This window comes from Durio zibethinus, chromosome 1 (assembly GCF_047325235.1).
Source record: "Durio zibethinus cultivar Kanyao isolate XHJ-2024 chromosome 1, ASM4732523v1, whole genome shotgun sequence".
Taxonomy (NCBI): domain Eukaryota; kingdom Viridiplantae; phylum Streptophyta; class Magnoliopsida; order Malvales; family Malvaceae; genus Durio; species Durio zibethinus.
The window spans coordinates 28,889,330-28,961,418 of record NC_143162.1 but is presented as its reverse complement, the minus strand read 5'-3'; the positions used below and the strand labels follow the sequence as shown (position 1 = coordinate 28,961,418).

General features: G+C 31.1%; 2 protein-coding genes, 1 non-coding gene and 1 pseudogene across 15 annotated transcripts; all 4 read left to right on the top strand.

The window, feature by feature from the left end:
- The first annotated feature begins 26,101 nt into the window (after window positions 1-26,101).
- LOC149520516 (uncharacterized) lies at window positions 26,102-27,371 on the top strand. Its single transcript, XM_089745392.1, has 3 exons — window positions 26,102-26,106; window positions 26,668-26,822; window positions 26,971-27,371. The coding sequence occupies exons 1-3, from the start codon at window positions 26,102-26,104 to the stop codon at window positions 27,369-27,371; spliced, it is 561 nt and encodes a 186-aa protein (XP_089601518.1).
- A 6,786-nt stretch (window positions 27,372-34,157) lies between these two features.
- On the top strand, window positions 34,158-37,877 carry LOC111312227 (scarecrow-like protein 1). 12 transcript variants are annotated; one of them, XM_022912299.2, is made up of 5 exons: window positions 34,158-34,202; window positions 34,692-34,752; window positions 35,842-35,950; window positions 36,110-36,154; window positions 36,257-37,877. In XM_022912299.2, exons 3-5 carry the CDS (start codon window positions 35,881-35,883, stop codon window positions 37,648-37,650), a joined length of 1,509 nt encoding a protein of 502 aa, XP_022768034.2. In that variant the 5' UTR covers window positions 34,158-34,202; window positions 34,692-34,752; window positions 35,842-35,880; the 3' UTR covers window positions 37,651-37,877. The 12 variants fall into 12 exon arrangements, with proteins under 12 accessions (XP_022768034.2, XP_022768033.2, XP_089620241.1 ...); XM_022912298.2 differs by having other exon boundaries at window positions 36,110-36,178; XM_089764115.1 differs by adding an exon at window positions 35,393-35,694 and having other exon boundaries at window positions 35,842-36,154.
- Window positions 37,878-58,267: 20,390 nt separating this feature from the next.
- LOC149520515 (small nucleolar RNA R71) lies at window positions 58,268-58,374 on the top strand. Its single transcript, XR_016326694.1, has one exon. It is a non-coding gene; the product is annotated as a small nucleolar RNA R71 (small nucleolar RNA).
- A 10,126-nt stretch (window positions 58,375-68,500) lies between these two features.
- On the top strand, window positions 68,501-71,464 carry LOC111310737 (uncharacterized; annotated as a pseudogene). The gene is made up of 5 exons (XR_016343596.1): window positions 68,501-69,001; window positions 69,109-69,242; window positions 69,323-69,532; window positions 69,815-69,972; window positions 70,817-71,464. The product of XR_016343596.1 is annotated as an uncharacterized LOC111310737 (transcript).
- Window positions 71,465-72,089: the final 625 nt, after the last annotated feature.

Here is a 72,089-nt window from a genome sequence, read left to right as displayed (position 1 = left end):
AGGACATGTGTGAAAATTTCACTTAAAGTAATTTGTTCCTGAATGCCGCCTAGATGATGGGGTGTTTAAGAAAATTTATTTCATTAAGTCTTTCACACCCATCCTTAATTCATCTTAACAATGGAATTAAAACTCTAATAAAGAGTAATAATAAATTGGAATCTTAAATATAAATAGTCGCGCTTAAGCTTTGCCTAGATGTTGGAGAGTTGGCGTGGTCTCATTATATTCAAGAACCCTACTCTAAATTTATATGTCATCACTTTGCATAAAATCCATTAACATACATACATCATCATGTTATTCATGTTGCATTTCTCTGTCTTTAATTTTTATTTGCTACCTGACAATACCATATTTTATTTCCTCATTTAAAATGTTCTATAAAAAATATATATATTTTAAAATTTTGATATTATAAAATAAAAAATAACATTTTGAAGGAAATAATTCTTGGTGCTTTGCCTTGATGTTGGAGAGTCACTAACAATTATCTTCTATAAAGATTGTTATTTCATTTTAAGGATTATTGTGCTAAATCTTAAGCAAAAAGAGTTATTTTAAATTATGCTTAGATGTCGAAGAATTTTAAGATAATTCTTTAACTTAAAGATTTTCTCAATATTTCTAAATAAAAATTTTAGCAAAAATATTTTTTTAAAACGAAGGGAATTAATATTAAATTTTAAGTCAAAATCATTTTATCCAACACCGAAAATAGCACATGATTAAATGGTATCAATTTATAGGTGTTGTAGGGGTGCTAATCCTTCTCCATACATAACTGACACCTGGACCCAACTTGATTTTTCGTAGATTGAAATCTATCTTTTTAATAAACTTTAAACCCACTTTTAAAGTTTTATTAAGAAGATAAACTTTTGGGTGATCAATCACACCCTAAAATAGATTGGTGGCAACTCCCCTCATTTATTTTGATTTTAAAACACTTTACGTCTGGCGGTCCCAAAACCGTTATGACAGCTTAGCAACTCCACTAGGGACATTTGAGAGTTAGGCCAAAATTTTAATTATACGCTATTAGCAATGATTGGATTTAATTGGTTTTATTTAATATTTAGTTTAATTCCTTTTGTTTTAATTTTTCAAAAATATATATACAAGTTAATAAATAGAATAAATTGCATTTTAGTTATTATTTTAATTTTGTTCTTTTGATTTATTTATTTGGATTAATACATTGCTTTACACACACTTTGCATATTTGCTCACATGCATGAGCTCTATAGCCGGGCACTAACCCTTTTAGGAGGAAATGAAGTAGCTACGCTCTCGTAAGGTGACAACCTCTACATTTGCTAGTGAAACACTTTCACTCAAATTGAACCATTTTTGTTCGTAGCCTGTAATGGGTAAGGATCGGGGTTCCTTACTAGTCCAGTGTGGATGCTAGTGAGGAACAATTTGGAAACCTTTAGATGAACAAATCTGCACTCAGCATGCAATGAACCTTAAGGGACCGACCTTTGATAGCCCTTTTGTAGAAATAAAAGAATAGCATTTTTTTGAAGATTTTTTTAACATGTATTTCATTCTTTTGGTAGTTATCCAAAATTTACATTTTCATAAAATATTTTAGAATAGAATGAATTATTTTTAGCATTAATCCAACAAGCAAAAAAAAATGTAAAAAAAAGTTTTCAAAAAAATTAAAGATTTTTTTAAAGAATTCTTTATTTATTGACCAAATAAAATTAATTTTCAAATCCTAGTTCTTTTCTTCTTCCTTTTCAAATTTTTTTTTTCATATTTTGTTTCATCTTTCGTATTTCATGCATCATGATGAAATAATACATGTATCCCATCCCATGCGCATCATGATAGGATAATATGAGCATTCATCCCATCCACATCAATGGACAATGCATGCATCCCATGTTATACACTTGTTGATAAATGATACATGCCTACCATATGTGTCTTAATAAGTAGTGCGCAAATTCCATTTCATTACATGCTTAAAGGTAGTGTTAGTTTCACTAGGTTGGCATAACACAAGCATTGCATTCCATGTAAAAATATAACTTACACTTGATAGGTTCATGCATTCCATTAGTAATAGAAATACATCTCATCACTCATGTAAATATGTCATTGCATTTCATGCATATAGATTCATGAATAATAGGGTCGTATGGAACATACATTGCATTTCATATCCTACTATCCCTACAATATAACACTATATTCCTTACATACACATTCATGGTTGATAAAAATTTTTATTTTGGTCCTTGTACATATAAAAATCCATTGTCATAGACATATATACATTTCATGACATTCTTTAGCCATCATATTCATGTGTTCATAAGCATACTTTGTGTGTCATTGTTTTTGTGACATTTATTCAATAAGGGTGGTAATCTAGAATTTTTTGTCTAAGTCTCAGAATAAAATGTCTGTCTTGGTAGAAATTAGAATAGCAAAAATAGAAGATTGATTGGAAGCAAGGATTAGTGCTTTGGAGTTGAATCAAGAGAAATTATCGCTCGAGCTTCGAAAGATGAAACAACAGATAGCTTAATTGATAGAAATGGTTAAAGGTAGTGGTAGAGTTGAGTTTGTTCCTCTTCAAGGATCGTTGTCATTTTCGATTCCATCAAGTCAAGATCAATCGGCTCCTGTTAGTCTTAGCATTTTTCTAGAACAAACTAAGGCATTAGGTGATTTGAACAGTGATCAAAGTTTGGGCGAACTCAATAGAGGAATGGGTGAACTAACCATGCAAATGACTAAGCTCAAAAGTTTGATTTCTAAGGAGTCACCTGGCTTCAACCAACCATCACCAACTATCCCGAGTCTAAACTCGCACCCAAATCCTTCTTATGACCACTTTCAACCTCTTTTCCAAGCACCTAGGATTAGGCCCCTAAATTTCATCCAACCTTTAAGAATTTCATACCTGGATCCACTTTCACGACCTTATATTTCATAATCGTTTGTTTAGTATGCTATCACATCACCACTTTTGTAGTCCAATCTTTAATCTAGAGTTTCTCAATTTATCTTAAAACTAACTATACCACCATCTTTTCAGCAAAGCAAACCAACCATAGGACAGAAGAACTCCAGCAACACCAAAGGAAAAACCCTTATTGATCCAATACTCGTGTCCTACACAAAGTTATACCCATTGCTCTTAGAGAGTTACCTTATCATCCCTATCACTGCTGAACCTCGCAAAACACCTTTTACTAAATGGTATAACCCTAATGCCCAATGTGAATACCATTTTGGTGTTGTGAGCCATTCTTTAGAAGATTGCACAACTTTGAAACATAAGGTGCAAGGTTTGATGAAAGTTGGATATTTAAGTTTTGATGCCAAAATGAAACCAATTGTTCATGAGAACCTTTCATTGATCCATGTTGAGATAGCAGATAGTGCTGTAGGTAACAATAAGGTTGGCTAGGATGATGAATAAAAAGCTTTTAAAGCAAAGGGTTATCTTTTCCAGTAATCATAGTCAATTATTTTTGGATTTTTTAGGTGAAACAAGGGGGAGTGAGAGTAGGTTTAGCACTTTTTAGCCATAGCCCTAGAATTATTCATGATGTGTAAGCTTGATACTTTTACGAATGAATGAAAACTTCTTTTGATTTGAATTTTTTATGAATTGATGCCTCTGTCCACTTTTAATAATTGGATGTCTAAAAGAGCCTGTGAAAAAGTGATGTGTGAATATGCCTTCATCGAACTTTTGAGAAAGAATGAATGTCTTTAGATAACCCAACCAGAATATAGGATGGAACCTTAGTTCCCCCTCCTTAGTAATAAAAAAAATTTTTGACTTACACATCATGCATCATCTGTTTGAATTCATTATTTTTCATGCTAGCTAAGCATAAAAGATGATGATTGTGAATATGCTTTTGTTAAACCTTCAAAGTCAAAAGATTTTTTATAATAAAATTCATGTTAGGCATTTTTTACTTTTGATAATTAATAAAAAGTTCAAGGATAGCTATCCTAAGAACGAGACTAGTTAAGACTGCGCACTTATAGCACTCGAGTTAGTACCAGAATCATGGAAAATGAAGATGCAAGTCGAATGGATAGAGTAGAAAAGGCCCAAGAAGAGATCAGTGAAACAGTTACGAAAATCCAACAGAACGTGAACAGATAGTTGGCAGAATTAAAACAGATATTAGCAGGGTTGACAAAAGAAAAAAGAGTTGTTGAAACACACAGGGCAAGGGAGGAAACAACTATTGAGACATCATTGTATCCATCTGGGTTCACATATGTTCAAGATCCCTATGTGTCGCAAGCACTTCCAACAACTCATCAGCCTTACATTGGTCCTTCTACCAAGTTGCCATCAGTTCAAAAAAATGTCAACCCCAGACGTACTCTTCATAACTCCACTACTGTGCTTAATATGGATAATCTTAAAGAATCAAAAAAATTAAAAGGGGTGTTAGATCCATCAAAAGATATAGTGATGAAAGATAAATTTGATTTGTTAAAAGAGAGATTGAAAGTAATTGAAGCCATGATGTGTATGGGAATGTTGATGCCAACGAGCTTAGTCTAATGCCTGACATTATTATTTCATCAAAATTCAAAACCTTAAATTTTGAGAAGTATGATAGAACAAAATGTCCTTTAACACACATCACCATGTACTATCGAAAAATGATAGGTTACACTCATGAAGATGAGTTGTTGATCCATTGCTTTCAAGATAGTCTCACTGGGTTTGCAATAAAAAAATATGCTCAATTAGATCGAAATAAGATTTACTTTTGGAATGACTTGGCTAAGGCCTTCTTAGAACAATATAAGCATGTTGAAGATATGGTGCCAGATAGAATATCCTTGTAAAACATGAAGAAAAGATCAACTAAAACTTTCAAAGAATATGCACATAGATTGAGAGACATAGCAGCCCAAATGCAACCACCCTTTGTTCTATTTTTCAATTCCTTATTAAAGAATGATTGGGAATGTATCCAAAAACTTTTCGAACATGGTGATTTCTGGTGAAATTATAGAAAATGCAATCAATAGTGGCATGATTAAGTTAAAAGAGGTGACAAATGTTGAAGAGAAAAGTACATCAAAAAAGAATAAAAGAGAGATGTAAACAGTCACAATGGAGGGGTATCTACCTAATAATTTTATCCCGTACAATCCTTATCTTGTTTATCAACCTCATCACCCTGTCATAAGCCATATCTCTCAAAACCCATATCTTTGCCAACCAAGCTAGCATTTGGGCTTTCCAGTAAATTCTCATCCTTAAATGGTCATTCATGATCTTGTTCCTACATTTGAACCCACCACTTGGCTGACAAAGAATCGAAAGAGACTAAGGAATGATCAAGAGAAATTTTCCATCCCTATTTCTCACATTTTACCTTTGCTAATAGAAAGTCGATATCTCACTCATGTGCCTCTAAAAACAACACCAAATCCATCAACAATGAGTTATGATCCTAATGGCAAGTGTGATTACCATATGGGGGCAATTGGTCACTCAACTGAAAAATACAGACAGTTGAAAAAAAAGGTTAAAGATCTTATCAAGAATAGTATTCTAACTTCAGAGGTAATAGAACAATGAAAGTTGTTGACTCCATCCAATTGTCAAATGTGAGAAGTTAAGATGAAGAGAGAGGTGTCAAGTTTTGAAAATCAGGATAGGATGATTTCTTTTTAATTTTTTTACTATGTATGGATGACATGTGCATTGTGTCTTTAGGAGTTATCTAACTTATTTTGAAAGAATTGAATGTTTTGGGTCTTTTTTTCTCTTTATGCATTTTTTTGAATAAAAAGTCATGCATAAGTAATTTTTAAAATTTTAAAAAAAAAACCAAAAAAAAGAAAAAAAAAAGAGAAAAAAAGTTTTATTTTGTAATAAATATGGAAGGATTCTTAAAGGAAATGGTGATTACTGTTAGGAAAAAGCTCATCAAATACCTCCACACCTTTTCAAATACTTTCATGTCCCTAATCACTCAAATGATAGACTCATCAACCATAACCCTTTAGGAAATGTGAGCTTGAATTCATACCTTAAAGGATCGATAATCTTTTCTTGGGCAAAGAACAAAAGAGATTAATTTTGAAAGTTTATTTTGAATTTCAAAAATCAGATACTCTTTCAAATTTTCAATTGATAATTCAATGTATGTCAAAATTTTGCTATGACCATAGATACAAAAATGCTTGAACCTTTTTCTTAAATAACCTTTGTTCCATGTCTTAAGGCACATTGAAAAAAAAAAAGAATCAATTTCTGCCTAAAAGAATTTATTTCATACCTTTATACCTTTTCTCTTTCTTTCACCAAAAAAATGCCAAAAAAATTTTGGAGCCCAAAGAGCCTTTTTGAACTATGTGATCAATCCTATATGACTTGATCGTCATTAGAACCTTGAGTAAAAAAAAAAAAAGATGGGGCATCACAAAAAAAATAAAAAATAAAAAAAAAGAGACATCTTCAATGATTTGCTCTTTTAGTCAAGTGATCATGTTTGAAATGATGAATGGCCATTTTTCTCTATCCTTCTCATATATAAAAATTATCTACTTACTACCTATTTGAGCTTATTAATTAATTTTTTTTAAACCCTAGTCAAGAATCATTTTTTACATTGAGGGATAAAATTAGGATATCTTCAAGAGATCAACTTCAAGAAAAGTGTTCAATATTGAAAGTGTCTAACATGCCCCTCAAAAATGAAAGTTTGGGGCAAAAAGGGAATAAGACTTCAATCAGAATCCCAACAATTCGAGAGAGTGAACAGCTAAAGATAAAGTTGAGTATTTCCAAGAAAGAGTAAAGGACCTTGGAGATAAGAATCTAAAGCTTCAATCAAAATTCAAAAAATCAAAAATCAAAAAAAGAGAAAATATGTACCTTGAAAATGAGAATTCAAGGCTAAAAAAAAAAGTGAGTAAAGTTGCTGAAATTAAAGCCAAATGTTTCAAAAACAAAAGCAAAGAAAGAAAGTCAGAGAACGCTCCTCAAGATCCTTGGCCTAATTACCCTGAATAACATATTTTGAGTCTGTTTATCCATTCTTTCAGAACCCTTAATCTTGACCTATATTACACACCTTGAAAAGTCTATTTTGATCAAATGTGGACACTTGGATTGAAGAGTAATGTCCTTCAATTTGTATATACTTGTTGATTTCTTCATTGACAAAAGAATATAGCTCTAAGGTGAAAACCTCATGACGGCACTTTAGAGCTAAAGTCATTTTTGGAGCCCCAAAATGAATTTCAGAGTTCCAAGGTTCTATCCGAAATAAAAAATCTCGATGCAAAGTCTTTTGAAAGACCAATACCTATTAAAAACCTTTCAAAAAAAAAAGGAAAACTAGTCTTGTCCTCTTCCCAAATCTTGTTTGGAAAGTAATGGCTAGTTTTGATTCACATTGAAGTATCACGTTTTTAGTAAAAGAAAAGTGTTTTAAAAAAATTATCTCTTTTATGAGCCCAAGAGAAATCTTCGCAACCTTCGTCGAGCTTTCCACGAGATATGTCCACCAGTGAAAGGAGTTGAATTGTTCCCATCCATAAGCTTTTTAAATAGTAGTCATCAACTTGCAAGAGATTCAGAAGTCTTGAGTTTTAAATTTTTCATTAATTTGCAAAGATACTTCATGCGGGGTAATTTTTGACCACTTTTGAAAAATTTCAAGATTATTTGAGTATTTTGTACATAATACTAAGATCATTTTTTTAAGTGAAAATAAAACAGTAAATTTTAAACAAAAATTTTTCAAAAAAGAAAAAAGGGCAAGAAGAGTCTTTGCATTTGCATCGCTTGCATCTGCATCATAAAAAAGACATTCGTATTTGCATCATTTGCATTGGCACTTGTATAAGACATTTGCATTCACACTATAAGAAGAATTTACATTTGCATCATGGCATCTGCATCCTAAGAAAAGGTAGTTGTAGGGGCATTTACATGAAAAAAACATTGTCAATTGCATTGTGAAAATGTCAAATGTATTTGTACCAAGCATTCGCATTCTTGCTTTGGCATTTGCATCAACATTTCCATTAGCATCATTTGATAAGAATGGACATATGTATCATGATTGCACATTAGCAAAAAAAAAAGAATATATATAAAAGAAAAAAGAAAGAAAGAGAAAAAAAAAAAACAGGATTTTAAAATTTCAACACCTCTATTTAAGGGGAACATTTTTCAAACAAAATTTTGAAGCCTCTGTTTAGGAAGAACCTTCTTCAAACAAAAACTTTAAAGTCTTAAAAATCTTTGATCATGAAAAAGTCATTTTTAAAGTGTCATTACCTCTGATTAGGAAGAGCATTTAAAGATTTTAAAATCTATAAGACATTCGAGCATAATCTCTAGGTATGATTTCTAAGACCTCCAGGCATAAATTCGATTTACGGTGTTGTCCCAATCGATTCTTTATTTTTTAACTTGCGATGCTATCCCAATCAATTCTGTAAGACCTCCGAGCATGATTCCTAAGACCTCTAGGCATAAATTCGATTTACGATGTTATCCCGATCGATTCTTTATTTTTAAACTTACGATGTTGTCCCAACCGATTCTATAAGACCTTCAGGCATAAATTTGATTCACAGTGTTATCCTGATCGATTCTTAATTTTTAACTTACGGTGTTGTCTCAGTTGATTCTGTAAGACCTTCAGGTATAATTTTGATTTACGGTGTTATCCCGATCGATTTCTTCTTTTCAACTTGCAGTGTTGTCCCAATCGATTATGTAAGACCTCCAGGCATAAATTCAATTCGTGATGTTATCCCGATTGATTTTTTATTTTTTAACTTACGGTGTTGTCTCAGACGATTATGTAAGATCTTTAAGCATAATTCTGTAAGACCTCTGGGCATAATTTTGATTCGTGGTGTTTTTCCAATCGATTTTTTCTTTTTGACTTACGATGTTGTCCTAGTTGATTCTGTAAGACCTCTAGGCATGATTTCTAAGAACTCTGACATAAATTTGATTCACGGTGTTATCCTAATCGATTCTTCATTTTTTAACTTGCAGTGTTATCCCAATCGAGTCTGTAAGACCTTCAGGCTTAAATTTGATTCACGATGTTATCTCGATCGATTCTTGATTTTTAACTTACGGTATTGTCTCAGTCAATTCTGTAAGATCTCCGAGCATAACTTCTAAGACCTCTGGGTATAAATTCGATTCGCGATATTATCCCGATTGATTCTTGATTTTTTAACTTGCGATGTTGTCTAAGTCAATTCTATAAGACTTTCGAGTACGATTCTGTAAGACATCTGGGCATAATTTTGATTCACGGTATTATCCCAATCGATTTCTTCTTTTTGACTTACGATGTTATCCCAGTCGATTCTGTAAGACCTCTGGACATGATTTCTAAGAGCTCCGGGCATAAATTCGATTCGCGGTGTTATCTCGATCAATTCTTGATTTTTTGACTTGCGGTGTTGTCTCAGTTGATTCTGTAAGACCTCCGAACATGATTCTGTAAGACTTTCGGACATGATTCTGTAAGATCTCTGGGCATAATTTTGATTCGCGATGTTATCCTGATCGATTTCTTTTTTTGGACTTGCAATATTGTCTCAGTCGATTCTGTAAGACCTCCGAGCATGATTTCTAAGACTTTCGAGCATAAATTCAATTCAGGTGTTATCCTGATCGATTCTTGATTTTTTGACTTACAGTGTTGTCTCAGTCGATTCTGTAAGACGTCCGAGTATAATTTTGATTCACGATGTTATCCCAAACGATTTTTTCTTTTTGACTTACGGTGTTGTCCTAGTCGATTCTATAAGACCTCCGAGCATGATTTTTATGACCTCCGAGCATAAATTCGATTCGCGATGTTATCTCATCGATTCTTGATTTTTTAACTTACGATGTTATCTCAGTCGATTCTGTAAGACCTCCAGGCATAATTTGTAAGACCTCTGGGCATAATTTCTATTCGTGGTGTTATCTCGATCGATTTTTTCTTCTCGACTTACGGTGTTGTCCCAATTGATTTTGTAAGACCTCCGGGTATAAATTCGATTTATGATATTGTCCCGATCGATTCTTAATTTTTTGACTTACGATGTTATCTCAGTTGATTCTGTAAGACCTTTGAGCATGATTCTGTAAGACCTCCAGGTATAATTTTGATTCGTAATATTATCCCGATCGTTTCTTCTTTTCGACTTGCTGTGTTGTTCCAGTTGATTTTGTAAGACCTCCGGGCATGATTTCTAAGACCTCCGGGTATAAATTCGATTCGCGGTATTATCCCGATTAATTCTTAATTTTTTGAGTTACGGTGTTGTCTCAGTCAATTCTGTATGACCTTCGGGCAAAATTTTGATTCGCGGTGTTATGCCGATTGATTTCTTCTTTTCAACTTACGGTGTTGTCCCAATCGATTTTGTAAGACCTTCGGGCATGATTTCTAAGACCTCCGGACATAAATTTGATTTGCAGTGTTATCCCGATCGATTCTTAATTTTTTGACTTTCGGTGTTGTCTTAGTCGATTCTATAAGACCTTCGAGCACGATTCTGTAAGACGTCCAGGCATAATTTTGATTCGTGGTGTTATCCCGATCGATTTTTTCTTTTCGACTTGCGATGTTGTTTCAATCGATTTTGTAAGACTTTCGAACATGATTTATAAGACTTCTGGGCATAATTTTTAAGACCTCAAGGCATAAATTCGATTCGTAATGTTATCTCGATCGATTCTTGATTTTTTGACTTACGGTGTTGTCTCAATCGATTCTGTAAGACCTCCGAACACGATTCTATAAGACCTCCAGGCATAATTTCAATTCGTGATGTTATCCCTATCAATTTTTTCATTTAGACTTACAGTGTTGTCAGAATCAATTCTGTAAGACCTTCGGGCATGATTTTTAGGACCTCCAGGCATAAATTTGATTCACGGTATTATCTCGATTGATTCTTGATTTTTTAACTTACGGTGTTGTTTCAATCGATTCTATAAGACCTCCGGGCATGATTTTGTAAGATCTCCGGGCATAAATTTGATTAACGGTATTTTTTCGATCGATTCTTGATTTTTTAACTTGCCATGTTGTCTCAATCAATTTTGTAAGACCTTCGAACATGATTTCTAAGACCTTAGGGCATAAATTCAATTCATGGTGTTATCCCGATCGATTCTTGATTTTTTGACTTGCAGTGTTATCTCAGTCGATTCTGTAAGACCTTCAAGCACGATTCTATAAGACCTCCAGACAATTTTAATTCATCGTGTTATCCCGATCGATTTCTTCTTTTCGACTTGCGATGTTATCCCAGTCGATTCTGTAAGACCTTCAGGTTTCATTTCTAAGACCTTCAAGCATGATTTCTAAGACCTCTAGGCATAAATTTGATTTGCAATGTTATCCCGATCAGTTCTTGATTTTTTAACTTGTGGTGTTGTCTAAATCGATTCTATAAGACCTCTGGGCATGATTCTATAAGACCTCTAAGCATAATTTTGATTTGTGATGTTATCCTGATCGATTTCTTCTTTTCGACTTGCGGTGTTGTCCCAGTCGATTCTATAAGACCTCCGAGCATGATTTCTAAGACCTCCATGCTTAAATTCGATTCGCGGTGTTATCCCAATCGATTCTTGATTTTTTGACTTGCGGTGTTGTCTTAGTCGATTCTATAAGACCTCTGGGCACGATTCTATAAGACCTCCGGGCATTAAATCGATTCGCGGTATTATCCCGATCGATTCTTGATTTTTTGGCTTGCGGTGTTGTCCCAGTCAATTCTGTAAGACCTGCAGGCATGATTCCTAAGACCTTTGGGCATGATTTCTAAAATTTTCGGGCATAAATTTGATTCGCGGTGTTATCCCAATCGATTGTTATTTTTTGATTTACGATTTAATCTAGTTGTCATATTTCGTTGACTCATGGTTCAATCTTGATCACTTCTATAGTTTCCTGAGTTATGGTTCAGTCCCAATCATCGTTAATATCTAACTCATGATTTAATCCTAGTCTTTTTATTTTCAAACTTATGATTCAATCCAAGTTGACGTTATTTTGACTCACGATTTAATCCCGATCTCTTTAATTCAAAATCATAGTTTAATCTCGATTGTTGTTATTTTTTGACTTACAGTTTAATCTCGGTCTCTTTATTCTCTGGCTCACGATTTAATCTCGATCTCTTTAATTCAAAATCGCAGTTTAATCTTGATTATTGTTATTTTTTGACTCGTGATTTAATCCCGATCTCTTTATTCTACAATTCGTTGTTCAATCCCGGTCTCTTTAATTCAAAATCGTACTTTAATCTCGATTGTTGTTATTTTTTGACTCACGATTTAATCTTGATCTCTTTATTCTTCAATTCGCGGTTCAATCCCGATCTCTTTAATTCAAAATCATAGTTTAATCTTGATTGTTGTTATTTTTTGACTCATGGTTTAATCTCGGTCTCTTTATTCTCCAATTTGCGATTCAATCTCGATCTCTTTAATTCAAAATTGCAGTTTAATCTTGGTTGTTGTTATCCTCTAACTTATGGTTTAAATCCCGATCTCCTTAGTTTCTGACTTGTGATTCAATTCAAGTTAACATCATCTTCTAACTTGCGGCTTAATCTCGATTTTTTTATTCTTCGATTCATGCTTAATCCTGATCTTTTTATTCTCCGATTCATGGTTTAACCCTGATCCTCAGTATTTCTCTGACTCGTGGTTTAATCCCAGTCTCCTTCTTTTTTGACTTGTGATTTCATCCAAGTCAATCATGATCTTGTTATTCCTTGACTCGTGGTGTCGTCCCAATCACTTTCTTTATTATTCGACTTTTGATGTTGCCTTAATCGATTCTTTATTTTTTAACTCACGATGTCGTCTCGATCATTTTCTTTATAACTTAACCTGACTTGTGGTAAAAAAAAAATCCATGATTTCTTCCAGACAAAATCGTTGTCTTTGTCTTTGCCCTATTCCTGATTCTCAGTAATGTGTAAAAAGGGACAGCTGTAGACATCAATTTTGTCCGGGTCTATTTTTTTTTTTGTTTAATATTAATAATAATTTTGATAATAATATTAATAATAACATTAAAAATTAAAATTCAAAATTAATAATAATAAAAAAAAAGATAGAAAACAGAGGGCTGGTATGGCACTACCGCCACCCCTGTCCAGCCCTCTACTTGACCCCATCAGATAGACACCCTACCATCAGACAGCCACCCTACCTAGTCCCACCAGACCCGACCAGCCCCCTGTCCAGGCACCAGACCAAACAACCACTCTACAGCCACACTGCCACTTTCTACAACCATCATCCGCCCCTCTTTTGAGCTCTTTTAAAAACCCCCAGCCTCTTCCCCTAGGACTCTCTCTGGAACACAAAAAAAAAACCCTCTCAGACAGAAGCTAAAAAATGTAAACAAACCCCCCAACGCTAAAATAGAAAAACCAAAAAAACACAACAACATAGTCCTCCCCGTAAGGAGGAACCCAACGTCGAGCCATCTGTAACAAAGAAAAGAAGTTGTCAGTTAATTTTTTTTTTTTAAAAAAGAAACAACCAGAAAACTTCAAACCTCGATCTACCCCAACCGAGGTTGTTTTCGACAAAAGGGGTGCCAGATCTGAGCTCAAGGGGTTGAACGAAACCTGTTGGTCAATTTTAAAAATTTTTTATCACCAGCGACCATGTCGATGACGACCCAGGAGGCGGTCGACGTGACGGTCCGTCGACCGAACAGCAAGAGAGCTCTAAAGCTCTCCCTTTTTTTTTTTGAAATAGGAAAAGAATGAACAAAAAAAAAATTTTAGTTATATATAGAAAAGCAAAGCTCAAAACGATGTCGTTTGGGCAGGAAAGATTCGCGCATGGACCCGGACCCAAACTGTTGATCCGTTCTTCCAACAACTGTTGACCGGTCCAATTGAACCGGTCTAAATCGAACCGCCTCTCAACCGGTTCAACCCTTTTCGGTCCAACCGAACCGCCGTAGACCAATCCGGTTCAGGTAAAAAAAATTTTTTTATTTTTTTATATATTATTTTTTTTGTTATTTTGAGTATTTTTTATATTTATACATGATAAATTTTTAAATTTGTTAGGATGAATTTTTAATTGTTTTAATAATAATAAAAATGAAAACAAGTAAGATAATAATTAAAAAAAAATAAAAATGCTTAAAAAATAATAATATCTCTAAAAAATAATAATAAAAATAAAATAATTTTTATTATTTTCCCTGCCTAGATATTGGAAGGAATGAAAACATATTCCTAAAAGTAATTCCTCTAGATGTTGGGGAATTATTATTAATAAATTTTCATAAAATAAATATATGAGAAATTCTTGATTAATTTTCAAAAATCACTAAAATCGAACTTGCTCCAAAAATTCGCCTAGATGTTGGAGATTTTTAGAGATGTTTGCATTTTTTTAAAAACGAAATCCTCAATTTTTAAAACCAAAACCCTAAGATTTTAAAACCCCTAAAATCCAAAATCCTTTACATTCAAACCCCCTAAAATTCGAAACCTTAAAACCTTTAAACCCTTAAATCCAAACCCTTAAAATCCAAAACCTTAAAATCCGAATCTTCGAAACCTTAAAGCCCTAACCTTTAAAACCTCTACTCAAGCCCTTAATCAAAACATCCTAAAAATCCTAAGGACACGTGTGAAAATTTCACTTAAAGTAATTTGTTCTCGAATGCCGCCTAGATGATGGGGTGTTTAAGAAAATTTATTTCATTAAGTCTTTCATACCCGTCCTTAATTCATCTTAACAATGGAATTAAAACTCTAATAAAGAGTAATAATAAATTGAGATTTTAAATATAAATAGTCGCACCTAAGCTCTGCCTAGATGTTAGAAAGTTAGGGTGGTCTCACTATATTCAAGAACCCTACTTTAAATTTATATGTCATCACTTTGCATAACATCCACTAACATACATACATCATCATGTTATTCGTGTTGCATTTCTCTGTCTTTAATTTTTATTTGCTACCTGACAATACCATCATTTATTTTGTCATATAAAATGTTCTACAAAAAAAATACATATTTTAAAATTTTGATATTATAAAATAAAAAATAACATTTCGAAGGAAATAATTCTTGGTATTTTGCCTAGATGTTGAAAAGTCACTAACAATTATCTTCTATAAAGATTGTTATTTCATTTTAAGGATTGTTGTGCTAAATCTTAAGCAAAAATAGTTATTTTAAATTCTACCTAAATTTTGAAGAATTTTAAGATAATTCTTTAACTTAAAGATTTTCTCAATATTTTTAAATAAAAATTTTAGCAAAAATATTTTTTAAACGAAAGGAATTAGTATTAAATTTTAAGTCAAAACCATTTTATCCAACACTGAAAATAGCGCATGATTAAATAGTACTAATTTATGGGCATTGTGGGGGTGCTAATCCTTCCCTACATGTAACTGACTCTCGGACCAAACTGGTTTTTCGTAGACCAAAATTTATCTTTTTGATAAACTTTAAACCCGCTTTTAAAGTTTTACTAAGAAGATAAACTTTTAGGTGACCAATCATACCTGAAAATAGATTGGTGGTGACTCCCCTCATTTATTTTGATTTTAAAACACTTTATGTCCGACGGTCCCAAAATCGTTATGACAATATAAAACAAATTGAATGGAAAAAAATTAGGATTACCAACAGATAATCCATAAGTAAAGTAATTAAAAAATTTTAATTATCGACAAAAATTTCATTGGTAATCCTTAGTGAAAGCCAATTAAATTAAAACCCTATTTTTTTTCTTCCTCTTTCAAGCAGCAGAATCTCTAATTTTCTAAAAGTCGACCCTTGAAGCTGTTCTTTTTTCCTATCCTTTCTCTTTTCGCTCTCCTTTCATCGTGAAATCAAGTAGTTTGTGAAACCATCGCCAATCCTTCTTCTTTTTGCTGCCTCTAGTCCTCATTTTGCCACCGGTTGCTTCGCCCTTACCATTCCTTGCCATTCCACCCTCGTTCCTCTTATGCCTTACCTTGTTCTCTTTGTGGGTTTTGCCATCATCGCTTCCTTGTACAGGTACTAACTCGGGAAATATGAATATGCATTGAAATTTTATGTTATTAGACTAAATCTATGTTGAAATTTTGTTGTTTGGCTAGAAATGGTATCTTATTTTATTTTTGTTTATTTAAACTAAAAACAAGCATTTATGTGATTGCATTGGAGAATTTGTGTACTTATGTTGAAAAGTAAAATCTTAATCTCTAACTTTAAGCAATATAGTATTGCATATGTATTTATGTTGGAGAATTTGTTTGAAATTTTTTATTCTTGTTGCTTACTTTTTTTGGACTAATGAACAATTTTGTTTTTATTGCAATAAAAACATAATCTCAAAATAAAATCTCAAAGCATATTCTCAAACTTTAAATAAAGTATTATTACATATGTATTTGTGTTGGAGAACCTATTGGGTAAAATCTTAAATTGATAAGGTTTTTATGGCTATATAAAAAACTATCAATTCAAACTATGTGACTTTTGAGTCTTTGTTTGTGAACACGCCTCTAAAACATTCATGTGTGCGTGCATGTGTTAAATAGCAATAATTACTTTTTAGGACTTTAGTTGCTTATATTTGAATTTAATATACTAAGAGTTATATTTTTTGGACCTTTATAATGATGCAATTAGGGTTGAAAAAATGGACAAAGATTGCTCTTAGATGTATTCTCGTTTAGATATAAATGAATATATTAGTCAAAACTTCTACGATGATATAGAAAAATTTATTAGATATGATTATTCTCAACCATACTTTGTAAGTAATGGGAATATTAGGTGTCCTTATACCTAATATGGGAATAAATGGATTTTAAAAGTGGATGTTTTACGTGATCACCTTTATTATAAAGGGTTTACTTTTGATTATATGAGTTGGCTCACGTGAGGGGTTAAAAGTAGGACAACCATTAATAAGTAGAGATACATTTTGAACTGATTAGTGAACTAAGAATAGAGAATTTGTATACTAGAATGGTTGTTGATGTTGTTTATCTTAGTTTTAGGGTGGGTGCTTCTTATACTATTAACGAAAGAGTTAACAAGGAAGATCTGAGTGCAGATGTGACAAGCTTCTATTCTTTGTTGAATTATGAGGATGAATAGGTGTGGTCAGACTATACGAAGCACATAATCCTCTCTGCTATGTTGTAAATTTTAAATTGTAAATTAGAATTTAACATGAGTGAGTTATGTTTTGATCGTCTGATAAACATAGTGAAGGATATGCTACCGGTAGATGATAAATTACTAAAAATATTTTATAACATGAAAAAAAAATGACGAAACTTAGACTTGGTTATAAGAAAATTCATATATGTGAAAACAATTGCATGTTGTTTTATAAGGAAGCAGTAAATTTGACATATTGTTTTATATATGGTCATCCTTAATATTTAAGGAATAAGTATGATGGTTAGACAAAAAAATTAATTCCTTATAAAATCTTACATTATATGCCATTGATACCAAACCTTTAAAAACTTTATATATCAACTAAAATTGCAGAATATATTGCATGGCATGCATATAACCAAAGTCATGATGATGTGTTTCGACATCCTGTTGATGGTGAAGCTTGGAAATATTTCAATTACAGTCATAAATCATTTGCACTTGAACTTTGAAGTATAAGATTAAGATTAAGATTATGTGTGGATGGTTTTTGACCACTTGTTCCAAGTGCAAATTCATACTCTTGTTGGCAAGTAATGATAATGGTATATAATTTACCATCATAGTTGTGTATAAACTGAGAATATATCTTGTTGAATATAGTTATTCTAGGAAAGAGTAATCTAGATCAAAATGTAGATGTTTTCTTAAAACTTTTAATAAATGAGTTAAAAATTATTATGACTGAATGGTGTTGTGACTTATGTTGCTTATAAAAAATAAAATTTTCATTTGAAAGCTACTCTTTTATGGACAATTAGTGATTTTTTTGTATATGGTATGTTGTCTAGATGAATCATTCAAGGAATCTTATCATGTCCTAATTATATGGGACAAGAAAAGTTTTTTTGATTGGCTCTTGGTAAGAAGCCTTACTTTTTTTATTGTCATCATTAGTTTTTCCCTCTTTATCATCTTTTTAAAAGATTGATTAGAAAATCCTGCAAGCACACTGATTGTTCAAGTAATAATAGAGACTATAAAAGTTTAGATATCGATCCTACGAGGATTATTTAAGGATATTCCTAAGCTAAGTGCCTATTATCCCTATACTCTTTTGAAGTGGATTCGATCAAAAAAATAAGCATGAAAATTAACTACAAAAACAAAAGTAAATAAAGCATCAAAAATATAAAAATAAGTAAATAAAAATGAACAATAACAAAAAATAAATACATGCTATAAAATGTAAAATATAGTAGCTAAATCAAGGTAAAAACAAATTTGAGTAAAATTGAAGTAATGAAAATGGAAAATAGAACTAAACTTGCAAAATAGAAAATACAAAGCTACAATAGGAAAACTATGACTCCAAAAATCAAACCTAATTTTAAATGTTAACAAAAATTCATGAAATCAAACTTGAAGTAAAAAAAAAAAAACAATTAATGCTTTCAAATAACAAAAAAAAAAGTAAATGCAAGTAATGGAAGAAAAATGTAAAATCCAGCAAAAGGTTGAAAAATCGAAAGTAGTTGTAAATCTGGAAACCAAACTTTTAAACTAAAAATATAGACTTAAATTGTATAAAACCAATGGAATGTGAACTGGAAATTAAGAGAACATTAAAGGAGCAATGCAAAAACTAATTTGAAGAACAATATGAAAAGAAAGTGCAATAATTAACCAGAAAAAAGTCAAAACTGAAACTGAGTTCACAGCAATATCTACTAATTCAAATGAGACAAAAATTAGACCTAAAATTTTCTAAAGAGATTGAACTAAAACTAAGCTGAGGCAAGCTAAATTAACAAGTTTACTATATGATTCAATAAAGAAATTGCATCAAAAACAAGAAATTCTAGCTCATTGAACTAAAAATTTAAATAGTAGACAATTATAGTAAAACAAAACATCATATAAAATAATTAACCAAAAATTCCATCTACAATTATATGCTACAAATGAACTTCATCTAAGCTAGAACAACCTAAATCTATGAGTTAACTACCTAAATCAATAAGAAAATAGCATGATTCAACAAAGAAATCAGCTCAACAAACTCAACTTCAAGACAGGTGTAGAATCCAAAAAATCATAACATCATTTAAGAAAATTATCCAAACAGCAATGAAATATAAAGAAATAAACTAAATCAAGTAAGAATCAACAATTAAACAAGTAAAACTAAGGATTTAGAGTGAAAAAAATCCAAACAACTCTCCAAGGAGAGAGCAGTTCCATGCCAAACTTGATTGATCATATTTGACCTACTCTTGTCACCTACATCTAGATGAATCTTCCAAGCTTGATCTGGAATGCTATGATACAAGTTTGAGGATGAATTTTTAATATGTTTTAGTTAATTGAATTAGGAAGCTATGTAAAAGAATTGAACAAAAACAAGTAATATGTGAATAAGATATCATCAAAAAATTGTAAGTAGGTTAGAATTGGCAAATTCAAAAGTAGATTTGAATATCAATGCAAAATCAACATATTTGATCTAGAAATCAATAAAATTTGCAAGTTTCATTACCAAAATCATAAAGAGCACAGACAAATACTTGAGAAAATGTAAAAGTTCAATCAAATTAATAGAAAAACCATGAAGACCAAGGGTTGTTTAATTGCTAAGAAAGTAAAATGCAATAAAGAAAAATGCAAAAATTAAAGAACAAGAAAAATAAAATCATAACTAAAGTCTCTCTAAAATAGTTGGCTCCACTCTTATTTATAGGCATATGAGTGATAAATGGAGCCGCAAAAAATATCTCTAAAATATCTACAATGAAGTGAGCTTCCAGAGACTTTTTTCTTCATTACTTCTGCACTTGGTGCGTGGCCATTTAGCTTTTTCCTCAACACCTTTCAAACTTTTCTTTGAAGTGTAATGGGTGGTCTAATAAGTCAATTTAATGACCAATCAAAGCTCTTGAAAGTGCCATATCAGAATTTCTAATCGATGCTCTTGAACTAGCTTGAAACACTTTGAAATTTTGGTGCTCCTCCCATACACCTTACACCAACGTCTTTTTTGCATGTTTCATATATCTTTTTTTTTCTTGTTTTTTCTACAAAATTTCCCAAACATTCTAAAAACATTTTTATCATCCATTATATGAAAAAAAAACTATGAAAATAATATTAAAAAAAATCAAGCAAGAAAAATCAAGAAAACTCCCTAAGTGTTAATGTTGTATATTGATACTAGTTTAGGCCAATTGCATAATTTTGCACCAAAAATCTTCCAAAATGTATCCAATTTGACTAAAATTTCTCATTTTCTCTATTTGTACCAACACATGAGATTAATGTGCATTTAAGAGTAATTATGCCAAAAATCTTAAGAAATAAGCCAAAATATGAATTAAATCGCACTAAAAATGAGTATGAAAAGGCTAAAATTTTAGTGCAATCAAACCTCTAAACTTTTTTGCTTCTCCTCAAGTAAAACAAGATTAAGTAAGAATCATAATCTACTTTCAATGCTTCATTCAACATGAATGCCTTATTGATTGAACAATGAATATAACTAAAGCAAAATCATGAACAAGTGTTAATATACGAGAATCTACCTAGGCTAAGATTATTCCTAACTATGGTTCCAAAAGCAAGCATCACCTCTCACATATCCTTGTATGAAATCTAGTAATGTTATACAAAACATGAAACATTAATAACATTGATCGATAAAGTATGCTCATGTTTTATAAATTTGCTTATCATATCTCTCTCCATTAATGTAGATAAATACATGACCAAAGTTCATTTAAGACTTTATTAAGCTTGTAATGTAAGGCTAAGGTCAAGGTATGATAAACATCATTTAGGCTCAAGTACCTTAACAATGCATCACATGTTTAGAATCATCCATAGTTGAGCTCGCAAGGTAAGAAAAGTAAGCTTGACTAAAGAATCACCCACAAACTTTGGTTGTACCCTTTTTTTTTGTTTTCTTTGCTTTTTCACCACTATATTATTTTTGTTTTTGGTTTTCTTTTCTTTTTTTTTCTTTTTTTTTCACTTTTTCAAACTTTTCAAGCTCCACCTTTCTTTTCTAATAATTCATAGCTCACAAAATGGTACATGAATGTTTTAATGCATATGGGGTAAGGGACCAACAAAATAGGAAATATCAAAGCTAAAGCTTGGGTTTGTAATGTGGTTTCAAAACAAAGAAAAAGATATCATAAGGCTCAAATGGGGTGACTATGAAAATATTATATCAAGGTTAGCTTGAAAGACTCAAACAATCTAAAGATGGCCTATATCATTTTCCTAATTAAGATTTCACCTTCAGAGATAATCAAAACAAATTTTAGAATCATGAAACACAACTTTAAAGACCAATGCAAAAACAATCCCATGCTTACATAATTATTACTAGATAAAAAATGCAATTCAATGTTCAAAACATCACTCGTAAATGAATACCATATTCAAAAATTCACTAGACCTAAGTATTGTCTCATATTTCACACACATTCAATCTTTTTCTAAAGTTATATTCATTATCAATCACTACTTATCATTGGCTTCATGAAGAACTAATCAAAGAAAGCAAATTAATAATTCAAGCTACAACATGTTAAGCTCAATTTTAAGGCAACAATAAAGGAAAATTCAAAAAAAAAAATTTAATTTTGAGCAATTTTTTTACACCCTTAAACTTAAACATCACATTGTCCTCAATGTGTAAGCATTAAGCAATAAATCACAAATGAAAGGAATAAGAAAACTACCCTATCATCATGGAGGCATGGTGATCAAATGGTGATCAAATCATCCATCTAAGCTTTGGCCAAAACTAGTGTATCCATTTCAAGCTCTTATTCACTTACAAAAAAAAAAAAAAAAAACCTACAATAAGAACAAACATCAATAAGTACAAAAAAAGGTAAGCAAAATATATGAAAGCAAAACATGAAATGTAAAGCTTGTGTTACCTCATAATAAGCACTTTATTTAAAGTTAAAAGCTAAACTATCATTGGTGTCAGAGAATCATACCACATTTTCTTCCTAAATCTATCCATTTCATTCTCTTTATTTGCACCAAATATGTAATCACAATCTCTAAGTGACCTCAGTGCTTTAGGGTAAATTATGTTCCACCTCTATGAATAATCCAAGTATATAGCAATATGGACCAATAGAGGTGGTCATTGGCTTCAATACTAATGAATAAGGTACCACAATGGAGAATATAGATATAGAGTCTACAATGAAAGAATCATCTATAGATGGTATAGGTATAAGCTTAACAAGAGTTGTGTCTAATGGTAGAGTCAAACAACCTTCATCACAATCATTAAACAATGAGTTTTCAAACACATGCAATTTTGGCTTATCATATAATAGATTTTCAAAGCACAAAAGAGAATACATAGATAGATATACTATGAGGTTCACTTCTTTGTTGATTAGGACCATTATTGAAACCTTTTTACAACTTAAGGTAGGGAATTGAACAATTCTCTCTAAAATTCATATCATTTATTTTCTCTTTCATTGATGGTTTATCTAGAGGAAGCTCTAAGAACAAAGCGTCTATAGCATCGGGCATAAGATCAAAGAATAAAAAAACTACTAGACAAATAAGTTATTTCCTTTAAGTTTTTCTTTATTTTTAAGCTCGAAACTATATTTAAGAAGGAATGTGTTTAAGAGTTTAAATGATCTATTTAATAAGCTTGCTTTATTAACACATCTATCCATCTCATGCACTCTACACAATCGGATAAGTGATCATCAAAGAACTCAAAAAATTGTATGAATAAAATATTAAGATTAATTTTTTCTTGATTGCTATCTTTCATTTTAACTCTCTTGAATGATCCATCATCATCAACTTTTCTAGCCATAAGCTTGTCCTTTATCTTCACTATCTCTTCTTCTATAATTTTTACAAATTATGGTATCTCTAAAGTAATGGGCTCATTATCATCATCATCAATCCACTTTGAACCTCATCTCCTCAAACGATTCCTTAATGTATGCTCTTCCTTCTCCTCCCAACAAGATGTTGACTCTATAGTGCTAAGTATAGGATTTAAAAGGTTAGTATTTAAGGTATATGCATTTTGATCATATTGCCTAGAATTTCTAATGCATGCCTTTAGGTCTTGTTGGTATTTTTCTTGAGTTTGGAGCAATTTAATGAACATCTTTAATGGATGGTTTCTTTTCTTCTGTATTAGGTGGTGGTGAATATGGTGTGAATGAAAAGTGATATGAAGATGAATAAAGTTGTGATGGAAAAAATATTATTATAATGGAACATAGTGTGGCACTTGAGAAACTTATAATGATGCTAGAGAATATTGGGATGGTGGAGGGTATTGTAGATGTGAATGCTCGATAGGATAAGTTGGGGTGTACTGAGGTGGTGAACTAAAAGAATATCTCAAACTAGTATCCCACATGGTTTTAGAATAACCATCTCAAATGTAAGTAGTGTTAGTGTCTGTATAAGATTAAAAGTATTGATCATATTGACACCTATCATTGCAATAAATTCCACTATACACTTGACCATTATCATGTTAGCTTGAAAAATTATGGACAAAAATAGGCTCCAGATCATACTTAGCTTTAATGGCATTTATTTGATTTTCTATAAAGTCAAAAGTTTTAGATAGATCTTTAAGGGTCGACTCCATTTTGGTATTGTTTTCCTCATTAGGCAATGGTCATAGGTAGTCATTCAAATAATAAGGTTTATCATGGTCCACATGATGCTCTGCTACCTCATAAGTATTGGAATCCCACATGTAAAGAAAACAAATCCTAAACAAAAATCTATGGGAAGAAAGTTAGTTATGTACAACCTAAGGAAACAAAAACAAGGCAAGTTAATAACTAGCCTAACAAAAGTACACTAAAGGTGAATCAATCTATAGATGAGCATGGTGAAGCATGATATTAACCTAAGCCTTTTTACTCTTAATCCCAACAACATCATCAAAAACTTGATTGGAAAAATCCTGCAAGTGTATAAGCCGTTTAAGTAATAATAAAGACTATAAAAGTTTAGATATTGATCCCACGGGTATTAGTTAAAAACATTCTTAGGCTAAGTACCTATTATCCCCATACTTTTCTAAATTTGATTCGATCAAAAAAATAAGCTTGAAAATTAACAACGAAAATAAAAGTGAATAAAGCATCAAAAATATAAAACTAAGTAAATAAAAATGAACAAGAACAAAAAGTAAATACACGTTATAAAATGTAAAATATAGTAGCTAAATCAAGCTAAAAACAAATTTGAAGTAAAATTGAAGTAATGAAAATGAAAAATGCAACTAAACTTGCAAAACTTGCAAAATCGAAAATCTAAAGCTACAATAGAAAAACTATGACTTTAAGAATCAAAACTAATTCTAAATGTTAACAAATTTTGTGAAATCAAAATTGAAATTAAAAAAAATTAATGCTTTGAAATAACAACAAAAATTAAATGCAAGTAATGGAAGAAAATTGTAAAATCCAAACAAAAGGTTGAAAAATCGAAAGTAGTTGTAAATCTAGAAGCCAAACTTTCTACTTGTAATGAAATATGTCTCTATTGTCTCATATTCTATACTTGTGAATGGTGACACTACAAATAGATTTTCTCCCAAGTAAGGCTTGAGGCAAGGTGATCCTCTCTCACCTTATTTATTTATACTGTGTACTAAATGATTTCTTGCAATATTGATAAGATATCATAAAAATAAATTGATTAGTGGGATGTATGCCGACAAAAATGAGCAAAGAATCACTCATTTGTTTTTCGTAGATGACAATCTATTATTCATCAAAGCAAATCAGGCCAAATGTGAAACAATGAGGAACTTGCTACAGAGATACAAAAATCGACAAATAGATTAATTTGAGAAAATCTTCATTATATTTTAGCAAGAATACTGAGGAGAGAAGCAAGGAGATCTTCAAACAAATATCGAGAATCCAAGTTATAACAAGCCTCAAAAAATACTTGGGACTTCCAACATTGGTGGGCAAGAATAAGAATATATCTTTCATAAAGATCAAAAACAAATTTTGGACAAGGATAAACTCTTAGAGCAACAACATTTTACCATTTAAAGGAAAGAAAACTTTTATCAAATCTATTCCCTAGGCCATTCCATCTTATGCAATTAGTTGCTTCATTTTTCCAAAGGGCTTATGTCATGAATAGGGAATTAAATAATGACACAATAGCAAAATAGCGGCTGCTATTTAGCAGTAGCGCCTCCGACCACCATCGCTATTTTAGGGAAAACGATTGTGAATTTGAAACACATTCAAAACGGTGCATTACGGTCGTAACAGAATGCGGTAATGAGCAATAGCGAAAATAACGATCCGTTATTGCACTATCCTTGTTTTTCATCCATATTTCTTATTTTTAAAAGAAAAAAAATCAATTAAATGAACTCTATTTACCAAATTTATCCTCAACCAAGATCAAGTGTCGAAGAACAATTAATTTAAAGGTAAAAGTAAGTTAAAATTACCTTTTTAAAAAAGAAAATTGCTAGCTTGCTGCATATTGCTGTTGAAAAAAATCTTTGATGACTAATCTATAATAGGGAGGCCGAAAGGCTATAGGCTATGAGTTGAGTGTGTGTTGAAATTAGTGGTGGAAAAAAAAGGCAGAGACCGGAGAGTTAATCAAGAGAGGTAGAAAGGGGATGAGGATTTTTTTTATTTACTAATTTTGGAGTTTAGGTCTTTGTGAGAAAGACGAGAAAAAGAAGAATGAAGAAGAAAAGGCTAGATCTTGGAGGAATGGAGGCTAAAGTGTGTGGGTACCAAACATTGAATTAAAGGCTAAGGCAGAAAAGTTTGGGGGTGAGGGGTGAGGGGCGAGGGGAGGGTGAGCATGTGAAAGCCAAAAGAAATGAAGACTTCTAAAGAAAAAAAAAAGAAATAGAAAATTTAGAGGAATATGGCGTGAGTGGGTCTGATAAATTGGTGGGCTAACTGGAGGGGTATGTTTAAGGGTGTTGAATAGGTAAAAGGAAATAGAATTTTTTTTTAACTTTGTTATAATATTGAATATGATTTTCTCTCAAGCAAAAATTTGGTACAAAATAAATATATTGATATAATTTTCAAAAAATTATGAATAATTTAAAAATAAAATAAAATAAAAAGTGTCATAAATTATTTTTAAAATTATAAAATAAGAGTTTTATGATTATTATTATTATAATTATTACATTTTATAATGAATTGTGTAAAATTAAAAAAAAAATTTCACGACTACGATGATCACAATATTCTTCGTTATTTTTTTATTTGTGATAAACGTAACGTGCTCAAAAACATAACCGCAACCGCAATTTAAATCTATAGTCGTGAAATTGAATAGTCTCATAGACACCTATTAGTGGGGATCTAAAAAGGATGGAAAGGGTCTGCATTGGGTCAAATGGGAAACAATGTGTCGTATTAAGGGAGTTAGAGGAATGGGTTTTAGGAGTTTTGAGATCTTCAACCGTGCACTCTTAGCCGAACAAGCGTGAAGCCTGTTAATGCAACCTTACTCGCTGGCATACAAGGTCCTGAGTGCAAGGTATTTCAACTTTCTTGGATGCTCGAATGGGCTACTGTCCATCTTTTACATGGAAAAGTATTTGGGCTGTTAAAAATGTTCTGCAAGCAGGGTTGGTATGGAGGGTAGGAGATGGAAAGCAGATCAGAATATGGGGAGATAAATGGCTGCCTGTTAATCAGGCTATAAACTCAAACAACAATGGACATAGTCTTAATTTAGTGATGCAAAAGTTGTGACTTTGATAAACCAAGCCACAGGGACATGGAAGCAAGAGCTTATTCAAAGAATCTTCTCGGAAGAGGAGGCTACTTTAATATTCTCCCTCCCACTTAGTAGAAACCATCATGAGGACAGTTTAACATGGAGTATGGAGAAGAATGGATCATATACGGTAAGAAGTGGCTACCGTCTTCTATGTATGGAAATGGGAAAGGTATATGGAGAGCCAGGAAACTACGCTAATAATAGATTTTGGAAGACAAGACTTCCAAGCAAGATCCAGATTTTTGGATGGAAGCTCAATAATGGTTATCTACCAGTTTTTAGCAACCTGCGAAGAAGAGGTATTGAGGTTAGCCCAGTTTGCTTGAGATGTGGTAAGGAGGATGAGACTGTAACGCATGCATTATGGGGTTGTGAAAATGCTAAGGCAGTGTGAGACTGTATGTCCATTTTGAACAAGTGGAAATTGGGGGCCCCAAGGCAGCATCGTGGGTTTTTTGCTATGATTGCAGAAGAGGCTGGATCTGATAGCTTGGAAATGGGACTGGTAGCAGCTTAGGCAATTTTGCATAGTCAAAATATAGAAGTCATAAATGGAGAAAAACGAGGTCCCAAAGAAATGGCAAAGTTTGCTAAGGATTTTTTTGAGGAATATAGGCTAGCTAATGTCGGATTTGAACGACAGTGCTATTGCGCCTGAAGCAATAATCACAACAATACAGAAGTAATAGACAATAATCAATAATCAAATACGCAGGAAAAATAAAGCACACCAATATTTACGTGGAAAACCCTCCAGTGTAGAGGGAAAAAACCACGGGCCACCAGAAAAATCTTCACTATCAAATAATAATTATACAAAGTTCTTCTCTAGCTAAAACTAGAGCTAATCAACAACTAGAGAAACAATTGGAGAAATCTCACCAAATAAGTGACTCAACAAATATACCCTGGATTTGTTCCTAGAGAGCTTCAAACCAGATCTTCACCGTTCAGAATGTAGAACTCTGAATCATAAACCTCCTGACAAGGTTCCAACTTAATCGGACTACGGATCGACTTTCGTTCAACCAACTCTCCCTTCTCTTTTTTCTCTCTCTGCTTTTCTTGGCTTTTTTTCTTTCTCTGCTTGGTTTTTGACACACACCTAAAACAATCCCACCTCTTTTTTATTAAGTAGCTAGGGCTCTGTGTAAAATAAAAGATCAAGGCCCATGGCCTTTACTTGGTCCAAAACCACTTACATGGGACTGGACCCTATTTTCCTAACAATCTCCCCCTCCAGCCCCATTAGGAGGAGATTCATCACCACAGCAGTTTCATTTGGAACTTACCTTGGCCAGGGAACTCATTTCGGCCAAGTTACTGCAAAGCTCAAGCTTTTCCCTGGAAAGTTTAACAAGATCATAAATACCATTCTTTCGCAATGACTCTATCTCTTCTTTCATTGCTTTTAACCAGTGCTTTCTATCCGGAGTAGCCTGCACACCTTGAAAGCTTTCTGGCTCCCTTTCACTGGTAACTAAAATAAAATTTGAACTTGGATACCTGGTAGATGGCATGCGCTCTCTAGTAGATCTTCTGGGCTGAGACTCTACATCACTTGATGCCAAAGGTAGCTCCTCCTGCTCAACACTCTCAAGTAGAAATGATTGCTCCCCCTGCTCAAAACTAATAGCATCTGGCTCATCACCAAATGTAGCTGGCTCATTCATATCCCCAAGTTTTGTTTCTTGCTCATTTTCACCATCTATGGCTCTTTCTTGTGAAATCTCTGTCGGTGTTGAAACATCACACTCAACAGTAACTTGTGTAGTCTTCTCATTTTTCTCAAAGTCTACTATAGTTTTTTTTCATGAAAGATCATATCTCTGCTTCTGACTGTCTTTCTCTTTACTGGATCCCATACCTTGTAGCCAAATTCCTCATCACCATATCCTACAAACACACACTGTGTAGCTTTACTGTCAAGCTTTGATCTCTGCTCTTTCGGCACATGTATGAATGCTTTGCACCTAAAAACTTTCAAGTGAGAGTATGAAGTATCTTTCCCTGTCCACACTCTTTCTGGAATGTCAAAGCCCAAAGGAACTGATGGTGACCTGTTAAGTAAATAACAACTGTGTTGACTGTTTCACACCAGAATGGCTTTGGTAATTTTGCCATCCTCAACATACATCTGACTTTTTCCACAATGGTGCGATTCATTCTTTTAGTTATACTATTATGCTGCGGTATTCTAGGTTCTGTCCTCTCATGCCTGATCCCATGCTTTGAGCAATACTCTTCAAAGCCTTTAGATGTGTATTCCCCACCATTATCAGTTCGAATACACTTCAAGGGTAACCTTGTCATCCTTTCAATCATGGTATGAAATTTTTGAAAATACTACAGTACCTGACTTTTGTATTTCAACATATACACTCAAGTCTTACGTGAAGCATCATCAATAAAAGTAACAAAATATTTGTTACCACCTAATGACTCAACCTCAATGGGACCACATACGTCAGAATAAATTAATTCCAATCTATTTTCTTTTCTCTGAGAACTTTTACGAAAAGAAACTCTATGATGCTTACCAAACAAATAATAATCACATGAATCGAGAGACATACTTTTGGTCAAAGGAATGAAAGAGTGCCTTGCCAAAACCTGTAACCCTTTTTCACTCATGTGTGCCAGCCTCCTGTGCCACAAGTTTGCTGAAGCATCATTTTCAACGGTATTTACCTTGTTACCGTTCAATTGCATCCATGTCTTATACATTGTGCAGCATAGTTTTCCCTTTGCAACTACCATAGATCTTTTAAGAAGCTTCCATTGTCCATTCTTTTGTCGACTTTCATATCCCTTCTTATCAAGGACATTAATAGCAAGCAAGTTCATTCTCATATTTGAAATGTGTCTAACATCCCTCAAAGTCAACATGTAGCCTGTACTAGTTTGTACAATAATATCACCAATCCCAACAATCTACGACACATTCTTGTTTCCCATCTTGGTACAACCAAAGTCTCCTGCTTTGTAAGTTGTAAACAACTCTCTCTTAGGAACACAATGATATGTCGCTCCTGTGTCAACTATCCACTCAATGCCGGGATCACTAACATGATTACAATCACCATGTGTACAAATCAAAGTAACTGAATCACTATCTGAATTCACTGTTGCAACATTGCCATCATCTGAACTCTTATCTTTCTCATCTTTTTGCTCTTGCTTTAAGATTCTACAGTTTCGTTTTATATGACCCGCCTTACCACAATGGAAACACTTTACTTTACCTCTAGACTTGGATCTATGTTTAGATTTACCACGGCCTTTTGAGTCCTGACCTCTGTCGATGTTTCTACCCTTGTTCTCTGCGACCAGAGCTTGATTCCCAGGGTCTACATCTTTTCGCCTTGCTTCTTCATTAAGCATACTGTCATTTGCCATCTCCAATGTCACTTTATAATCAGAAGCTGAATTTAGAACAGTCACAACTAGAGTATTCCAGCTGTCTGGCACTGAACCCAAAAGAAATAATACCTTCATTTCATCATCCATCTTAAGCTCCATGGTAGTCATCCGATTAAATATATCTTGAAAATCACTCAAGTGCTTTGTAACAGATCGTCCATCCCTGTACTGTAAAGTTGCAAGCTTTTTAACAAGTATAACTTTATTCATACCTATTTTTCTCTCATACAATGCTGCCAATTTTTTCCAAACAATGTGAGCATCTGACTCCTGCGCTACATGATGAAACACGCTGATATCAACCCATTTTCTGATTGTAGCCAGCGTCTTTCTACCTAGCTTCTTTCAGCTTTCATCTTTCATATCTGCTGGTTTAGCCGAATCACCCAATACTGACTCATACAAATCTTTGCAGTATAGATGATCCTCCATCATAGGATTTCAAATTGAATAATTCGATGCTGTTAATTTTATCATGGAACTTGTATCACCCTCCATGATCTCAAACAGAATTTACTTCTATCCTGGATTGCTTCTGTATCTATGTCTCAAAATAACCCTCGCTCTGATACCACTTGTTGCGCCTGAAGCAATAATCACAAAAATACAGAAGCAATAGACAACAATCAATAATCAAATACGCAGGAAAAATAAAACACACCAAGATTTACGTGGAAAACCCTCCAGTGTAGAGGGAAAAAACCATGGGCCACCAGAAAAATCTTCACTATCAAATAATAGTTATACAAAGTTCTTCTCTAGCTAAAACTAGAGTTAATCAACAACTAGAGAAACAATTGGAGAAATCTCACCAAATAAGTGACTCAACAAATACACCCTGGATTTGTTCCTAGAGAGCTTCAAACCCGATCTTCACCGTTCAGAATGTAGAACTCTGAATCATAAACCTCCTGACAAGGTTCCAACTCAATCGGACCACGGATCGACTTCCGTTCAACCAACTCTCCCTTCTCATTTTTCTCTCTCTACTTTTCCTGGCTTTTCTTCTTTCTCTGCTTGGTTTTCGACATACACCTAAAACAACCCCACCTCTTTTTTATTAAGTAGCTAGGGCTCTGTGTAAAATAAAAGATCAAAGCCCATGGTCTTTACTTGGTCCAAAATCACTTATATGGGACTGGACCCCATTTTCCTAACAAGTGCGTGGAGGAGGAGGTACACTGGCAGCCACCACCGTATGGCAGCTTTAAAGTCAATTTCGACGGGAGTTTCAATGCGCATGGGAGTGGAGGGTGTATTGGTGTAGCAATTAGAGACCATGAAGGACACTGTATGGGCGTTATTGCAGCAAAGATGGAAGACGTGTGTGATCCCCTAGTGGTGGAAGCCATAGCAGCCCTCCAATCTTTTAAGCTAGCTGAAGATATGCGACTCCCTCGAGTCATCATAGAAGAGACTCTACACAAGTAATCAACAGCATTAATGCTAGAACAAAGAACCTATCTATAACAGGGAACCTGGTAGCAGATATTCACATGATCTGAATCCGGATGGAATCTATAAATGTGGTCCATGAAAGGAGGAAAGAAAACGGAGCTGCTCATGCCCTAGCAAGGAGTGCACTTAGACTGGAAAATACTGTTACTTGGCCTGGGAATGTCCCCCTCTTATCCGCGATACTATTACCGCTGAATGTACTAATTCACATTGAAATGAAATCTACATTTCTTATCAAAAAAAAAAAAAATTTTCTTAAATATCGGACGAGTTTTCCTTGGACATAATACTTGGCAAATGAATTTATTAATAAATCGACAATATCTACTGGCAAGTATAAAGAATAATCAATTATACAAGAAAAATAGAGTAAACAAATTTCTTGGTAAATCAGACTTTTCCTTGTCAGATAAGTAAATAGAGAAGAAAATTTCACTATTTTAGCGTTGACTATTTCTCATCTTTCAATACATGCGAGTTTCGACGTGTTTTGGCCACGAAGAATGAAAGTGTAAGTAATTTGAGGAGGTCTTATCCGTCCTTTTATCCTTACACGCGTTTTGAAAATACTAGCTTACAGGCCTTTTTTTTTTTTTTAATTTATTTAATGTCGGTTTGATTCGCAAAAGGCCAGGAAAATGCTTAATGCATGCGAGTTTCGACGTGTTTTGGCCACGAAGAATGGAAATGTAAGTAATTTGTGTGGGTCTTAACCGCCCTTTTATCCTTATACGCGTTTTGAAAAGATTAGCTTACAGGCCTTTTTTTTCTGTTTTTTAATTTATTTAATGTCGGTTTGATTCGCAAAAGGCTAAGAAAATGCTAAGAAATTTTATTTTAACATAATAATAAAGAACCTATTAAAAAATAATATATAGAACTTTTGACTTTGTCACATAGCCAATAAAGCATGATAATATGTAACAGCTCCATCCAATCATTATGTTATTTTTTTTCTTTTATTGGGTTTTTTCTCCATTAATTATTGAAAATTACCATTTTTCGATACCCTACATTGGTCCATATGGTTGCTGAATTTTCTTTTGTTTATGTACATCTTTTCTCATTCTCTTAGAAAAAAGTTACACGATTGAAAATGTCAAAATGATGTAAATTTTATCAAAAATTGCAAAACGTGCTTGAAAAATTTTACAGTTTGAAAACTAAATTGAAATATTTCGGAAGTTGAAATGAAACGTTTTATTTTTTTGAACTTGAATTTTTTAAAAATTAATTAAAATTAAAACTTAGCACTTTAACACTTACTTATATAACTATTAGCAAAATAAAATAAAGAGTTTTTAAACCACTTCGAGAACAAACATTTTTTAAGAAAATAACATAACCCACGTTAAAACAGAGTAAAAGGATTATGCAAATTGGCTTAGCTGATATGCTAGTGAGGTTAATTTCAAGGCGAAAAGATCTTTTTCATCGCTAAAAACGCGAAAAAGGCTAAATTCACGTAAATATCCCTTTTTTTTTTGTAATCATAGATTGTTACATATATTTTTAAACATGATAAAAATCATATGATTTTCTCTTTTTTTTTTTTTTTTTGCTAAATATGATTTTTTATTCTTAATTAAATTTTATATATTTATATTCAAATTAAAATTATTAAAAATTTAATCATAATCAAATTCATTGTGCATTATTAATCATTCTAAAATGAATTAGTGGTAGTGGATATCACCATTTGGGAGATAAATTTATTGAAATATTACGAAATTGTTTTAGATTAAGAAGTAAAGTTTTAAATTTCACAAATTTAAGTAAATATAATTTAATTTTTTTTGAAATAAAATATAATTCAATTCTAACATATAAATCATGGTGTTTTTTTATATTATATTTGAATATTGTTAATAATTTAAAACATGATATAATAACATAAAAATAATATAAATTTAAAATATAAAAGTAATATAATTTAAAATTTTAATAAAATTATATATAAATTTAATAAAATAAAAAAATATATTTTATTATTTTATAATAAGATAAATTATAATATATAATTTTATTATAAAATGCGCTAAAAATATATAAATTATTAATTTTTTAGATTATATAAATATACAAATGATAGATATCATGCAAGGATTAGAAGAGGAGAATTCCCATTGATGGTGCTACGGGACCACACCATAGGAAACAAGGGAAGGAGGAAGGAAGCATGACATTATTCTGTCAAATAGCTTCTCTGAGTCAGACAAGTTGGTAAAAACATGCAGACCAAGACAAAAGGACAAAAAAAATAGTGTTTTAAGAGATAGAAAAGTCTTGTGATGAAACTAAGAAGTTTCTGTCTATAGCAAGAAAGGAAGAAACAACGTGTGAGGTGAGTTTCTTGCTACTTTTCTTCTTCTTTTCTTTTTTAATGCTTTTGCTTTAGATTCCAGAAGATTGGGTTTTCCTTTTCATGTCTGGTCCTTTTGTTGTTGCAACTGAGATCATGGAATATTGATCTGTTCATCTTATTGTATATGGTATAGCTAAAACCCCTTGAAACCTACCATTATATATATATATATATATAATTAATATTTCCTTATCTGGGTGTTTTTTCTTCATTTTATTTATTTATTTATCTCTTACAAATTTGGGTTTGTTTCTATTTCTTGGTTTGTTGCTTTTCAATCATACCTAACCTCGCAAATCATAATCTAAAGTTTTTCACCGAAATTAAAAAATAACAACAAAGGGGGTATATTTTCTTTTGGGTTGGTTTTTGATTACTGGTATACAAGGTCAAAGCCTTTGTTTTTTCTCCCTTCAAACACAATTCTGAGGCTCGTCTGTTTATCTGGGGTTATCTGCTGAATTGCAGGGTTTCACTGTAGAAATAACGATCTTTGATGCTTCTTCTTGAGGTCTTTCTCATGTATCAGGTACAGGGGAGAGCCTTGATGTTTTGATCATTTATTTTATTTTTCTTCTTTTTCACTTTTAGATGATTGTTGAAATGATATATCAGTAACTTGTCTTAAGATTTTTTTAACTATGTTATGATCCTCTCGATGTGTTTGTATGTCATAATCACAGAATTTGAATGTTTTGCGTTCTCTTCTGTGTTGCCTATTGTTCTTAGCAAGTCTACTATGATAGAAAACACAGTCTTTTCTTTTTCCTTACAAATCAGTGTTTCTCAGATATGGAATTTGGTCCTTGTCAGAAACTATTTGGTAGACATGGTTGCTAATTTCATTTTTGGTTATGTTCCTTTTGGGAATTATGATTGTATGATCCAAGTGTTATTTGCTGAGGGATCTTTACCTGAAGACTGCCAAACGTATTTTGTGCTTCCAGCACTTATGTATTAATGATGTTAGTAAATCATGGGCGAAATGTTCTATTAATTAGTTATCTCACTCCTTGGTATCTTTTTAAAGTTGTTTCTGGTCTTGGAACACAGAAATTGCATTGTTGCATATTATTAAAAGAAAAAAGAACCCCGAAATGAGTTAAATTTGTGGGCTTTTTCACCATCCCTGACTTTTGTTTTCCTCTTCCAATATCTGCACTTGATAGCTGGGAAAAGGAGAGTGTTTCTGACATAATTGGTTTGGACCATTTTGCTTGACCTTTCACCATCCCCGCATGTGGTCTTCTGGGTCTAACTTCAATTATCGGATGATCAGAACTAAACAATGAAGGAATTCCAAATTCCGAGCTATTTGAAATCGAGATGTAGCTGCAAGGCTCCTTTTAGGGCTTTCAACAGTAATAGGTTATATGGTCCATTTCTTACATAGGGCAACTTGTTTCATGCTAACCTGTCTTACCTTGCTGCAGATGATTAGTCACTTACTGCAGATTATCTCATATTAATTGTAAGCTATTCAAGTTTATAACAAGTTTTGCTGGAATGAGCATTCTTTTATTTCATGTCTTGCATCAGTGTGCCTGTTAAGTTCCTCCTACTACTAAGAATCTGAGATGAGCAACTGCTTAACTTCTACTTGCAATTTGTTCTGCAGGATTCATTTTATAATACAATAATCTAGAGAGTTGAAACCATGTCTTTAGTAAGTTCTGCAGAACCAGCTTCAGCAGCATATAGAAATACAAAGCTTTACTCAATACAGGGTAGCAGTAACAATTCTGGCTTGTCCACTCAAATGTTTAGCTCTGATAAGCATAAGCCTGTTTACATTACTGATTCTTACAGCAGTGAGAGCTATGAGAAATACTTTCTTGACTCTCCTTCGGAAGAGCTTATACATCCATCTAGTTCTGTGATTTCAGGAAGTTCATTTCGCCCACAGGATTTCTCTTCTTACCAGCTAAGAGGTACTTCAGTTTTCTCCATCACTGGTAAAAAACCATTAAACTCTTCTGTTTCTTAATTAGATGCCCTAATATCTTTCAATCCAATTTTTTTTCTTTTATCAGGTTACTTGGAAATACAAAGCCGAGATACATTAGACTCTGATACAGATAAATTGAAACTGAAACTTCAAGAACTGGAGAGAGATCTGCTTGCTGATAATGATGTTGATGAAGATGATGACATGTTTGTCACGGGGCTACGCATGGAAATAGATGGTGAATGGTCTGATCCTATCAGGACAGAAGCACTCCATGAATCACCCAAGGAATCATCAACCTCAGATTCTTATCTCAGTAGCATCAGCAGTAACAAAAAGGTATCACATGTTTCATCTCAGACTCCGAAGCAAATGCTTATTAAGTGTGCTGCTATACTCTCAGAAGGCAACATTGAAGACGCTTCAGCCATAATAAATGAGCTTCGCCAGCTGGTCTCAATTCAAGGAGATCCTCCTCAGAGAATTGCGGCCTACATGGTTGAAGGTCTTGCAGCTCGCATGGCTGCATCTGGAAAATATCTTTATAAAGCTCTAAGATGCAAAGAGCCCCCTTCTTCTGATAGGCTTGCAGCCATGCAAATCCTTTTTGAGGTGTGCCCTTGTTTTAAATTTGGATTTATGGCAGCAAATGGTGCAATTATAGAGGCGTGTAAAGATGAAAAGAGAGTACATATAATAGATTTTGACATAAATCAAGGTAGTCAATATATTACACTGATTCAAACAATTGCTAAGCGGCCTGGTAAGCCTCCTCACTTGAGGTTGACTGGGGTTGATGACCCTGAGTCAGTTCAACGTCTTAATGGAGGTCTTGAAATTGTGGGACTAAGACTTGAGAATCTAGCAGAAGCACTTGGTGTGCCGTTTGAGTTTCAAGCTGTTGCCTCCAGGACTTCTCTTGTTACTCCATCTATGCTGGATTGCCGGACAGGTGAAGCACTTATAGTGAACTTTGCATTTCAACTCCACCACATGCCTGATGAGAGTGTTTCAATAATAAACCAGCGAGATCAGCTTCTTCAGATGGTTAAGAGCTTGAATCCAAAACTTGTTACTGTTGTTGAGCAAGATATTAACACAAACACATTACCTTTTTTACCAAGGTTTATTGAAGCATATAGTTACTACTCTGCTGTCTTCGAGTCTCTGGATACGACACTTCCAAGGGAGAGTCAGGACAGGATGAATGTTGAAAGGCAGTGCCTGGCACGGGACATAGTCAACATTGTTGCTTGTGAAGGAGAGGAAAGAATAGAGCGATACGAGGTTGCAGGAAAGTGGAGGGCAAGGATGACGATGGCTGGCTTCACTTCATGTCCAATGAGTCCAAATGTGATTGATATGATCAGGAAGCTTATCAGGGAGTACTGTGACAGGTATAAGCTGAAGGAGGATTTAGGCGGGCTTCATTTTGGTTGGGAAGACAAAAGCTTGATTGTTGCTTCAGCATGGAGGTAGAAATATCAGGTTTATGTCACTTTTACCCGTATCTGGCTTTAAATCAGTTTTGTATGGCCATTGTAACTATAATATTGTGTGGGATCCAGATGCACGCTAATGTATTATCTAAGTTGTTCCGGTAAAAGACTTGCTTTTTGTGCTGATGTAAAATCTCAGGGATGAATAGGGATTGCTAATTATCTAACATTTTCTTGAATAATATATGTTTCCAGTTGCTTTACAAATTTGAAATGTTTCTTTTCGAGCTCAGCCAATATGTTTTTTTGGTATTTGAGGCTTCAAGATTTGAACCTGATCACTAGACCTAAGAGTCTAGAACTCTAACAAGTCACACAACTGTCGGCGAGCTTACCAATACGTTGATTAGCCAAAAAAAATTGTAGTAGTTTCCACGTATTACATTTTTAAACTTGTCAATTTAGCAAGTTAGAGGATATAAGTTAATGCCAGGCTACAAAGCTAGGTACTCATTTCTTTTCCTTGATAGTGTTTGCTTTGTAAGTCACTTTGTAGGTCAAAATTGGCAAATTCTAGCCAATTTGAACTTAAGGGAAATGGTACAGGAAACATGAATCAAGCCAAATATTGAATTCTATCCAAATCAAACTGGATTAAAATAAAACCTGTGTAGGAATCTTCAATTCAGAAAGATTATTTTACGTAAAGGTTTTATAGCCATACCTCCCAAATGGAAAATTTTAATCCTGCTTTATAGTACAAAGTATTCCTTTTGGTACTTGAATGGAGAACACCTGAAATTGTGTTGGGACACCCATTAACTGTCTGATTAAATCCAAAAATATTGTTTACATAAATGTTTTAGTGTTGATGGCTTGATGCTCCGAACTCACCCATTAACTTTCTGCAAGGTTCCAATGCACAAAAAGTGAAACAAGCAGAAAAAAAAAATAAAGAGAGAGACAGAGAAGATGAAGTAGAAAGAAAACTGCATAAAACTCTTGGTAAACATTAGCACTATAGAATTTTCATCATAGATTACAAAATTTTCCCAGTATCCAAAATATAACTATCTTTTACGTTTTTCCCTTTGTGGGTGGAAGTAGGGGATAACAACATTAAAAGAATGATTGACTGATTGTCATTGTAAAAATAGTAATAGCCTCAAATTTTACATGAGCATTCCTCATCTCTTTCAAAAAATGCAAGATACATTAGTAGTGAATGGTATACCTAATGCTTCATGCCTACGGAACACAAAGCTAGTTCAGCTTAGGCTTTCTTCCAATACCCTTACTAGTTTCTCACGGGGAATTGCTGTTTCACTTTGCTCTGTCAGCATTTTCCTCAATCTTCATCCATGCACATGAAAAGGACAAGGAAAAACAAAATTAGAATTGAAAATTCAAAGGAAAGTAAATGTTGAATAAAAAGCTAATTATTGAGATGATGGGTTGAATGATTTATCTATTTGACAGCATATCCATATCTCATTAATCTTGTTGATGTCAAATCATATTTCCAACAAATATGGATAACATAAATTGAAACTAGAGATAAATGTTCTCTATCTTTTATTGAAAGATAATTTTCAAATATATAGAAGATCCAACATTTACAAAAAAGTCCACAAAATTAGAACACAATCGTCCAAACATAGAAATAAATAAAAGTAAGTAATGAGCATAAAAATAAATCCCAACAAATCAAAAAATAGATCTTGATTTAATACACATGCTATCAACACTCTTCCTCAAGCTGGAAAAGAGATATTTATCATTTTGAACTTGTCAGCAAGCATCTCAAAGTTTGATTTAGTTAGTCCCTTTGTTAGGATGTTTCCCACTTGTTGCTTTATAAGAACATAGGCTGTACAGATCATTCCCATATCAATATTCTCTTTGATAAAATGCCTATCAACTTCCACATGCTTTGTTCCATCATGATGCATTGGATTATGAATAATACCTATAGGATTCTTATTATTGCAATACAACTTTATAGGGTATTCCGTCAACATTTTCAGCTTTTCTAAAAGTCTTTTCAACCAAATAAGTTTACAAGTTCCTTATGCAAGGGCTTTAAATTCTACTTCAACACTACTTTGAGCAACAATAGACTGTTTCTTGCTCCTTCACATGACAAGATTATCCCAAACCTTCATACAATACCTAGAAATGGATCTTCTATCTTCAATTGATCTTGCGTAGTTTGCATATGTAAATGATTCCACATTTCTTTGATCTTTTTTCTCAAATAGCAACTCTTTACTTGGTGTGTTCTTCAAATACCTAAAGATCTAATACATGGCTTCAAGATAATCCTAAAATGGAAAGTGCATATACTGACTCACTACATTAACTACAAAAACTATATCATATCTTGTATGAGACAAGTAGATCAGCTTCTAACTAGTCGTTGATATCTCTCCGTATCTATTAGAATTCCTCTTTTCACTCTAAACTTCGCATTAAGATCATAGGTGTATCAATTGGCTTACAACCAAGCATACCAATATCTTTCAAGAGATCAACTGTATATTTCTTTTGAGAAACAATAATACCATTATTGTTCTTTGCAATTTTCATCTTTAGAAAGTATTTTAATTGTCCAAGATCCTTAATTTTGAATTTTTTTTTAAGAATTTTCTTTGGCTGCTCTATTTTTTTGGTGTCATCATCTGTTAATATAATATCATTAACATAAATGGTCAAAATAGTCTTTTTTCCATGTTGTGAGTGTTTGAAAAAAAAAGGTATGATTAGTTTACCATTGGCTAAATCCATGACTCCTTACTGAGTTTGCAAAGTGATCAAACCAAACCTTCGATAACTGTTTTAAATCATAGAGAGATTTCTTCAGTTTGCATATCCTTCTGTCATTGTTTCCCCTTTAAAGCCAAGAGGCAAGTTCATACAAACTTCTCTATGTAACTACCCACTAAGAAAGGCATTCTTGACATCCATCAAATGTAATGGCCAATTAAGATTAGCAACCAGTAAAAATAATACCTTTATAATATTTAATTTAGCAACTGGTGCAAAGGTTTCAGTGTAGTCTACTTTAAAAGTTTGTATAAATCCCTTTTACAACTAGGTAGGCCTTATGTCTCTTTATTCCACCATCTAAATTATACTTAATAGTAAACACCCACATACATCTAACTGATTTTTTTCTTTTGGTAACTATACAACATCCTAAGTCTTGTTCCTTTTCAATGCTCTCAACTCTTTAAGTATAGTAGTTTTCCATTCTAGGATTTTTAGAGCTGCATGTATATTTTGTAGATTTTAGTGACCTCAATCTTTGCTATCATGGCATGAAATATTGTAGACAAACTTATAAGATAGATAATTGGACAACATATGTTGAGTGTATGGTCTTACGCCTTTTTTAGTGCTATAAGTATGTCTAGATTATTAGATGGGTGAAGCAGGTTCAACATTTTTTTATTTAGATTTTACTTACGGATCAATTTCTTGACAATACGGTTAAGGCACAAAAGTTTGTACTTCATAAGGTAGTGGTTTACTTCGTGAATAAACATTGAGCTTTGTTTTTTGTTAAGAACTAAGCATAGATGAATTTGTTGGTGACCTAATAAAAATAATTGATGTTACAATAAGTGGAACGGAAAACTCCAAAAGTCTATTTTCACTTAATATATCTCCCTGAAGAGTTAGTTTTGAGTAAAATGGTTGATTTTCAAAGAATGTGACATATAATTAGACAAATGTTTATTTTGTGAAAAGATAATAACATTTTATACCCTTTTTTAATGGGAAAGTACCCAATAAATATACATTTTTATAGCTTTATGTTCTAGTTTCTCACAAAATGGACTTTTATTGTGACAAAAGATGTGCAACCAAAGACTTTTGGGAGTAAGAAAATAAACAACCTAGTTTGTGGATATGATTCAAGTAACATGTTCAGTGGTGTTTTAAAATTGAAAACTCTACTATGAAGTCTATTGATCAAGTATGAGGCTATTAAAATAGGATCTCTATAAAAAAAAAACTTAGAAACATTATTGGTAAACATGATAACACGAGCAACTTCTAATAGACAATGATTTTTACATTCTACAACCCCATTTTGTTGGGAGGTATTAACATAAAAACTTTGATGAAAAATCACATTTTCTTTTAGATAATCACAAAAAATTGAATTAAAGTATTACATTCCATTGTCTATGTGAAAATTTTGGATTTGAGCTTGAAATTGTGTTTAAGTCTTTTTGTGAAATTGCATAAAATTTGTCTTAACATCAAACTTATCTTTTAATAAGTAAACCCAACAAGCTTATTTGTGATTATCTATAAAAGTTATGAACCAAATCATTCCAATTATGTTATTTTCTTGTGCTTGTCCCCAAATATCATTGTGAACTAAAGAAAAAAATTTAGAAAATCCATATGGATGACTTGGATAAGAAACATGAATGTGTTTAGCAAGTTAACAAGTTTCACAATGAAAGGAATTGATATCTTTATTCTTAAGAAAAGAAAGAAACTGAGTTTTTAGATATGAAAAACTAATATGTCCTAACCTATTTTGCCATAACATAATTTCATTAGAAACAGAAACATATTCACCACTTGGAGCCAAAGCTTGCTTATTCATTTGTTGAGGATCTTGAAGATAGTACATGCCTTTATGCTCCTTAGCATTGCCAAATATTCTTCTCGAAAGTAAATCCTAAAACTCATAATATGAAGGATAGAACTTAGCTACACAATTCAAGTCATTTGTCAATTTACTAATAGTTATTATATTACATGCTAAATTAGGAACATGCAAGACTGAAAATTGTTTCATATTAGCAATTTTAATGTTTCTTTTTCTAGTAATAAAGGATAGTAATCCATTAGTAATGCAAATCTTAGAGTTTTCAGGACATGGATTATATGTTAAAAGTAATTCATGGCATCTAGTCATATGGTCAAACGTCTTAAAATCTATAATATAAGAATGTGTAAAATATGATTTTGCACCTAAAATAAAGAGATAGCTCTCTTTTTGTGCAATTATGCACTTTGGAGTAAGTGAGGAAATCGGTTCAGAAGTCACTTCTAATCCATTTTCAAAAGGCATTGGTTATGGCTGTTTTAGCCATTAGAAAAGAAAAAAAGTCAAGAGCAAACCTTATACTAATACCATGAAACTAGAGATAAAAAACAATGTTCTCTATCTTTTATTAAAATATAATCCTCAAATATATAGAGGAATTAACATTTATAAAAAAGTCCACAAAAATAAGATATAATTATCCAAACATAAAAATAGTTGAAAATAAGTAATGACCAAAAAAATAAATCCCAACAAATCAAAAAGTAGATCTTGATTTGATACGCATGATGTTAACATAAATTCACAATAGTGACTGAAGACTTATGAATGAATCAATGCAAGCTTATTTTATAGAAAGTTGAGAAAAATAAGTAGTTATTAGGTAGTAGTAAGCATAAGTCACCCTACGCTTTAACTTCATCAGCATTACTTAGCAAAAAGAAGAAAAAAAATTATGAAACAGGAGGAGATCATAATTATCCCAGAGCTTACTAATTACACATAGTTGCCCCAATTTGCAAAATTAATAAAAAATGAAAATATGGTAACTAAAGATTGCCAGTAAATGAAGTTGACTCTAGCATATAAGTGATTCAGAATCTACAAGTGCATAGATCATATAAGTGGTAAATTAAGATCGTTCTCATGATGATTGTAAATAGAGTTAATACTAAGTACTGAAATTATAACACCTAATTATATTTAGACAAATTGAAACTAATATGTGAGAACTAAATTAAACTACCTAACTAATTAAATCTAATAAAGCAAATTCAGAAATCAAATTATCATGCAAAGATACTGAATTAACTAAAACTGAAACTAAAATCTTAACAAACTTAATTTAACTCATGAAACCTTAAGAACAGCAAATTAAACCTAATCTAACGTGCTTGAATCATAAACAATATTGTAGACACCTTATTTCATCCTGAGTTATCATTGAATCTTGGGTTAGTTGAATTGGGCTTTGAACCTAACCTTTTTGGATTTGACTTTATCATTTAAGTATTAGGCTCATATTATATTTTGGACTCAATGCAAGCCCATTTGTTTTATTGTTTCATTTATTTATTTTTACTTTTATCATTATTCTAAAAATAAATAAAAAAGAATAAAAAGGGATATATCAAGTGATAAACATTCTGTGTTAGAAATTTGGAGTATTGGATTAAATTTTTTAAAATTTAGTGTTTTTGAACTCAAAATTCAAATTATAGAAGATAAGATGTTTGTTTTTTGTTTTTTTAATTGAAATCCTATCTTCATCATGTTATTTAAACGGTTGTTTAGAATATCAAAAGGGGAAAATAAAGTGAAAAATAAGGGTAGAAATACAAAACAAAACCCAAAGGCATTAAAATGAAAAATGCAAAGAAAAACCCAACAATTATTGGCAACTCCACCCTATTTTCGTATTTTTCTCCACCATACTGTCACTACCATCACAAGCACTATATGAGTCTTTAATTTATCATAGCACTGGCATCCTTTAGCCACAACCACCAAGCCTTTTATGCATGATTATCATTCCTAACTACAACCTTTAATTGCCTTAATCCATAGCCTACATTCTCCAATAATCAACATAGCACATTCAAACAGAGAGAAAATCATAAAAAAGAATCTAGCAAAAAACACAAGCAGAAAGAAAATCACCAGCCAAAAATCCATCACCACCAAACTACCTAATCCTACGACCCACCACACTGCCTAATCCTACGACCACTAAAATTGTCATTATCGGTAACCCAATCACTCACTACGGAAAATCAATCAACGAAGACCCAAAACCTAAAATATTGAGACTTAATAGACAATCAAAATACAAAAAATCAAAATCAACCTAATATCAGTCATAATGAGCAGTAAAAAAGTTAGCAGTGGTTGTGACTTACATCAGTGGACTGATGATAATCAAAGAGTAGGGTTTCAAGTGCAGGATTCTTGACTGAAATTTTAAGATTAAAGAAAGTAAAAAGCAAAAAAAAAAAAGGTGGGTGGTAGTGGTGACTTGATCTGTAATGGCAATAGTGTCGATGATGCACCAAAATTTGGAAAAACCCATCAATCTTTTTGAAGCTTGAGTTTCTTAGTTAATTTTCTAGTGAGAAAGAGATAGAAAAGAGATTATATAGAAGAAAATGAAGAAGAAAAGCTTGAAGGGAGAGCTTTAATGTTTTCCCATATGTAACATTTTGGATTACTAGAAAAAGATCAAGCCATACTCTTATAGCCAAGCCTTTTTAAGCCAAGTTGAGCACATATTTTTTGGTATTTTTTTGTGTTATTTTACTTTTTTACTTAATTATTTTTTAATAAATCTTTGTTCTAAAAAAATAAAAATAAAAATAAAAATAAAACTAATTTCAAAATTTTGAAAAAGTTAAAGAATCAATTTTCCTTAAAAAAAAATTTCAAAAAAAGTTTTAAGGAAAAGTTGAAGTATCAATTTTTCTTAAATAAAAGAATAAAAAAAAAGATTTTAAGGAAAAGTTGAAAGTATCAATTTCCCTTAGAAAATAAAAATTTTTCAAAAAAATATATTTAAAAAATATTTTTAAGAAAAAGTTGAAAGTATCAATTTTTCTTAAAAAGTAAAATTTTTTTCAAAAAATAAATTTCACAAGAAACGTTTTTAAGGAAAAATTGAAAGCATCAATTTTTCTTAAATAAAAATCTTCTCAATTTCAAAAAATGTGTTTGGAAAAAAAATTGAAACTATCAATTTTTCCTTAAATAAAGGCATTAATTTTTTTAAAAAAATGAAATAAGAAAAGAAATCTTAGTAAAAAGTTGAAGTATTAATTTTTCTTTAAAGACTTTTAAAATGTTGGATAATCAAATGATGGAGCGCATACAATAGAAACATCAGTTTTTTTGTATACTCTTGAGGTAATAAAATTTTCTTAATTTTTTGCCAAAAGTATTAGAGTTAATTAAGAATAATTTCTAGTAATTAATTATCTGATAAGATTTTTAAGGCTTAATGGATTACACGAAACCAAGTTGGTGTCATCCTTTGATGGGCATTGTAGGGGTGCTATAACCTTCCTTACATGTAATCGTACTCTAAGACCTAGTTCTGATTTTGTAGACATTGAATCTACCTTTTAAAGGTACCTAAGTCAAACTTAAGATTTTTTTTTAAATTGGGATAGATTCAGTTAGGTGGCTAATTACACCTAAATAAAAAAGATTGGTGGTAACTCCTAAAGTGTATGTCTAGCGATAGGTCACTGATTTATATGTTATAACAGTTTGCCAACTCCGTTGGGGATATGCCGAGAGTCAAGTCAGCAAATAAATTTGTGTTATCCAAAAGCCTAATAAAATTGATTTTTTTAAAGATTTTTGTTTATTTATTTATTTTGTTTATTATGTCATTCATATTATCCATTTGCATAATATGAGCCCTATACCCAAGCTCTGTCCCTCTAAGAAGGAGTAAAGTACTTATGCTTTCGTGAGGTTTTAATGCCCCCGTAATGGCTAGCAAAATACTTTAACTCAAATTGAATCATTTTTGCTTATAGTCTATAATGGATAAGGATCGGAGTACTTTACTAGTCTGTTATGGACAAAGATCTAAAGAACAATTTGAGTACCTTTAGATTATTAACCTTAAACCATATATAGTGACCATAAGGAACCTAACTTGTAGTTAGAGCCTTACTTTCCCCTTTTGTAAAAAAAAAAAAAAGAAACCAATAGTTAAGTTACATTTTTGTAATGATTGATTTTTCTTGTATGGAAATTAACTTTTGTACATTTCATGTTGCATGAGTTTTCATGATAAGGTGCATGTTAGTTGTATTTTTTTTCATTTATTTTTCTTTCATTTAAACAAGATAACATTAGGCTGTATATATTTTTGCATTCACTTCGCATGTATTGACTTGAAATTTTGGTGGTTGAAATCATGTAAAATTGCATGTTAGTTAAATTTTTTTCCTCTCATCTATTTTTCTTTCATTTAAAGCAAAATAACATCAGGCTACATATATTTTTTATATTCATTTCACATGTGTTAACTTGAAATCTTGGTGGTTGCATATTAAGATCATTTTTATAATCCTTTTTTCATGACATAAGCATTTAGTGAGGCAAACATCTTAATTTGTGGTAATCAAAGGTTCAAGGATAGCTTGACCGTCGAAGACTCCTATCCAACCTACCCATCATCCATACAATACTCGATCGCAAATAAAGCAAATGGAACATGAGCAAAATAGCCGCATAGATAAGATTGAGAAAGCTCAAGAAGAGTTAAAAAAAGAGTTGGCAAAGATGATAGAAATGCTAAAAACATTAGATAAAGGCAAGACAATAGAAAAGACCTCCAATTTAAATGAGAAACAAGATATCATGAATCCTCTACACCTTCCCAGGTTTGGCCCAAATCAAGGCCAATCTTTTAAAAATACATAGGCCCCATATATGCCATTTTCTGGACATATGCTTACACATATCCAGAAGTACCATTTTGCAATTACATTAACCCTACCTTTAGGGTAAAAGCATATGATCCATTTGAAATTCCTGATTTTAATGATCCTAAAGAGAAAGAAAGATTAAAGATAAAGATTTTTAAGGTGATCAAAGATTCAAAAACCCAACAAATGAACCTTTTAGAAGAAAGAGTGTGAGCTATCGAATGAATGGATTATTTTGACTTTACAGATGCAATTAAACTCTGTTTAGTCCCAAATATAGTCATTGCACCAAAATTTAAAGTCTCCAAGTTTAAAAAATATGATGGGATAAAATGCTTGATAACCATATTACCATGTGTTATCGCAAAATGGTTGCCCATGCTTATGATGAGAAACTACTGATGCATGTGTTTTAAGATAGCCTTATCGGCTCAATAGTGAGATGTTACATCTAGTTAGATTGAGCCCGTATCCATTCCTGGAATGATTTGGCAAAGGCATTCATTGCCTAATACTGACACATTATAAACTTAACTCCAGATCATTTATCTCTACAAAGTATGAAAAAGAAACCTTCTAAAAGCTTCAAAGAGTATGCACAAATATGAAAAGATGTTGCTGTTCAAGTTTAACCACCTCTCACTAAAAAAGAAAGCATAATTTTATTTATGAGTACTTTAAAGGCTCTATATTGTGAGAAAATGATCGAGAATACCACTAAGAATTTTACTGATATGGTGATCTTTGAAAAAATAATACAAAATGCCATTAAGAGTGACAAGCTTAAACAAGGAGACACCTCAAGTATGAAAAAGGTATGATGTCTAAAAAAAAAATGAAGCTAAAGCTGTGTGTTTTGAAGGATAGCAGCTCAAAAGTTACGCCCCATACCCACAACCAATATCTCCTACCTATTATCTAGCCATTAATCATGTTGCACCAGTCTCTTACAATCTTATTTTATAACCAGTTTATCAACCAACTTTTCAAACACCTACATATGGGCCTAGTCCATCACTACACTAGTTTTAAGGCCTAACAGCTAAACAAATGGTTTAAGAAGGCCTTGAAACAACCAAGAAAAAACCTATATTAATGCTATCCCCATGATTTACATCGAGTTATTCCCAAAACTAGTCAATAACAACTTGGTATCTCCAGTTATTCTAGAACCATTGAAGTCACCCTATCCTAAATGGTATAGTGCTAATGCCAAATACGATTACCATAATGGGAACATGGTTCATTCTATAGAAACTTGCCATGATTTCAAGCATAAGGCACAAAGTTTGATTCGACAAGGCTTTATGAGCTTCAACGAATCAGGGAGATCGGATGTCAATGAAAACCCTTCGCTTGATGACATAGAGATATAATTTTGTGAAGGACAAGGACGTTAACGTTGGTTGAAAGTCACTTGTCATTTTAGGATTTCTTTTAGAGTAATGCTAGGTTCTTTATGTAATAAGATTTCATTTTTTATCATTTTAATAAAAGGCAAGTTGATGCATTTCATTATATTTTCTCTTTTATCCAAACCACTATTTTATGCTTTGTTATTTTCTATATCTTTTTTTTTCCTGTTCTCAAATTTAAAATAATGAATGTTAGGATAATGATAAATAATAATTCTTAGATTTAATTTTGAAAACTTATTCATATTGATCTATGAAAGCTATTTGAGCAAAAAAAAAATAAATCTGAGAGCACATATCATTTATGAAAAAATGAAATGGACATGTTTTAGAAGTATCCATCAATTTGTCTTTGTTCAAAATATGGTCTTAAAAAAAAGCATTCACATTTGAGATGAAAAATGGCCATCTTTCTTTTACCATTCATAAAAATAAAATTTTCCATTGCCACTTTTTTTAGGTTTGTTATGATTTTTTTTTAAAAATTCCAACCAAGGATCACCCTTCACACTGATAATAAAATTTGGGAAGAAACTTACTTGAAAAGAGAAAAAACAAAGAATCACAAAAAGGTTTCAAAGATAGAGAGTGAAAAAAAAGAAAAACCCCTTATACAAAAAAAAAAACCAGAAAAGAAAAACAAATGCCATAAATGACTTAGGGTAATATCATGAGAATTTTTTGTGAGGAATAAGAAGAAAAAAGAAAAAGAAAAGTGTGAAAATGATGTGGAATGAGACAAAGTGCCAAGTTGCATTACATGATGAGAAACGATTCTTTGGTTTGAACCCTTTAAACATATGTTTTGAGCCTAATTTATCCATTTTTTATGACCCCTTTACCATAGCCTACATTATAACCCTTAAAAGTTCATTTTGATAAAATGTGAATGGTCAAGTTGAATGATCATATAATGAGCTAAGGCATGCTTGTAATAAAGTGATGGAATTGTAATTTGTTCTTGTATTTTAAATATTGATATGTGGGGGATATAAATAATGGATGAAGAGAAAAAAAAAAGTGAAACAAATGAAAAAAATGAAAGAATGAAAAAAATGAAAAATGAAAAATGGGAAAAAAAAAAAAAAAAAGGAAAACTCAAATTGAAAACCCAAAGGAGCAATTTGGGTAAAAAAAATATGAGTTGAAAACTAGAAGAACAGTTAAATATATGAAAGATAAATGTCATTTAAAGATCCTCTGAAATTGGGACAAATTTTAATGACCTCAAAATGATTTTGAAAGTCAATGAAATGAGTTTTTGAAAAAGAATCCTGGATTAATGTTAAAAATTGTCTAAATATTCATTCTTTAGACATTGTCATATCATTTAAATACTTACCCTAGTTACATGCTTTAAATATGTTCCTTTGCCTATTTGTTTTTGTACCAGGCTTGTTCTTGTATTGACTACCTTATCCCTTAAATCACCTTATCCTCTTTCATTTTTGCATCCTTAGAATAAATTAAGAAAATATATGATTGCATTGTATTTGTCATAAATTGAAATGATAATGAATGAATGACAATATCCATAAAAGATTCATGTATTCCTTTGAAAAGAAATCTAGGATGATAGGGGCAAAAAAATGAAAAAGATGAAAGAAAGCTAAGAAGATGATTTGAAAAAGCAAATGTGGTACCCAAGTGGTGAATGTGGTGAATATGGTGATGCATCAACCGATAAAATTTGTGGGTTTTGACCAAATGCTGAAAATAACATGGATCGATTGATAAAATTGGTGAATTGATTTTGAAATTGTTAGTTCTGGGAAGTTGAAAAGGAAATGTGAGATAGTAGAGTCTTGAGAACCTTATTACCATAATTAATTAGAATTTCATAGTATTGATTCTAATGACATCTTCATTTCATTGTTGTTTGAATAATACATGTACATAATTCAGTAAATATTTAAATCTTTATTTTAATGATTGCATTTGCATCATGGTTTGGACATGCATTTGCATCATGCAATGAACATTTGAATCATGGTTTAGAGTATGGCATCTGTATTATTGTGAGAATTTGAATTGTTGCATTTACATCATTGAGAAAGCATTTGCATCATTATCATACAAAATTTTGACTTTGGGAGAATTTCAAACTTTTGAATCCTCGAATAAGGAAAAAATTTTCGATGAGATTTTTTTTTAACATGGAAAACATTCTAAATTTTAAAGTTGTGAAACCTTTTGAAGAAGCATTTTCAATGTTGAGGATGATTTGTAAAACCTCCAAGCATAATTTCTAAGAATTTTTAAATGAGAATAGTTGAGTTTTAAATGATAATCTTGAAAATTTTTTAATGTGAATCCCCAAAGTTTTTGAATCAAAATCCTTGAAATTTTGGATGAAACCTTAAATTTTTTGAATGAAAACCTTTGAAATATTGAATGTGAAAGACTAAAGTTTTTTGAATGAGAATCTTTGAAATTTTGGTTGTGAATCCCTAGAAGTTTTTCGAATGTAAATCTTTGAATTTTGTGAATCTTCAATTCTTGTAAATAAAAAGATCTTGCAAATCTTCAATTCTTGTGAATTTGAGTTTTTATAAATCTTCAATTCTTGCAAATCTTTGAGTTCTTGCAAATCTTAACTCTGGCAAATTTTCAAAATCTTACAAATTTTTAATTCTTGCGAATCTGAAAAATCTCAAGAATTTGAAGTCTTGCGAACTTGAAATTCTTACAAATCTAAAAGATTGAAAATTTGAAAATTTTGCGAACCTTTGAAATATCGTGAACCTTCTATTCTTGCAACTTTGAGTTTTTGCAAACCTTAAATTCTTGTGAAGGTGAAAATTTTGTGAATCCGAAATTCTTGTAAATCTCTAGTTCTTGCGAATCTCTAATTCTTGTGAATCTGAAATTCTTGCGAATATTTGAATCTTGCGAATCTTTGAATTGCGAACCTTTGAATTTCAAAATTGTGATTTTTTTTAACTCAAATTATGAATCTTTAAGTTTCAACTTATATTGTGAAATTTTTATTATGAAATTTTTGAATGTTTCAAATCATGAACCTTTGTAATTTCAAATTTTCATATTTGTGGTGAAGTCAAACTTGAACATTTTGGGTGTCTATATATTTGTGCAATTCTTGTTTCACTGAAACTAAGCAAAAAGGGCAATTGTTGACACCATATTTCATCTGGGGTTATCCTCGAATCTCCGATCAGTTTAAATTGGACTTTGGACCTAACCTTTTTGGACTTGGCTTTATCATTTGAGTAATAGGCTCATATTATAGTTTGGACTCAATGCAAGCCCATTTGTTTTATTGTTTTACTTATTTATTTTTACTTTTATCATTGTTTTGAAAATAAATAAAAAAGAATAAAAAGGGATAAATTAAGTGATAATGTTCTGGTTTGAAATTTGGAGTATTGGATTAAAATTTTGAAATTTTAGTGTTTGTGAACTCAAAATTCAGATTATAAAAGATATGATGTTCAATTTTTTTTAATTGAAATCCTATCTTCATCATGTTATTTAAATGGTTGTTAAGAATATCAAAGGGGGAAAATAAGAGTGAAAAATATAGGCTAGAAATACAGAGCAAAACCTAGAGGCATTAGAATAAACAATACAGAGAAAATTGGTAGCTCCACCTTATTTTCATTCTTTTCTCCACCATACTATCACCACCATCACAAGCACCATACGAGTCTTTAATCTACGATAGCATTGGCAAACCATCCTTTAGCCATAGCAACCAAGCTTTTCGTGCATGATTGTCATTCCTAGCTGCAACCTTTAACATCCCCAATCTATAGCCCACCTTCTCCAATAATTAACATAGCATATTCAAACAGAGAGAAAATCACAAAAAAGAATCTAGCAAAAAACACAAGGAGAAAAAAAGCAACCAACCAAAAATCCATCACCGCCAAATTGTTTAATCGTACGACCTACCAAACTGTCTAATCCTATCAGCACTGAAATTGCCGTTATTGGTAGCCCAAACACCCACTACTAAAAATCAATTAGCGAAGATATGAAACCCAGAATACTGAAACTTAATAGACAATCAAAATACAAAAAACCATAATCAACCTAAGATCAGTCATATAAGCAGTAAATAAGTCAGTGGTAGTTGTGACTCACATTTATGAAGCGATGATGATTAAAGAGTAGGGTTTCAGGTGCAAGATTCTTAACTAAATTTTAAGGTTAAAGAAAGGAAAAAGCAGAAAACAAAAAGAAGGGTGCCAGTGGCGTCTTGTGACGGCGACAATGTTGGCGATTCATCAAAATCTGGAGAAACCCATCAACCTTCTTAAAGCTTGAGTTTTTTGGTTAATTCTATAGAAAGAAAGAGATAGAAATGAGATTATATAAAAGAAAATGAAGAAGAAAAGCTTGAAGGGAGAGCTTTAATACTTTTCCAAATGTAACATTTTGGATTATCAGAAAAAGATCAAGCCACATTTTTATAGCCAAGCTGAGCCAAGATTTTTTGGTATCTTCTCTGTGTTATTTTGCTTATTTACTTAATTATTTTTGAATAAATCTTCGTTCTAAAAGAATAATAATAAAGATAAAAATAATTTCAAATTTTTGAAAAAGTTAAAGAATCAATTTCCCTTACAAATAAAAATTTTCAAAAAACGTTTTAAGGAAAAGTTGAAATATCAACTTTTCTTAAATAAAAAAAATAAAAAAAAGGTTTTAAAAAAAAAGTTGAAAGCATCAATTTTCCTTAGAAAATAAAATTTTTTCAAAAAAATATATTCAAAAAAAGTTTTTAAGGAAAAGTTGAAACTATCAATTTTTCTTAAATAAAAAAATAATAATAAAAAAAATTTTAAGAAAAAGTTGAAAATATCAATTTTACTTAAAAAATAAAGTTTTTTTCAAAAAATAAATTACACAGGAAACGCTTTTAAGGAAAATTGAAAGTATCAATTTTTCTTAAAATAATAAAAATTCAAAAAATATATTTCAAAATAAATGATTTAAGGAAAAGTTAAAAGTATCAATTTTCTTTAAATAAAAATCTTCCTAATTTCAAAAAATGTATTTGGAAAAAAAATTGAAAAACATCAATTTTTCCTTAAACAAAGGCATTAATTTTTTCTACAAAAAATAAAATAAGAAAAAAATCTTAGGAAAAAGTTGAAGTATTAATTTTTCCTTGAAACTTTTAAAATGTTAGATAATTCGACGATCGAGCTCCTACAAGAAAAATAATAGTTTTCTTATATACTCTTAAGGTGAGAGAATTTTTTTAATTTTCTGCCAAAAGTATTGAAGTCAATTAAGAATAATTTTTAATAATTAATTATTTAGTAAGATTTTTAAGACTCAATGAATAATACGAAGTCAAGCTAATATCATCTATTGATGGGCATTATAAGGGTGCTATAACTTTCCTCACACTTAATCATATTTTCGGACCTAGTTTTGGTTTTGTAGACATTGAATCTACCTTTTAAAGATACGTAAGTCAAACTTAGAATTTTCTTTTAAAACCAGATAATTCAATTAAGTGGCCAATAGCACCAGAATAAAAAAGATTGGTGACGACTTCTAAAGTGTATGTCTAGTGATTTGTCACTGATCTGTACATTATGACAAATATAAATAAATTTAAATTACAACTAATAGAATTGAATTTATGCAAATTAAACTTTACATCGTGCATAAACATTAAACCTAATTTAATAACTTGAAATCATAATATGTACAACTAAATTTAACTTGAGAAAATTGAAATCAAATTAAAGCATAACTAAATCAATCTTAAATTGCATGAATTGAACTAGAATATAATTAAAATAGCAAATTAAAGTAAATAGCAAGAATAGGAAATTAAAGAGCTTGAACTTGAATGAAATCAAAACATATTTTAAATTGCTTGGAAATTGAAATTAAATTTGCAAAAATTTAAATTAACTTGAAAGAAGCTAAATTGAACTGAAAACTTAAGAAAATAATGGAAGAAAGCTTAAAAGAACAATGGATGATCTATCACCTTAAGCCTTAAACTGAAAAAAACTTGAAAGAACAAGAAAACAATGAAAATAAACCCTATAAAGCTATAGGATGGACTGTCACCCAAGCCATACTTTTTTTAATGCTTAAAACTAAGTATTTATAAACAAAGAATTCTAAGGTAGGTTCGATAGTCTTGCACTCTAATAAAGCAAACTTCTTGGTTTGATTAAGGTAAACTTCTTGAATGAAAGGGTGAACCTTGGTGGCATTAAAGTAGAACTCTTCAAAGAAAGTCTTTTAGACCGAATCTTGGATTCTAGATAGTAAGTAGCTACTGCATTTTCTCTTCTTGATATGTTTCACTTTTTTAAATAAAAGAATAGAAGGGATTTCAGAGTTTTTTGAGAAAAGAAGAATGGGTCAATTTTATCAACTTAGATACCTTTTAGAAATTCAAAAGCTGAATGTTCTTGGGCTTTTTCTTGCTTGCATGAATTGAGCTTCTTTCTTGGAGACTTCTTAAAGAGTTTCTCTTCAATTAAAAATTTTAAAAGAATAATTTTGATTTCTCTTATGCCACCTCTTTTTTATTCAGCCTTTATATTCATGCAGTCTTATTCTGATTAGAAATAAGTGCAAATCCAAATATAGATAAGAATTTCCAATCAAGGTAAGAAAACCAAGGGTTGTTTAGACTTTTCCAATATGAACAGAAGCCTCCAGGTAATCTCTTTTAGCCAATGAAAAAAGACTTGTTGTCATTTCATCCATTAGTAATCTCATGCATACACACCTACATAAGCTACCATGGACTTGCATTCAATTTGAAATTACAAATCTGACCTTAATCATAGCCAAACATGCCCTTCTTGATTCTTGCATGAATTTTCTAAATTTTTCATCAAGATTGAGCTATTCTAACTCTTTTAGGTTGGGCAAAACAAATTTGGCACACTTTTCACTTCAAGATTTTCAAGAATTCTAAGAACTTCAAGAATCATCAAGAACATACAAAGGACAATCCAAGATTCATTCCAATGTATCAAGAATCATCAAGAATTGATCAAAAACTATTATGATTCTTCAAGATTCAATCTTTCTTGATCAATTTTTAATGATTTTTCAATCTTTCTTTCAAGATTTCCTACAAAACAACAAATTAAACACATTAGGAGTAAAAATGTAAGCTCGGAATACAAGTCTAAATAACTCTATTTTATGGAGTTATCAAACCTCCAAATTTAAACTTTTGCTTGTCGTTAAGCAAAATAAAACTAAGTTAAAATAGAGAATAACATATTAAAGATATAACATATACTCTTATTCTCAGAGTCTTATAGTTTTCTAAAAACTTGCATAATGAATGTAACTTAGAGAAAATCATAAGCATAAATTAAACATCATATTTATTCAAGAGTAAGCTCCTTTTCAATTGTAAATTTTCGTGTGTATGTGTAAATAATCTATCTCATCTCCATACAAAAACATTTAATTAAAGTTATACAAACATGAAATTAACACATAATCTTAAAAACATGCACAAATTTCATAAGTTTACTTTTCATATATTCTCTTCACTAATGTAGCCACATTTAACCTAAGATCAATAGCCCTTTTACTAGGCTTGTAATGTCAGGGTAAGGTTAAGATATGATAAGGGAAAATTTAAGCTCATAAACCTTGAGCATGCATTACTTATGATCTCTTTCTTTTGATAAAAGAGCTTTCAAGAATTGTAATACTCCTAAACTTAGATTCTTCTCTTTTTTTCTTTTCTTATCAAACAACAACTTCTTAATGATTTGCATATATACCTTGCTGTTTTGATGCTTTCATTTTTTTTTTTTGCTAGATTCTATTTTTCTTTCTTTAAAAGCTATTTTCAATTTTTCTTTCCTCTATTTGAAACAGAATTAACACAATGATTTCTTTTCAACCTTAAACTTCACCCTTCCATTCCAATGTAACATAGCTATCATATTTATCTTTGATTGATCCATATGCACAAAAGGGTAGAAGGATAAAAATAATAATCAAAATGTGGCGTTCTATAAGTTAAAAACAAAGAAAGATATATAAAGGCTCAAAAGGGTGACTATGGATAAACAATATAAAATTACCTTGAAAGGCTTAAACAGTCCAAAGATGGCTTAAATCGTCTCCTTAATTAAGTGTAGTCTATGATTTTACCTAAAAAGATGCTTAAGCAAATTCTAAAGTAAGCACATAACTTTATAAATCAATGCAATCTCATATCTACATAAGCTTTAACTAAACATACATACATCTCAATGATCAAAACTAAATGCTAAAAAATATGAAAATATCACAATTAAAAATAAAAACAAATTCCAAAAATCATCTCATGCTTTCACTACATTCATTCTTCTCTATTAAGCTATATTCAATGTCAATCAAAATTCTATCATTAAATTATAAGAAAATAACTAAATGAAGCAATATAATGATTATAGCATGACAATTTAAGCTCAAAAATAAAAAATTTTAAAAATTTTGACAATATTTTGTACAAAAATTTTCTTTTCTAAACTTCGGTGACATTATCCTCAATGTGTTAAAATAGAACAATAAAGCACTAAAAAGAACCGAGATACTCCCCTAATTCACCAAGAATTGATTCTGAACTTTGGAATTGTAGGAATTCTTCATATGTAGTACATCAGTATAATTTTCTTTATTTTTTGTTCCTACGAAAGCAAAAGCAAATAAACAAGCATTACATGTGCCTAATGAAAACTGAAATAAAAAAAATCTAATCCTAAGTATGAAAACCTTTAAAAATTAAAACTTAAGTTGCCTCTTAAGCTGATTGACTAAGCAGTGTTGAGTTATAGTCAATTAGCTTGATTATCTCAAAAATCTTCCCTTAAAGTGGTTTGAATGGCCTAAAGATAGATGGATGTACATAGTGTACCATCTTAATAGGAACTTCAGCCCAATATTCTTGTTCATAAAAACCACAATCATTAGTTAATTCAAAATATAACAAAAATTAGTTACTTGAGGTTTAAAAATATTAAAGACACCACTTATTGATGCTTGTCAATATTTTGAATTTGAACTTCCATAATAAGCTCTCTTTCTTTGACTTTTTCTTCTTCTTAGTACTTCAAAGTCACCAAAGTCTTTTCTTCAATAAACTTAGGTGATGTAGGCTCTTCAACATCTTTTTCTTCTTTCATATAGATGATTACCTCAAAATTTTCTTTGCTTTCTTCCAATAGAGTAGATTAAGTATCACTAGGAAAAGTCTAATAGGGGTGGTTATTGATAACTTTAGCAATTTGACCCACTTTATCCTTAAGATTTCAGGATTGATGCCTTTTGGTTCTGAAGCAATGCCTTTTGATCTTGAATTATAGAATAAAAAATTGCTTCCAAAGTTGTCTTTTCCTTTTAAGGTAGAGCTTGATAAACAATATCACTTGAATGCATAAGCTCTAAAGAAAATGATGGCAACCCTTGATTACTATTCTAAAATTGATGTTGATGACTTTCTAACTTGAATTGTAGGGAATAGGATAGCTCTTACTAGCATGGCTTCCTCTACATATTTTATAATAAATAGAAGGACTTTGAATGGCATTTACCCAAAAAGTGTTGAATTTTTCATATTGCCATTGATACTCATTGGAAGCTTTTACTTCTAGTAGTTTATAAGCTTCCTAAATAGACTTTCTCATTAAAGTTCCTTCAGCTGTAGCATCAATAATAGTTTTAGTTGAGTCAACTAAACCATTGTAAAAAGCATGTAATTGAACCCACATTGGAATTCCATGGTGAGGACATCTTTGGAGCAAGTCTTTATATCTTTCCCATGCTTCATAAAGAGATTCAAAGTCATATTACCTAAAAGATATGATGTCATTCCTCATTCTCATTGCTTTTGCTGCTAGGAAGAACTTTGCTAAAAACTTATAAGCTAACTCATCCTATGTAGTAATAGAATTTTGAAGAAATGATCGTAACTAATTCTTTGCTTTATCTCGATGTGAGAATGGAAAAAGTCAAAGGCTAATGGCATCGTCAATAACACCATCATATCTGAATGTAAAATAAATCTCTAAAAATGTGACAATATGTGTATTAGGATCTTCGTTGGTTAAACCTCTAAACTAGACTGACTTCAAGATCTTTAGGATAAAGTCTTGATTGATTTCAAAATTGTTAGCTTCAATTTTAGGCATCTTAATGGTCGATTGGATGTCAACCACTCAAAGTATGGCATAATCTCCAAGGGTCCTCAGCTCCCAAGGATATGCCATATTATCCTACATTAAGAAAACAAAAAATTAAAAATAAAAAAGGTATGAATTACAATTAGGCATGCTTAGTATCGATATTAGCATTAAACTACACCAATCCCCGATAATGGCATTAAAAACTTGATTGAGAATCTACAAGTGCATAGATCATACAAGTAGTAAATTAAGATCGTTACCACAAGAATTATAAATAGAGTTAATACTAAGTATCGAAATTATAATACTTTAATTATATTCAAACAAATTAAAACTAAAATGTGAGAACTAAATTAAACTGCCTAACTAATCAAATCTAATGTAGCAACTTAAGAAATCAAATTATCATGCAAAGATATTAAATTAACTAAAACTGAAACTAAAATTAAATTTAACAAACTTAATTTAACTCACAGAACCTTAAGAACAACAAATTAAGCCTACTATAACATGCTTAAATCATAAACAGTGTAAATAAATTTAAATTGCAGCTAATATAATTAAATTTAAGCAAATTAAACTTTAATCATGCATAAACATTAAATCTAATCTAATAACTTGAAATAATAACATATGCAACTAAGTTTAACTTGAAAAACCTGAAATCAAATTAGAGCAGAACTAAATTAATCGTTAATTGTATAAACTGAACTACAATTAAATTAAAGCAGCAAATTAAAGTAAATAGTAAGAACAAGAAATTAAAAAGCTTGAACTTAAATGATATCAAAAAAATTTTTAAATTGCTTGAAAACTTAGATTAAACTTGTAAAAATTTAAATTAACTTGAAAGAAATTGAATTGAATTGAAAACTAAAGAAAACAATGCAAGAAAGCTTAAAAAAACAATGGATGGTCTGTGATCTTAAGCTTTAAACTGAAAAGAACTTGAAAGAACAAAAAAACAATGAAAGTAAACCCCATAAAGCTATAGGATGGGCTATTACCCCAATATGCTTTTCCTAATGCTTAAAACTAAGTATTTATAGATAAAAAATTCAAAGATAGGCTTGACAGTTTGGGACTCTAATGTAGCAAACTTTTTGGTTTGATTAAGGTAGACTTCTTGAATGGAAGAGTGAATATTGGTTGCACTAAAGTAGAACTCTTTAAAAAAGGTCTTTTAGATCGAATCTTGGCTTCTAGATGGTAAATAGCTACTGTCTTTTCACTTTTTGACATGTTTGACTTTTTTAAAAGAGAAATAAAAAGGATTTCAAAATTCTTAGATAAAAGCAGAATGGGTCAGTTTTATCATCTTACATACCTTCTAAAAATTCAGAAGCGAAATGTTTTTGTGCTTTTTCTTACTTACATGAATTGAACTTCTGTCTTAAATACTTATTGGAGAGTTTCTCTTTAATTAAAAATCTTAAAAGAACAATTTTGATTTTTCTTATGCCATTCCTTTTTTATTTAGCCTTTATATTCATACAAGTCCTACTCTGATTAGAAATAAGTGCAAATCCAAATATAAATAGGAATTTCAAGGTAGGAAAGCCAAATGTTGTTTAGAGTTTTTCAATGTAAACATAATTGTTAAGTCATCATGCCACATAAGCCTCAAAGTCATCTTTTTTGGGTAATAAGAAAAGACTTGTTGCCATGTCATCTATTAGTAATCCCATGCATGTATGCCTACATAAGCTATCATGGACTTACATTTAACTTGAAGTTACAAATCTGACTTTAATTGTAGCCAAACATGCCTTTCTTGAGTCTTGTATGAATTTTTTGAAATTTTCATCAGGATTGAACTATTCTAACTCTTTTGCACTGGGCGAAACAAAACTAGCACACTTTTCACTTCAAAATTTCCAAAAATTCTAAGAACTTCGAGAATCATTAAGAACATATCAAGAATAGTCCAAGATTTATTCCAATGTATCAAGAATCATCAAGAATTGATCAAGAACTATCAAGATTCTTCAAAATTCAATCTTTTTTTTTCAAGATTTCCTACAAAGTAGCAAATTAAGCACATTAGGAGTAAAAAAAGCTTATTTTACTAAAAACAAAGCAAAAGGAAAAAAGAAAACTCATTTAAACACTAAATACAAGTCTAAATAACTCTATTTTATAGAGTTATCAATAATACAAAAGCCATGATCTCTACCATCCACTTATTAAAATATATTTGTCAAAACTTTTTTGTTGCAACCATTACTGACCTGGTTATTTAACCTTTTTTAGTTAATTTTTGCATTACTAGGACTCTTGATTTTTCCTAAAGTACCATTCTCATTTCTCAAACATATTGGACACTTCAAAATATATTTGTGTAAAGGCATAACTAGGGATTTAAATAGCGGTTGTGATCGCGTTTTCGGTTGTGTCGCATTTATCACATTTCAGATATAAAAGAGACCATTGAGGTCATCGCAGCCATAAATTTTTTTTAATTTTGAATAATTTGTTATAAAATATAATAAGTATAATTATAATATTAAAAGTCTTATTTTGTGATTTTTAAAATGGTGTATGATACTCTATGCTTTTTATTTTCTTAAAAAGATTATTCACAATTATTTACATTTGGTTTAGTAGCAAATCTTTGCTTGAGCCAAGTTCATATTCAATATTAACTCTAGACAAATCAAATATTAACAAAACATAATATTTGAAATACTAAGCATCTATATTTAATAATATTAAAAACTTTAAAATATAATAATTTTAAATTCCATCAACTACAAATATTGATATACACTTCAAATTTTACCATGTGGCAGAATAAATAGAAGTTTCAAATTCTCTATCTTCGCTTTGAAAGTTAAGTTGACTTCATCCCCATTCCTATGGTCTTTGTTTTTAATGCATTTAAGGTGGAAGATATATTTGAGAATGATACATTTGTAGTGAGGGATATATTTAAGGTGAAAGATATATTTATGATGGATAATAACCATATAGAGGTAGATAACCATAAAAAAGTTGAAAATTAAGTGGATCTAGTGGATAATAACATCCTTAAGTACTAGTAGATGATTGACTATACCTAAAGTTACTAGAACTTAATATCTTACCTAAAGATGAAAAACATCTAGAAATATCATAGTGGTGCTTCTTGGCTTTTCTTTTTGATCGAGCTATACGTGCACTTTATCCCCACTTGATTCAGCAGATGGATTTACTCCGTTAATGAAAAGTCTATTGATAGCAACAAGCCCAAGTTCTCCTCCAAATGAGTTGTAAGGTTGATTTACATCATATCACCACCAAAATCACACCATCACCATCAGGTGGACTTAAACCCTTACCATCGTCACTTTGATTTGGTGTTGGATTTGAACTTGAATGAAGCACATTCCTTTTTTAAGATTGGTGTGACTGTCCAACATTCTTTTCATTATCAGAATTATCTGTAGGCAACCAATTAGAGTTTGACCAAAATCGAGAATTTTCTTTTCTTTGTAGCTATTTTGTTAGTAGATCATTATCTTAAAAAATATGGTCTAGACTAATTGGATTAAAACTATTATTTATCTCATCAATATTCATTCTTTTCTAATGTTTCATCTTTAGCCTCATACTATAATAGGTAAATACTAGTTTCTGAAGTCTTTCAGACTTCAATATATTTCTTTGTTTGTGGTGTGAATATAACTAAATGTGCTCTAGTTACGTTCACAAGTTGATGCAGATGTTGTTCGACTAAGCACTTTGATTACTAGTTTTTTCAATTTAGGAACACAAGTGCCATATATCATCCACCACTCAGTCATGCAAAATTATTCAAATTAAATTTGAATGTGTTATACAATTAAATAATATAAAATAAATTATAATTATTTAATTTACTATTTACCTTGATTTATTTGCTTCCAAGTTCTTTGTACTTATAGAGTACCAAATGTTTCATGCTTATTTCGAAATAATAGCAACTACATCAATTGAAAATACAATAACAAATGAATAAATAAAAATTCTATTTTTAATACATAAAATAAATATCGAAGTTAAAAAATAGTATTTGCTAACTAGATTAATCATTTTAATTTAAGTATCTATAGAAGGTTCTAATATTTCAATATCTACTTTTGCACCTTTTAGTGTTTCTTTAGATATATTTGTAGAATGTTTCACTCCAAATTAAAATTGTGAATTGAGATAATAACCTAAATATAATTTATAACAATATTATCTTAAAGTAATAAAAAATAAATATTTAAGCAACTTAAGCACAAAAATAAATGTATTTTTTAAATATAATCCACATTTTTTATTTATTTACCAGCTGAATGTAAGTTAAAATACATGAAACTTTATCTATTATTAATAATATTTTCATATTTAGTAAAATAACATCTTTACTGAATTGCTTGTTTAAATCTATCTATAGCCTCATAAATAAAACCCATTGTTGGTTTCTTATCACTATCCACAAAGCATAATATTTTTATCAAAAGCTCATAAACTTTTATTATATCACTTGGTTTTTTTCAAAAATCATTTTTCAAAATGATTTTTTAACTTCATAAGCAGGCCTTGATTTTTGTTGTCCCTATTTTAATTCTTTAAATTCCTATATATTCATCAATAAATTTTTAGAGTAATATATTTTAATTAATATTTAAATAATAATATCATAAAAAGTGCTAGATTTAGATAGTTGAACTAATTACTAAATACTAATCTTAGAATTGAACATTTCTATCAAACCTTACTTTGTCTTGTTATTTCTTCTAATTGTATAAAACGAGTGACAAATCGAATAAGAACAGGATGAAGTATTTGCTTCCTTTGCATATATTTTCTTCATTAAATTAATAATCCAAATGTGATTGTCTATAAAACAAGTCTTTATTTGCATCATCCAAAACTTTTGCCACATGCTTTTTTTTTACCAATATCCTTAAGGCACAAGTCCAAACAATTAACTGAACATGCTATCCAATATTGTCTTTTTTCCATTAGTCTTTTCCAGCAGCTTTAAGTGCTACCTTATTATCAGTGACTATTTCAATAATGTACTTTTTCCTAATTTTTTTCATAGCTTCATGCAATAATCTATAATAAAAGTTTGCATCTTTACTATGAACACTTGAGATATCTATAGATTTTAAAAAAATGACCCTTTTACTACAATAGACAAGGAAATTAATGATGTGCATTTGATTCAAATTGTTGGTTCAACCATTACATATTAAAGTGGCACCCAATTCATTCTAATGTGTTTTTAATCATTAACAAATCCATGGATTTATTGATACTCAAACTCTAGATACACATTTGAGAACTTATAAGCTGTTGAAAGTTTTACATGTTGGCCAACTTCTACTGCTATAAAAAGTAAATTATACAACCATACGAAGTTTGCTAATCGAAAAGAAAGTTGATAATATATCACAAATTTTGATACCGATTCACCCATCTTCCTTATTTATGTCTTTAACAATAAATAGTTTATTTTTGGTTGTTTTGAACTCTTACTTATAATCAATTTAGGTATAGCTCCCTTTAATGAAAATTCCAACCACTCGAAGTTAATTTTTTATTTTTTCTTCATAATATTCAACAACTGAACCATGAGAAGTTCGTCAATTTTCATATATGTTACTCCAACCACAAGTTCTTTGTCTAAATTTTTGTTTTTTGTGTTACTCAGGTTGTGATTGGATACTATCTCACATGGCTTGCCTAGTAATGTTATTCTCATCAATAAATCCTTCATAATCATAGTTTTCCCCTTTTAGTTAGGATAAGAATTCATCTTTTCTCTTTTTGTTGTCAACTTTCTTTAGTTTATTTTCTTGAAGGAGTTTCATCATATTTTATCTTAGCACAACTATTAATAATATATTTAAGAAAAAATGGGAAAAATTAGTTGCACATACTTATGTAATTTTATAATTTTATTGATAAAATAACAATAATATTTTCAAAGGAATTATAAAAACATAACATACCAGTAACATTGGAGCATGGTGAAACATTACTAGTTTTATGAGTGATGTGTTCCTTGAAACGTGTTATTCTTTCTTTTACAATTTTACCACAAAATTTACATGAAACATTCTTTTTGTATTTGGTGTAGATATTCCAAAATGTCAACCAATATCATCACTAGGAACACATTTTACTCCTTTATTCAGGAACTTTTTATGTGGTAGCATGCTTGCTATTTTGTATAAAAAACAAAATATACTTATATTTAGAAATATTAATGTTACTTATTCCATTATTAAAATTTGAATATATGTTAATTTTTTTTTAATTTTTAGCTTTTATTCTTAAGAGTAATAAATCATGAAATGCTTAATTTATTAAGCAACTTAATCTTTTTGACACACTAATTGATATAAGTTTTTTTTTATCACAAATTACTTTCAATATATTATATAATGAATGGAATTTTCAATAATTATACAAAAATAATAATAACTTAATAAGAATTAATCTAATAGCAAAAAATTGACAACAACATAAATATTAAAACAACAAAAAAAATTACTAAATTTCAAATAAAAAGTCATAAATTAATAAATAACAAAATCAAAATATAATATTTAATTTTAATTACTTTTCATCTAACTTATTCAAAAAAACTTTAGCAAAATTTTTCATCTAAAATCTCCATATATATCATATTAAATTTTTAATCCCTTAATTTTTTTCAATCATAAACTTCCCTAAATTCCTTTAACTCTAACTAAATTTCCTTTAAAAATTTTTCAAAAATTAAATTTCTCAAATTTATATTTTAATAAAATAAAATCATTAAATTTAAAAAAACCCATCCCACCCATGTCAACCCGCATCCCATTCCCACCCTTAAAATTCCCCAAGACCATGAATCCCAAATTTTCTCAAGACCCCATAATTGGCCTCCCTCAACCCTTCAAAAGTTTTCTTTTTCTCTTCGGTTCCTTTGCATCTCTAACTCTCTCTTGCCTTTTCTTCTTCTTCTAGTCTCTCACACTCTCTCTCGACTTGCTCTATAAAACCCAGTGTCTTGATTCCCAGTTTACCTCCTAAGTCCCTACTTTCCCTCCTACACACCCTTCGTCACTGTCATTGCCTATAGCCTTGGTTTCATCTCTTTCAAACTCTCACAAATATTGACAAAAATTCTGTAAAAAAAAAAAAAGGTTAATTTAACTTTCTCTTGCTTTCTTTGACCTTGATTATTTATTGAAGACTTAGAATTAACTTGAATTTGGGTAATTTGCGGATTGAGCTAGGATTGCTACCAATTGAATGTTTAATAATTGATTTAATACTTTTACTTTATATTTGAGATTGAATTTGAAACTGAGATTAAGTTGTCTTTTTGTTTTTTTTAGTATTATTCGTTGTTATATTTTGATTCTTTGCCAATTTTGTTGAAAATTTAGTTTTTTTTTTTTTTTTTTAACTATAATTGGTGATAGGGAAAACAGAGATAATGGCAATAATGGACCATTATTGTCGCTATTTCTCCTTACACTATTTCTCCATTACACCATTTTCGACACAATGCACCATTATAGTGGTGAATGATGACGCTATTAAGAGTAATAACAATTTAGATTGAATTTAATTTGATTTTTTTGAATAATGTATAATATTATAAATTTTGAAAATCTAATCTAAATCAATCTTCTCTTAAAAGCTATTTCATTTAAACCGAATTTTACTGATTCGATTCGATTGGGTTTATTGTTTTTAAATTTAAAATTTATTTTTTTATATATTAATTTAATAAGATTTTTAATATATTTAATTAAATTTATATATAAATTAATTATTTTATATTATAAAAATTTAAAATATATATAAAATCTAATAAAAATATAATTCAATTTAAAAAAAAAAATTTTTACATCTCGATTTAAATTGTTTATTAGAAAAACAATAAATGCATTTGATTCTTTGGAGCAATCGATTACCCAAAAAACCTAATAAAATATAAAATTATGTGCAATCGATTTATCAAAAAAGTAATTAGTTTATAAAAATATTACAATTTCAAATCAATTTTTAATTTTTTTTAATTTTTTTTCTCACTTTTAAATGCTACTGCAATTTCATATCTCTATGTCCTATATTCATTATAAGACCGTTATTTGATTCTGGCGGCATAACCACCAAATACAAGGAAAGATTATCCCTCCAAATATAAAGAAATAAAAAAAAAAAAAAAACAGTGAATGCGACGTGTGAGAAAATGTGTCAAACATACACAAGCCCCATTCTTGTTCTTTTCTCTAAGCAACATAAGTTAATATGAATTAATTTAAGAGACAGATAAAGAAACATTGCATACCCACCTAGCATCAGTGCAAATTAAAATATCCTTTAGCTCATTTGAAACATTGGATTTGATTCCTTTTTTATTGGCAGCTTTCTTATCACATGTAAGCAATGATATCAGTTCCAGAAGTTCTCCATTCAACTTTACATTGTCCTCAGCTTGTTTTCTGAAATAGGAATTTAATTCTGCAAACTGTATCCAGACAAAGTGTACACGATCATTCTAGACCTACCACAACAAATAAATGCAAGAACTTAATAAGGTAGCCTGCATAGAAGAAGGTATATCAGAAAAGCGATAATGCAGTCCACCTCTTTTCTAGCCTTTAAAAGAGCTTCATCATCAAAGCAAACTGGAATCGCAGCGCAAATATGCATTACGGTCTTAGCAGAGCAAATATCTACATATTCAATTTTAAGAGTCCAACACCCGATTAAGGAATTTCTTTAACCGGGATAAGGATAAACCTAATGAAGTTTTAAATTCTAGGGACAAGAGAAAAGAAACAAATAAAATTTAACCCTCAAAATGATGCAGCAATAAGAAGATGATTTACTTTCTCTCTTCTTTTTTTTTTTTTTTTTGTCTTTTTATGGCAATGAGTAAAAAATTGGGAAAAAAATTCGTTGAAATTTCTTTTTTTTTTCGTTTATAAAGGCGGAAGCTGAGACAAAGGAGAAAAACTATGCAACACACAAACAAGAAATTCATGCAAGCAAAGAAGTGGACAGTGCAAAGATAGGTTCTACACCTTGTTCTGCAGACAGCGTCGCGTCCCTCACTGAATCAATTACATTTCTCTTTCTCTTCACCTGTCATGTTAGTAGTGCGTCTATCGTCTGCATCCCATCCGATACACAGCTATAATAACAACAGAAAAACATATTCTGATAGAAAACAAATGCAGAAACAAAATCATTACAGACCTAACAGCTAAAATCGCCCCGGGATTGCCGCAACCTTTTTTTAAACCAGAAAATATCTTGAATTGTGCTAATAAGTAAAGATGCATCCAGGCCAGGGACATAAAGCATAACAACTTTCGGAATCAATGGTTTATTCTGCAAACCAAATTAAAAAAAGAACATTCTTTTATAAAACCCCCAAAAATGAAACATTTTGTTCTGCACATTAAAGGGAAACCAAGTAAATTGTAATAAATAAAATTGTATTCTCTACCTTAATAAAAGCCCAGGAAGGCATGAATCCTTCCCAGGTAACAAGTCCTCGAACATCCTGGTATCAAAACAAATACACCCAACATAATACCTATGTTAATTACTTTGTCAGTATTTTTCTGATTAGAGAAAAGAAAATTAAAGTCAGTTTTTCAGATGCTTACTTGCAAATTCAACGTAGAGTTAGTTTTGGTATCTTGAAAACAATTTCTGCTTTTGCCTGCAAAAGTGCAGGCTTTAAGTTTCATTTTTTTTTCCTTCTGCATTATAATAAAAAAATCAATAAAGTCAATACGAGTGAAAAACAGATTACTTGAGGACCATAAATATCGAAGAAATTGGAGCTCTCCTTACTTTCCTCCGCCGGAGTTGCCCCTTCACTCTTTTGCTTTAGAGCGCCATTTCCTTAAAAAAATATGTTTCCTATTCCTTCCTCTGAATTTTTGTTGGAAACCCAAAATGAAAAAGAAAACGACTTCGTTTAGAAAAGAAATAGAAAACAAGAAAAAGTACGGGCAATTTGGAAGGGAAATGGGAAAGTACAGTACAGTGACTCAAATAGCGTGAAGTGCGAAAGAAAGGAATAGGAGGAGTAAATAGGTTTTCTGGAGACAAGCCGTTTAAGGTGAAAAAGCGGTGCGTTTTGAGGTCCTATAAGTCCGGAATAAATGGGAGAGAAGCTATAAGAGAGAAAGAAGCGGCGAGAGAAAACATGTCGAAGACGCTGGCGCAGCCGATAGGGCAACAGCGGTTGACGAACGTTGCAGTCTTTCGTTTGAAGAGATACGGCTTGCGATTCGAAATCGCTTGCTACAAAAAAAAAAAAAGTCCTCTCCTGGCGTTGCCGGGTGTAACTTTTACGACTTCTATGTAAAACTTTTTAATTTACTTATTAGTTATCCTGAAATCGATTAAATTTATCAAAAAAAATGAACAAATTTTTTTTTGTTGCAATAGAGAGAAGGATTTGGAAGAAGTGTTACAGACAGTCCCACACAGTTTACTCAAATGTTTTGAAAGGGGTACTTGCTGAGACCAAAGATTTGGTTGCTGCTTTTGCGAGTGATGACCAAACTAAAATTTGTTTAGAGGTAATTCTAGCTTAAATTTTCCGAAAAGTTATTTTAGTTTATTTTCTGGAAATGGTTTTTATTTTTTTGGTGGATGGCAGATTTTGGAGAAAGGGGAGCTACAAATTGCTGGGAAGGAAAGGGAATCACAATTTTCTAGTCAGTTTCGGGATGCCGCCACGATTGTTATGCAAAAGACTATCAATCCTGAAACTCAACGCCCTTACACTATTAGTATGATTAAGAGACTAATGCACGAAATTCATTTCGCTGTTGATCCCCATAGTAGCTCCAAGAAGCAGATTCCTTATGTTGTTTTTTTGAAGTATTGAGCTATGCATTCTGCGAAAAGAACCGATGAATCGTTTGAAATTTAATGCCATCTTCATGTCATATTGAGATATGCTTGTTTAATTTATTTAGCATCAATGATATTAAGTTAACCTTTCTTTACTTGATGGCAAAATATCTGAAAATTTCGTCCATATTTAGATGAGTGAACTGATGGCCAACATTTCTAGAAATTTGTGTATTTTATCATGGCTTTGTGTTGTCTTCTCGGTCTAGTGGTTTATATTTTGCTGGCACTAGAGGTTATAGGTGAGCTTCAGAAGAACTTCCCTATAAAACGGTCTCCCATGAGATTACGACTCACTTTTCCTAGACAAAATTTTAATTGTCATTTTGGGAAGCTGAATGAATGAAGTGCTACCATGTTTCAAAAGATGAATCGCAAAGTCAGCTATCAGTTGTAAGTCCTGAGTACTTGTTGCACTATTGCCTTGAGGAGAAGTGTTTGACCCTTCATTTAGTCATTTTATTTTATTTTTTTCTCATAACTGTGGTTTTAAGTTTACTGCAGTTTTATCTTTGCTTACTGAAATACTAAAGTAGGTTTCCTACCCATGGCCACTACCTCTAGCATCTCTGTGTGCTGGTTATTTGAACGTAATGAATATAATCCATCAAAATTATTGTCATGACTGCCTGCATGATTCGCTTGGAAGTTGAAATTGTAGGATAACCAACAAATCAGAACCATTTTTTTGGATACTTGAAGGGTTTTGCTATTTCTGTTTAGTTTGTTTTTGTTGACGGTAGTAGCTCCTTCTGTGAAGCAAAACAAGAGGAAAATGTACCTATACATTAGCATAAACCTTGTCAAGTATGTAGAAACTTATATCCGGTAGAGAATTTTAATTCTCATGAATATATTGTATGAATTGCTTCATGCCTTTTTGTACCAGTAACTTTCCTTTTCTCCACTGGGCATAAACGTAAAAGTCAACCACAACTCCTATTTTGTGATGTTACCTATATGTAGATGTGTGCTTGATAGCATCAGTCCTTTCAAAAAGGTTGTGGAATCATTATGAGCTACATATCTCTGAGATTTTATAATTAGCTCCCTGTACAATTAATCTGTCAACCGCATCTGTGTTTGTTGCTGCATTTTATTTTTGGAATTAAATTAGCTTTTCTTAGTGACTGAGCTGTACAGTTGGTGGTTGATATCTATTGAAGTGCTTGCTTGACTTTTTATCTCATCATTTTCTTCTTCAAATGCTCAAGTTTCCAGTTTGATTATTGTTCAGATCTGTGAAATGGAACCAGGAATGTTTCGAGAATCGGATGCCCATGTGAGGAATTTACAGGGTACATTGGAAATACTTGCAGTGTCTGTGCATGCTGAGGGTGATACCCAGGTTGATCATTATGATGATGAGGATATATCATCACCTCTACCCAAGGAATCTGCTGACTTACTGCCATCACGTTTACCCCAGTAATATACTGATTCGATTGTCCAACTAAGTGAGAATTCGACAACAGACCATCTCTTCAGGAAATGGGAATGCTGAGGCGGAGATAAAGCAACACAAGTGCAGCACATGCAATGCATTTGTGGGAGATTCCAAATAGTATAGAGATCACTTTAAGAGTGAGTGGCACAAGCATAATTTAAAACGCAAGATCAGGCAACTTCCTCCTATTACTACAGAAGAGTGTTTAGCTGATATTGAAATGGGTGACTCAAAGTCGGATTTGCAGGATTATTCATTTTGACTTGTGATGGCTAAAACTAATGTGGGCACATATGTTATTTCTTTTTTACACTCTGTAGCTGTTTCAAATTAACTGGACAAGAACTGAGTTGTAAAATTTACTCATGCGAAATCTAGTCAAATTAACTAGTTATGTTTTGTGCATCCTTGAATACATATTTGTTGACCCTCTCACTATAAATCAATTCTTTTTACTATTTTTTGTCTGTACAGCACTCGTCTCTTTCTCTTTCTCTCTTATTTCATTGATTCTACATTAGAATGTCAAAGAGCACATTAATCTGAAAAATCAAGCTTATCAACTGCTGTTGTTGTACATCAACTTTAATTGCTTTTCAGTTCATTAGTTATTATTTGGTGGGTAGGTTTGATTCAGTCTCAAGTTGAGTACCAAAATAAATGCGACATATGGACTCTTAGCTGATTTCTATTTGAAGTAGATGTATGTTCGAACTTATTGTAACACTGGGATATTACGAGGTTCTGCATTATTTTATATATATATATATATTTAAATTTATTTATGAGAAATTTTTTGTGAAATAAAATCATAAAATCATTTTCCCAAAGCAAACATCATAGAACTATTATTCGATTATTTTTCTTATTTTTGATCATAATTTAATCAAAACTTCTCTAGTTTTGGTAATCTATCCGAAATTTGAGGCAAAAAAAAAAAAAAGAAAAACTAGTTTAAGAAAGAAATACCAAATCTGGAAAGAAAAAAAAAGCACAGATTCTTTAACAAACCAAAAATTATCTGAAATGTACAAATAATTAGCTTAGAAATTTGCACCTTCAA

Coding starts and splice junctions, on each gene's coding strand:
- LOC149520516 (XM_089745392.1), top strand. Junction 26,823..26,970: donor AAAAATGTTCTGCAAGCAGG/GTTGGTATGGAG, acceptor ACCAAGCCACAG/GGACATGGAAGCAAGAGCTT.
- LOC111312227 (XM_089764091.1), top strand. CDS start 35,881: ATGTCTTTAGTAAGTTCTGCAGAACCAGCTTCAGCAGCATATAGAAAT. Junction 36,179..36,256: donor TTCAGTTTTCTCCATCACTG/GTAAAAAACCAT, acceptor TTCTTTTATCAG/GTTACTTGGAAATACAAAGC.